The 70,686-nt window shown below is 47.5% G+C and overlaps 1 protein-coding gene and 3 long non-coding RNA genes across 6 annotated transcripts; 2 read left to right on the top strand and 2 right to left on the bottom strand.

Moving 5' to 3' along the window:
• Positions 1-14,106: 14,106 nt before the first annotated feature.
• LOC135970659 (POU domain, class 5, transcription factor 1-like) lies at positions 14,107-22,156 on the bottom strand. 2 transcript variants are annotated; one of them, XM_065544208.1, is made up of 4 exons: positions 21,678-22,156; positions 17,464-17,584; positions 17,075-17,205; positions 14,107-15,760 (listed from the first exon to the last, which is right to left on the bottom strand). In XM_065544208.1, exons 1-4 carry the CDS (start codon positions 22,080-22,082, stop codon positions 15,749-15,751), a joined length of 669 nt encoding a protein of 222 aa, XP_065400280.1. In that variant the 5' UTR covers positions 22,083-22,156; the 3' UTR covers positions 14,107-15,748. The 2 variants fall into 2 exon arrangements, with proteins under 2 accessions (XP_065400280.1, XP_065400279.1); XM_065544207.1 differs by lacking the exon at positions 14,107-15,760 and adding an exon at positions 16,587-16,793.
• Positions 22,157-23,198: 1,042 nt separating this feature from the next.
• On the top strand, positions 23,199-37,498 carry LOC135970658 (uncharacterized). The gene is made up of 3 exons (XR_010586458.1): positions 23,199-24,005; positions 27,045-27,472; positions 36,982-37,498. It is a non-coding gene; the product is annotated as an uncharacterized lncRNA (long non-coding RNA).
• LOC102145522 (uncharacterized) lies at positions 25,158-37,685 on the bottom strand. 2 transcript variants are annotated; one of them, XR_010586457.1, is made up of 4 exons: positions 37,492-37,685; positions 26,074-27,269; positions 25,957-25,989; positions 25,158-25,709 (listed from the first exon to the last, which is right to left on the bottom strand). It is a non-coding gene; the product is annotated as an uncharacterized lncRNA (long non-coding RNA). The 2 variants fall into 2 exon arrangements; XR_012434481.1 differs by lacking the exon at positions 37,492-37,685 and having other exon boundaries at positions 25,158-25,474; positions 25,679-25,709; positions 26,074-27,049.
• A 9,213-nt stretch (positions 37,686-46,898) lies between these two features.
• On the top strand, positions 46,899-54,315 carry LOC135970657 (uncharacterized). Its single transcript, XR_010586456.2, has 2 exons — positions 46,899-47,286; positions 53,423-54,315. It is a non-coding gene; the product is annotated as an uncharacterized lncRNA (long non-coding RNA).
• The last annotated feature ends 16,371 nt before the right edge of the window (positions 54,316-70,686 follow it).

Here is a 70,686-nt window from a genome sequence, read left to right as displayed (position 1 = left end):
TTGTATTTTTGCAATATCAGTTGTAATGTTTCTCTTTTATTTCCTGATTTTGTTTGAGTCTGTTAGAAATAAAGCTCGAAGTCACAAAGAAAATGAGCACTTGAACAAAGGATTTCTCAGCAAGGCAATTTTTACTTCTGCAGAAGGGTGCTACCCGTAAGCCTGATTGCCACGAGAGCACACAGAACAAGGGAAAGCAGGTTATTCCTAACGCAAGTTGTTTCTACTATTATGTCCTGTCTCCATTGGCTGGAGCTGGGCCACACAATCTAAACTGATCCCAGGTGGCTAAAAATGTTAACTTTCCTAAATAAGGTAAAGGTGCAATGGGGAACAAAGGAATTGAGGGGGTCACTTATGGGAAACCAGGAAGACAATAATATTTCCAAATAAGGCAACAGCATAGGCCGCAAGCTGGGATATGTCTGGGTGTGTCTGGTCAGATCCAGGCAGACTAGGAGTTAGGCCTTGGTTCAAGTACAAGAACATAGAACCTGTTTGTTTCTTTACTGTATGTAACAACTACTCGGAGCACAATAAAGAGTCATTCATAAATTAGAAGATTTGTTACTATGAAGAGCGAGGGAAACTTAAAGAAAGCTTTTAAGGGGAACTATCTTCTTAACACTGATCATGCTAAACCAAAAAGGAAAACTTTGGAGAGGAACTTTTATTCTTTTCAGTTTCCCCCTCTTAATTTTACTGTTCTTCCTCTTCAAATCTCCTTAACATATCTTGACTTTGTTGCTCTTCTTGATCAGTTAGAAGGAACAACTTATCTGAGTAAGGGGGAGGAGAATTGAAAGGGGTTTTGGTAAGAGCCTTTTCTATAAACCTTTGCACTAATCCATGAATGCAAGGTATAATACAACGTTCTACAAGGATAAGTACACTGATTATGAGAGTCAGTGAGGTGAGAATTGAGGACATGAGTCCTTTCCACTTACCAAACCACCTTTCCATTAAGCTAGTGAAAGGATCATTTATTCCAGAGCTTTTAACTAGTTCATTTATTAAAGCAGTAAGACGTTGCAGTGCTTTTGTTATAGTTCCATCAGGGGCACTATTATAACAGATAAAAGTACAACATTGAGTTCCAATCATAACACAAACCCCACCTTTTTCTGCTAGTATCATGTCTAGTGCTATTCTATTTTCCCAAGTCATCTGACTGGTGGGTCCTAGTTGCACAGCTATTGACTCATAGTATCCCTTGTACAATTAATGAATCATTGCTAATTGTAGAAAATATAATTTATCCAATCTACATTTTTTTTCAGGATGGAGTCTCAGTCTGTCACCCAGGCTGGAGTGCAGTGGTGTGATCTTGGCTCACTGCCACCTCTGCCTCCCAGGTTCAAGTAATTCTCTCCTGAGTAGCTGGGATTACAGGTGCATGCCACCATGCCCAGCTAATTTTTGTATTTTTAGCAGAGACAGGGTTTCACTATGTTGGTCAAGCTGGTCTCAAACTCCTGAACTCGTGATCTGTCTGCCTTGGCCTCCTAAAGTGCTGGGATTACAGACGTGAGCCACTGTGCCCGGTAATCCAATCTACATTTTTATTGATAGTCACCCACCTGAATAATGACTTAAATCCTGCAGTTATTTGGTTTCAAGCTTTAAATTCATATGATACTCCAGTAGCATATGTATAAATGTTGGGATCAAAAGACTCACAGCAACACTTTTTGTACTATGATGCCTTTTTAAAATTTTAATGAAAATGCCATTTTTGTTAATTTTTTTTTTTGGTGCATGAAATGCCAGGGCGAAAGAGATAACCAATTGAATTACAGCGCAAGTACCACTCCTGTTATTTGGCAGAGTATCCCACAAAGGTCCACCACAATGCCACCATACATCTGCTTGGGGATGGATAAGGGCGGACTGATGGGTTAGTTCTTGGAAGTGCTTGACCTCACTGCATCCCGTCAGGTTTCCAAGGAAAGCCGAATTTTCTCCCTGTTGTGAGAGACATGAAGCAAATTTGATCCTGGAAGATGGAGGCTGAATGGCCTCTGGGGACTGACCTGCAGGGTGCTGGACCTCAGGGAATAGCAGAGAAAGTGTTTGACGTGATTTATTGCCCCAGGCTGTGGGGTCTTGGAGCAGAGCTACCATGCAGTCCATTTCTGGTCTATCACAAGACCATTTGAATGGAAAGGGGACAATTTGGGCCTCTAGTCTGCCATGTGCCCAAGCATAACTATCATTCTTATTTTGACTGTGGATGGAATATTTAATCCATTCCAGCTAGGTATTTGCATCCTGAGACCCTGTTTCAATGGCTAGAGTTTGCCTCAGGTCTTTTACTTCTACTATCACTACTTTGGTTTTGTAACTGGGTATAGGTGGGGTGATGGTTTGAGGAAGATGTGGTAGAGAGGTGGAAGGGGCAATAAAGCAGATTTCAAAAATTCCCCTAGGATCCTTTCCTGAGATGTTGGCCCTTATGCCATAAATACGACTTAATGAAGGGGAAGAGTTTTGGGATGTTGCAATAGTAATAGTAAGCTGAATAGGATTACATTGGTTATATGGACAATCAGAAGAGCCATTCATTCCCTTTTGTCAAATGGATATATGGCTTTAAGGACTGGCAGATTGGTGGGAGCGGTCCAGCCTGGAGCTTTGGTGTTCCACAGGACATCAGATCAAGTACAGCATAGGGACTCTGTTTTAAGGGGACAAGAGTCCCATTCCCACCAGTTAATACAACTACTATTTTTGGGGTTATCATGATCTTTACAAGAATTTACTATGTCTTTCCAATCTGAGGAAGTCCAACAGGGACAAAGATATTTATCTGAGGCAGTAAGCTGTCTTTGGTCCTGTAAATTTCCACAAGGCATGACTAGACAAGCATCAAAGGTAATAATTTTGGGCAAACTTGATCTAGTTACATTAATGATGAGATGGGTGTAGTTTAGGGAAAGAAAAGAAGAAAAAGAGACATAGATTATGTTTTTCTTTTTATCGTTACTCTGATGGGAGTCGACGGAATAACAGTCCATGTATCCGGAGAAGGTGACGCCTTCTTGACTCGAGTATAATGGGTCCACCCTTTCTCAGTGGTCTGAACTGCTGTTTCAGTTGTTGTGAGCAACAGACAGGATCCTTCCCAGGTAGGCCCGAGCTTTCCCTCTTTTCAGCCTTTGATAAGGACATGATCTCCGGATTGATGCTGGTGGGCCAGGAATTCAAGGGGTGGAGTCTGTTCTAGGAGACCTTGAGTCCTGAGGGAAGAAAGAGTGGAAGACAGACCAAATACATGATTTCTAAGGAACTGATCTTTTGTTTTGTTCATAGGAAGGTCAGTAGTAGTGTTTAGATAAGGTAACCCATAAAGCATTTCATAAGGAGACAGGCCAAGATCCCTCTGAGGGGCAGTTTGGATTCTTAGTAAAGCAATGGGATGACATTTTGTCCATGGCAGCTGAGTTTCTAAAATTAATTTGGTTAGATGATTCTTTAAAGTTTGATTCATTCTTTCTACTCTCCCTGATGAAGGTGGAGGCCAGGAAGTATGATATTCCCATTTTATCCCTGATACTTGGATTAGTCCTTTAATAATGTGTGCAGTAAAGTGGGTCCCATTATCTGAATCAATATTCTCTATTATTCCAAACCCGGGTATGATATGTTCTTACAGGGCTTTGACCACATTGCTGGCTGTTGCACTTGGAAAACGGATGGCTTCTATCCAGTGGGTGGATAGATGGATGGGTAAGATGATCTACTATTACCAGTAAATACTTAAGGTGGCCTACTGGGGGCATTTCAGTATAGTCGACTTGGACACATTGAAATGGCCTTAACCCAGGATTTCTCCCTCTGGGAGGTTGTCTTTTTAGGGTCTGCTTATGAGATTTTCTGCACACTTTACAACTTTCCACTATTTGCTTGGTGAGGGTGTATATTCCTATGCACCCATAAACCCTAAGGACTACATCACACATGGTTTGAGGACCCCAGTGAGATCCTTGATGAAACTGTGACAATATTTCCCTCATGAGAGGTTTGGATAGCATTTCCCTTCCATCTGGTAATAACCACTTTCCTTTTGAGTTTCCTCAGCTCCTATTTTGTTTTTTAGTTTTTTCTGATCTACTTGAGAGAAGATAGGGAGTGCAGCTGGAGATGGAAGACAAGGGGTTAGTCGAAAAATGGGTTCTGCTGGAGAAGAGGCAGCCTACTTAGCTATTTGGTCAGTGAGATTATTTCCCTGGCCTTCAAATGGAGGATTCCTTTGATGTCCTGGGACATGTATAACAGTTATTGCTTTTGACAATTGTAAATTTTCCAGTACTTGTATTATTAGGTCCCTATGGAGTAAATTTTGACCTTTGCTGTTAATGAGGCCCCGCTCAGTCCAAATTTTTCCAAAAGTATGGACTACTGCAAATGCATACTTGGAGTCTGTATAGATTGTTCCTTCTTGATTTGTAGAAATTTGAAGGCCTGATTTTTTTTTTTGAAATGGAGTTTCACTCTGTTACCCTGGCTGGAGTGCAGTGGCACCATCTCGGCTCACTGCCAGCTCCTCCTCCAAGGTTCAGCCATTCTCTTTCCTCAGCCTCCCAAGTAGCTGGGACTACAGGCGCTGCCACCTCGCCCGGCTATTTTTTGTATTTCTTAGTAGAGACGGGGTTTCACTGTGTTAGCCAAGATGGTCTCGATCTCCTGACCTCGTGATCCGCCCATCTCGGCCTCCCAAAGTGCTGGGATTACAGGCTTGAGCCACCGCGCCCGGCCAGGATTCCCTCTTTTTCTATTGATTGGAATAGTTTCAGAAGTAATGGTACCAGCTCCTGTTTGTACCTCTGGTAGAATTCGGCTGTGAATTCATCTGGTCCTGGACTTTTTTTGATTGGTAGGCTATTAATTATTGCCTCAATTTCAGAGCCTGTTATTGGTCTATTCAGGGATTCAATTTCTTCTTGGTTTAGTCTTGGGAGAGTGTATGTGTCCAGGAATTTATCCATTTCTTCTAGATTTTCTAGTTTATTTGTGAGAGGTGTTTAGAGTATTCTCTGGTGGTAGTTTGTATTTCGGTGGGATCAGTGGTGATATCCCCTTTATCATTTTTTATTGCATCTATTTGATTCCTCTTTCTTTTCTTCTTTATTAGTCTTGCTAGTGGTCTATCAATTTTATTGATCTTTTCAAAAAACCAGCTCCTGAATTCATTGATGCTTTGAAGGGTTTTTTATGTCTCTATCTCCTTCAGTTCTGCTCTGATCTTAGTTATTTCTTGCCTTCTGCTAGCTTTTAAATGTGTTTGCTCTTGCTTCTCTAGGTTTTTTAATTGTGATGTTAGGGTGTTGATTTTAGACCCTTCCTGCTTTCTCTTGTGGGCATTTAGTGCTATAAATTTCCCTCTACACACTGTTTTAAATGTGTCCCAGAAATTCTCACATGTTGTGTCTTTGTTCTCATTGGTTTCAAAGAACATCTTTATTCCTGCCTTTGTTGTTTACCCAGTGGTCATTCAGGAGCAGGTTGTTCAGTTTCCATGTAGTTGTGCAGTTTTGAGTGAGTTTCTTAATCCTGAGTTCTAATTTGATTGCAGAGTGGTCTGAGAGACAGTTTGTTATGATTTCTGTTCTTTTACATTTGCTGAGGAATGCTTCACTTCCAGCTGCATGTTCAATTTTGGAATAAGTGTGATGTGGTGCTGAGAAGAATGTATACTCTGTTAATATGGGGTGGAGAGTTCTGTAGATGTCTATTAGGTCTGCTTGGTGCAGAGTTGAGTTCAAGTCCTGGATATCCTTGTTAACCTTCCATCTCATTGATCTGTTTAATATTGACAGTGGGGTGTTAGAGTCTCCCATTATTAGTGTGTGGGAGTCTAAACCTCTTTTTAGGTCTCTTAGGACTTGCTTTATGAATCTGAGTGTTCCTGTATTGGGTGCATATATATTTAGGATAGTTAGCTCTTCTTGTTGAATTGATCCCTTTACTGTTATGTAATGGCCTTCTTTGTCTCTTTTGATCTTTGTTGGTTTAAAGTCTGTTTTATCAGAGACTAGGATTGCAACCTTGGCTTTTTATTTTCCATTTGCTTGGTAGATCTTCCACCATGCCTATATTCTGAGCCTATGTGTTTCTCTGCACATGAGATGAGTCTCCTGAATACAGCACACTGATGGGTCTTGACTCTTTATCCAATTTGCCAGTCTGTGTCTTTTAATTAGTGCATTTAGCCCATTGACATTTAAGGTTAATATTGTTATGTGGGAATTTGATCCTGTCATTATGATGTTAGCTGGTTATTTTGCCCATTAGTTGATTCAGTTTCTTCCTAGCATCGATGGTCATTACAATTTGGCATGTTTTTGCAACGGCTGGTATGGGTTGTTCCTTTTCAAGTTTAGTGCTTCCCTCAGGAGCTCCTGTAAAGCAGGCCTTGTGGTGACAAAATCTCTCAGCATTTTCTTGTCTGTAAAGGATTTTATTTCTCCTTCACTTATGAAACATAATTTGGCTGGATATGAAATTCTGGATTGAAAATTCTTTTCTTTAAGAATGTTGAATATTGGCTCCCACTCTCTTCTGGCTTGTAGAGTTTCTGCCGAAGGATCTGCTGTTAGTCTGACGGGCTTCCCTTTGTGGGTAACCTGACCTTTCTCTCTGGCTGCCCTTAGCATTTTTTCCTTCATTTCAACCTTGGTGAATCTGACAATTACGTGTCTTGGGGTTGCTTTTCTCAAAATGTATCTTTGTGGTGTTGTCTGTCTTTCCTGAATTTGAATGTTGGCCTGCCTTGCTAGGTTGGGAAAGTTCTCCTGGAAAATATCCTGAAGAGTGTTTTCCGGCTTGGTTCCATTCTATGCATCACTTTCAGGTACACCAGTCAAATGTAGATTTGGTCTTTTCACATAGTCCCATATTTCTTGGAGGCTTTGTTCGTTTCTCTTTACTCTTTTTTCTCTAAAGTTCTCTTCTCACTTCATTTCATTCATTTGATCTTCAAACACTGATACCCTTTCTTCCACTTGATCGAATCGGCTACTGAAGCATGTGCATGTCTCACGTAGTTCTCGTGTCATGGTTTTCAGTTCCATCAGGTCATTTAAGGTCTTCTCTACACTGTTTATTCTAGTTAGACATTTGTCTAATCTTTTTTCAAGGCTTTTAGCTTCCTTCTGATGGGTTTGAACATCCTCCTTTAGCTCAGAGAAGTCTGTTATTACCGACTTTCTGAATCCTGATTCTGTCAACTCATCAAACTCATTCTTTGTCCTGCTTTGTTCCGTTGCTGGCAAGGAGCTGCAATTCTTTGGAGAAGTGGTGCTCTGGTTTTTAGAATTTTCAGCTTTTCTGCTCTGGTTTCTCCCTATCTTTGTGGTTTTATCCAACTTTGGTCTTTGATGATGATGACCTACAGATGGGGTTTTGGTGTGGATGTCCTTTTTGTTGATGTTGATGCTATTCCTTTCTGTTTGCTAGTTTTCCTTCTAACAGTCAGGTCCCTCAGCTGCAGGTCTGTTGGAGTTTGCTAGAGGTCCACTCCAGACCCTGTTTGTCTGGGTATCACCAGCAGAAGCTGTAGAGCAGCAAATATTGCAGAACAGCAAATATTGCAGAACAGCAAATATTGCTGCCTGATCCTTCCTCTGGAAGCTTCATCTCAGCAGCGCACCCGGCTGTATGAGGTGTCAGTTGGCCCCTACTGGGAGGTATCTCCAAGCGAGGCTACACGGGGATCAGGGACCCATTTGAGGGTCCAGTCTGTCCATTCTCAGAGCTCAAACACCATGCTGGGAGAACCACTGCTCTCTTTAGAGCTGTCAGACAGGGATGTTTAAGTCTGCAGAAGTTTCTGCTGCCTTTTGTTCAGCTATGCCCTGCCCCTAGAGGTGGTGTCTACAAAGGCAGGTGGGCCTTTTCGAGCTGCGGTGAGTTCCACCTAGTTCAAGCTTCCCAGCTGCTTCATTTACCTCCTCAAGCCTCAGCAATGTCAGACTCCCCTCCCCCAGCCAGGCTTGCCACTTCACAGTTCAATCTCGGACTAGCAGTGAGCAAGGCTCTGTGGGTGTGGGACCTGCTGAGCCAGGCGTGGGATATAATCTCCTGGTGCGCTGTGTGCTAAGACCTTTGGAAAAGCATGGTGTTTAGGTGGCAATGTCCCAGTTTTCCAGGTACAGTCTGTCATGGCTTCTCTTAGCTAGGAAAGGGAAGTCCCCTGACCCCTTGCATTTCCTGGGTGAGGCGATGCTCTACCCTGCTTTGGCTCGCCCTCCGTGGGCTGCACCCACTTTCCAAACAGTCCCAATGAGATGAACCAGGAACCTCAGTTGGAAATGCAGAAATCACTCATCTTCTGTGTCGATCACACTGGGAGCTGCAGACCAGAGCTATCCCTATTTGGCCATCTTGGAATGAAACTTCTCTTACATTTCTATAAAAAACAGGTATATTTTCATTTGAAAAACTCTGTTTTAGGAAATATAATCAAGTAACTAGCAGGCTGCCCAGCACTGGTGTAAAATACAAACCTGTAAAGCCAGCCTGGGCTGCTGCCCATTCACATCCCCCAGAAGAAGACTTCATCCTGAGTCTTGTGATTAGTATTCTTTTGTAATTCTTTAAAGATTTGTGCAATAAGTATATATATATTCCCAAAGCAAATAATAGTTTTGCTGGTTTTTAAGCTTCCTATACAGCAAATTCCTACTGCATTTTGTTTTCCCATGATGTACATTACATATAGGAGTTATCTGTGGTGTGGGAGGCTGTCATTCATTCATTTTTACTGCTGAAGGTTTACATTTTATGGTTATACCACAATTTCACTACTTTCCTTTTGATGTATATGTGGCTGATTCCAGTTTTTGCAATAAACATTAGTGTGCACGTCTCCTGTGCACATAGGCAAGAAAGCCCCCCAGAGTGTACGATTAAGAATGGGTTGGTTGGATGATACTTGTATAGGACTTAAACCCTACTAGATAATGATAATATGATTTCCAAAGTGATTGTGGCTGCTTAAACTTTTACAATAAATATGTAATACTTGATGTTGATGATGTGTTCTGAAAACACTGAGTTGAAGGAATTGAGTTAAAAGCCACTGTCTCGACTGCAGAATTACAGCAAGCATTTTTATTCAGACTCTGTTAATAACTTCCTGTGGTTTACTTGTTTCTCATATACCACAGCATTATACTTTTGACATATAGATTCAGAAAATGCTTCCTTAAAGCCCGATCACATAGAGTTATTTATATATTAGGAAAATTTCATAATAAAAAGGAAAAAATGGAGGAAGAGAGGGAAAGAAGGAGGAATGGAGGAAGGAGTGAAAGAAGAAAAGAAGGAAGGGGAAGGGGAAGGAAACGGGGATGAGAAGGAGGGAGGGAGAGAGGTTGAATGGAAATAGAGAAGAAAGGGTGGGAGGGAGGGACAGAAGGAAGGAGAAAGGGAAGGAACAAAGGAGAAAATAAACTAAAATAAAGAATAGGTGTAGAGAAACTAGAAACCCTTATATCAGGAAAATAGGAGGACATAAAACAGATGTAGTTAACCTCTATAGAATAATGGAAATGTAAGAGGGCTTTATTAGTTATCTGTTGCTGTGTAACAAACTACCCCCAAATTTAGTGACTTAAAGCAACAAACATCGACAAACTCAAAAGCATAATGCAAATACCAGCAAAATGGAGCCAATACAGGTAGAAGAAGTTGAATAAACAAAAGGATTTTACAAATTGGGATAAATTAGAGGACACTGGTGTGCAGATGAAAATGATTTTGTAGTCCAAATCCTCCAAAAAGCAAGTGCCACCATGGGATTAAAGTTACAGCATTTTATTAGGGGACACACTTGTCAGATGATATTGCAAGGGAGGCAGATTACCCTGGGAAAGGCAACAGACCAAGATGTAAGTGTGACCCTCCCATGATGGACAGAAAGAGAGAAGATTTACTGGACGTTTCCTAGACCACAGGTAATCTAAGGAGAGTTGAGAGTTTAGCAAGGCCATGGAGGAGTCCTCGAGCTACAGTTGGCCATCAGAAGAGTCTCCCACCTCCCAGGAATGTCCTGCCTTAGTGTCACTGGTATGACCCATCACTGGTTGGGAACAGCCCATGGGAAGCAGGGCCTCAGCACCGATGCTACTGAGGATATTAGAGCACAGGAGCAGGGCCTTGGGAGATTACCCAGGAGTGTGACTCACACCTTCTGCCCTGCTGGGTCTGGGCCCTTGGAAATCAAATCCTCTCAGGCTGAATTGCTGGATGATTCTGCTCACACTTACAATGAGGTAAGGGAAACCAGAAGGCCCCCAGGTGGATCTCTGGTTTCCACACTTCTGCCCTCATTGTTTGAAAGTAGTCATGCCTCGTCCTGGGGATGAGGATTTATTACCTGGGCCTGGAGAGGAGGAGACTCTTCTTCTCACTAGGTGGTCTCTGGGCACATACTGTCCACACTTCTCTGGTGACAACCACAATGTGTATTTCTGTGGGCTGTCTTTTGTCTCCTTTTAAGGGTACCCTCCTTGGAAACGAGGACCTTGTACCCTGCACAGCCCAGTGTTGGGAGATAAAATATGCAAAATACCCTAGTGGGTGAATCAAAGGGATTGGACATGGAGCCAAACCTGCTTCCACCTTTTGATTTCTGGACCCACATGTTCTTCCTATTGAGAACACAGCACTATAGAAACATCTCTGATTCAAACAATGCAGCCTATATTGAAAGATGGCACCCATCCCTCAGAGTGCTTCCTCCAGGCTGGCACTGAGCTGTGCCTATAGAAGACCTGTCCAGCATTCCTTGTGGCTGGCAGCCCCTGGGTGATGCAGATAGATGGTGATAGGATTAGTGGAACCCACAGCCACGGAAGCATTGAAAATTTCCCTGCCAAGTGGGTCTTTCAGGCAGATAATGGGCTAAGAGCACCGCCTAGCCTGTGGATCAGGAATGTCAACAGCACCCGGAAAGTGGTGCTGGCTGTGTCTGAGAGCAGGACAGGAAACCCCACCCATGGAATAGGTGCCCAACCCTGTGAAGATGAACCTCTGGCCCTTCCAGGATGGAAGTTGCTTAATGTAGTCAACTTGTTACTTAGTGGCTAGTCAACTAAAGAAGCAGTGCCCCACTAGGGCACATCATGGGCCTCAAATGCCGATGAGTTGGACATTCAGAGGTGGCGGCAGCTGGATCTGCCTTGGTAGGGGGGAGTCAGTGCTGCTGGCCCCATACATGGCCTCATGTCTGCCACTGTGGCTGCTCCATTCATGCGCCCATCCTACCAGGCCTGGGATCACCCATGGTGAAGGCGGCTAACTTCCATTTGTCTGTTTGCTTGTTCAGTGCCACTTCGGACTTGGGTGTTTTCTGTGGGGGTCAACATGGGATTCGGGGTCAACATGGGATTCAAACTCAAATGAAATGAAATGACCATTTTCATTTCCTGATGAATGCTGTTGGGCCTGCGCAATTTATGACTTTGTGGGTCAGAAAGACACTTGGAATCACATCATTGCTTGATGTTCTGTGGTCAAGCATTCTATCTAATCAGGACAAGAAACACTAAAAGTTGCTTCTGACAGGGGCCATATGTCTCTGCTGTGGATGACTTGATCTTACTCCAGAACTGAGACCCTCCATTGTGACTCTCCCACTGGTGCTTGGTTCAGCTCCATCCTGCATCTTTCCCTACCACTGGCACCACCAGCACCATGGGATCTGAGGGATGCTGGCTGCTTGCACCCTGGCCTGGATATGCTGCAGGGTCCTTCCCTGTGTAGGCCACACTTGAAGCTGGCCTCCTCCTATGTCACCTAGAGTGTGGGCCAAAGCAACTTACCTAGATGTGGAATGTGGTGTCGTCAGAACTCAAAGAACCTCATCAGGCAGTGTGCTTTCTGCCTTCTGGTGAGGATGCAAGATGAAACAGTTTGTCTTTTACCTTGAAGGGGACACATCTGTAAGCTGGTAAACACTTGGCACTTGTTCACCCATAAAACATCACTTCAGTGGCCACCTTTTTTTTTTTTTTTTGAGATGTAATTTTGCTCTTGTTGCACACTCTGGACTGCATTACCGCCACCTTGGCTCACTGCAACCTCTGCCTCTCGGGTTCAAGTGGTTCTCCTGCCTCAGCCTCCCAAGTAGCTGGGATTATAGGCATGTGCCACCACACCCGGATAATTTTGTATTTTTAGCAGAAACAGGGTTTCTCCATGTTGGTCAGACAGGTCTCCAACTCCCGACTTCAGGTGATCCACCCACCTTGGCCACCCAAAGTGCTGGGATTACAGGCATGAGCCACTGCTCTCGGCCGAGTGACCACTCTTGAAGCTTTGTAAAGTTTGTCTTCACATTCTGGATTGCATGTGTTTTGCCAAGGACTACAGTGCACCTCTTACCTGCTGCTCATCCACCCCAGTCAACAGGAAGTTGTCAATAAAACGAGCTGATTTAATATCCTATATCCAGTGTGGCTAGTACAGTCTTAAGACTATGCTATAGAGGGCAGGGGAGTTACAATAGCCCTGAGACAAACTATAAATAGATGTTTTGTGGATCCCACATGAATGTGAATCACTCCATATCCACTTTCTAATTGAAGTGGAAGGGAACACACTCACCAGATCCACAGCTACATGCTGTGTGCCCGAGGCTTTATTAATCTGCTCTATCAGTGATATTCAGACAACATAAAAGTTGCAATTATAACTCCTACTTGGCCATACCTGGAGTAATTTCATTCATTCTTTAGACCTCATCAGGCTTCCTCGGGGACAGGTTGCTGAATTACATAGACACAACAGACAGCCTCAACACCACCCCTCATCCTTCAGCTCTCTATTAGTGGTGCAACCCCAAAATACTTGCAGTGTCTTCCACAAGACCCACCTGGGTCACGCTATGATTTTTGATTTGGCCAGATAGGGGCAGTGTCAGTTTCCCTTGGGCTTTCAGCACAATGACAGCCCTTACTCTATAGACTAGGGACCCAGTGTGGGGGTGACTCCACCTAACAGTGCGTCAGTGTCAATTATGCACTCAGGGAATTGGAAGATAATGAGGGCTGAGTCTATGGATCCAGTGGTCCCATTGTGAGCCATAATGTGTCCAGGTTTACTCCCTGGCCTTCGTAAGCTGTGATGGGAGACATGATGGTGCTGTGGGCATCTGGGCATCAATGTAGCTCACACCTAGTGCTAATAATCCCCCTAGTTCTGCCTGTTTCCTTTCCCCAGTGTACAGTCTCCTGTGTAAATTACTATAGGTTCCTCTGCCGAATGACTGAGGGAATTGTCCCAGCATATACTTCTGTGGGGTTGCAGGGTCTTTCTCCTAGGGATATGGACTCCTCCTCTGTCACTGAGATCTGAATCTGAATCTTGTGGACTCCTCCTCTGTCACTGAGATCTGAATGTGAATCTTGTGGACTCCTCCTCTGTCACTGAGATCTGAATCTGAATCTTGGTTGAGGTCTAGGCATTGAGGATGGGATCGTGACTTTGTATTGGGTCAAACACCTTCACCCTCCTGCTCCTCAGTTCTTTCTTTCTTATCAGACATCAAGCAGCGCCCTTGTTGGCTACCTGTCCTAACCTTGGGACACCACCCTCTATTAACCTTCCCCACACTACCTGCAGTTCGAGTCCTCTTGGCTGCTCCTCTGAAGTTGCCATAGTAACCGTGCCCTCTGGCTTCTGCAGGTCACTGTCACCATGTGGTCTCTGTCTCTTCAGGGCCACACTCTTCCCAAGGATATTAATAAATGCAACTCTGAGACCATCTTTACTACCATATCCCCAGCCTGCAGAGGACAATACCCAGACACTTCTTAATGATGCAGGTCCCTCTCACCATCACGTTCCTGAGGCTCTGGTGGAAAGTGTGTCCTCTGGGCCCTCTTGTAGAGCATAGTCCTGGTGGGCCTTCCCCATGCCCACTTTCCTCAGCCTCGTTATTCCATCACCTACATTTTCCAGAGCAACTAAGACATGTCTACCTTGTTGAGAGTTGGGCATTTTTTTTTCCAGTTTATATGGATTCACCCCAGCAGTGGAATAACCTCCATTTGTCAAAGTCCTGGGGTGTTTGATAAACCCGTGCCCTGAGAAAGTGCCTCCAAGCCAAATGACTTTTATTCATCCAGACTGAAATTCTGGTTCCTTAATCAAAGGCCCTCAAATCCCAATCCCAGAAGTGGTCCCCAGCCTCCTATGGGGACGTGACAGCTAGTTCCTGCAAAGCTCCTAAGTGGGATTCCCATGGCATCATAGGGATGAGGCTTCTGTAGCATCTTCCAGCATAAGAAGTGGGAACCATTACTAGAAAAGGGTGAGCTTCCTCTGCATGCCCCGAAGATCCTAGACAGCACCCATCGCATAATCCTATTCCAGTTTGCAGAATCTCAGGTTTCCCCACCAGGGCCCTGACTTTCCTGTAACAGGCCTGCCTTGGCTGAGTGTCAAACATCTCTAGAGCACTGTGGCCCTCATAATGACGTCTTCAGCTATCATTCCACACTATCTGCTCTTTTGTTACAGGAGATAAAGATCTCTCTATGAGATACTGCAGAGGCTGTCACATGTAGCCAGTGACAGCTGTTAACATTCCGCAGATTCTCATGATCCTTTCATAGGGCAACAATGCAGCCGAGCAGTAACCAGCCAACTCCCCTGTCTTTGTAGGTTTCCCCCAACCCCATCCTTATTGTACAGGGCATTCTATCACCACACCTGCCATAGCACCCTCTAACCAGGGCATCTTCTCAGCTCAGCACTAGTGAGACCCACAGCAGCTCAGCTGCACCTTGTGCCATGGAGTTTCTGTGTCCCCCACCAACCTGGGTGGCATCCTCTTGGCCTGCCAGGCAGTGGGAAAGCTCACCAAGGGTGAGTAACAGGGAGTAGATGGCAGGATCACTAGATTGGGAATCTCAGTGGGGTGGAAGGATTGTTGGAATTCATGTACTGCAGAACGGACTTCAAGCCTGGAATGCAGGCACATAGGCAATGAGTAGTCACTGATATTACATCACAGCATATGAAAAAAATGATAGTATCTGTGTCCTCAGAGCCTGTGGGCACCTTGCATGGGATGAGTGGAAAGATGGCCAGACGGGGGGAAGTGCGAGATTGAGAGCATGGAAGGGTTGGGGTTCTTGGGCATGATGAGGCCTAGGGGATGACAAGGGCACGAGATTCAGGGAAGAGAGGAGAAGGTCAGGGAAGAGAGGAGAAGGTCAGGGAAGAGAGGAGAAGGTCAGGGAAGAGAGGAGAAGGTCAGGGAAGAGAGGAGAAGGTCAGGGAAGAGAGGAGAAGGTCAGGGAAGAGAGGAGAAGGTCAGGGAAGAGAGGAGAAGGTCAGGGAAGAGAGGAGAAGGTCAGGGAAGAGAGGAGAAGGTCAGGGAAGAGAGGAGAAGGTCAGGGAAGAGAGGAGAAGGTCAGGGAAGAGAGGAGTTCCAGGATCTGAGAGGCCAGGGAGAGAGGGCATCTTCTCTGCTGTATGGGTGTCTATTGCTGCCATAGCCATAAAAATTACCACAAACCAAGTGGCTTTAAACAGCACCTAATTATCATGTCACAGTCGTGTCGGTTGCAAGTCCGCACAGTCTCACAGGGCTAATATCAACGTACGGGCAGGTCTGCGTTCTTTCCTTGAGACTCTGGGGAAGAATCCACTTCCAAGCTCATTCAGGTTCTTGTCTGAATTCACTTCCTTGCAGATAGAACAGAGGTTTCCACTTCCTTGTTAAGAGCCAACCTTAGAGGGTATCCTTAAAAGAAGACAAAAGACAGCCCACTGAACTACACATGACAGTTGTCACCAGAGAAGTTTGGACAGTGTGTGCCCAGAGACCACCTGGTAAGAAGAGGATTCTGCTCCTCTCCAGGCCCAGGTAATAGACCCTCATTCCCAGAAGGAGGCATGGCTACTTTCACACAATGAGGGCAGAAGTGTGTGTGGAAACCAGAGATTCACCTGGGGGCCTTCTGGTTCCCCTTGCCTCATTTAAGTGTGAGCAGAATCATCCAGCAATTCAGCTCGAGATGACTTGATTTCAAAGGGCCCAGACCGGTCAGGGCAGGTTTGAGTCACACTCCTGGGTCATCTCCCAAGGCCCTGCTCCTGTGCTCTGACACCCTCAGTAGCATTGGTGCTGAGGCCCTGCTTCCCATGGGCTGTTCCCAACCAGTGAGGGGTCATACCAGTGACACTAAGGCAGGACACTCCTGGGAGACAGGGGAGTCCTCTGATGACCAACTGTACCTTGAGGACTCCTCTATGGCCTTGCTTAACTCTCCTTAGATTGCCTGTGGTCTAGGACATGTCCAGGAGACCTTCTATCCTCTGTCCATCACGGGGGGATCACACTCGCATCTTGGTCTGCCGCCTTTCTCAGGGTAACCTGTCTCCCTCACTATATCTTCTGACAGGTGTGTCCCCTATAAAATGCTGTAACTTTAATCCCATGATGGAACTTGCTTTTTGGAGTATCTGGACTGCAAAATCATTTTCATCTCCACACCAGTGTACTCTTACTTATTCCAATTTGTAAAATCCTTTTGCTTATTCAACTACTTCTATCTGCATTGGCACCATTTTGCTGGTATTTGTATTATGCTTTTGAGTTTGTCAATGTTCATGGCTTTAAGTAAATTTGGGGGTAGTTGGTTACACAGCAACGGATAACTCATGAAGCCTTCTTATATCTGCAGGAACAGATTCTCCAGGCTGCCTCTCACTCGGTTCTCGATACTGGTTCGCTTTCTCTTTCGGGCCTGCACCAGGGTTTCTGCTTTGCATATCTGTGCAGGTGGGAAGGGGGTGACAAGGGCAAGCTTTGGACTTGCTGAGTAACAGCATCACGGGGGTCTGTGACTAGATGTGTCAGCAAAGCCAGGTGGTGTGAAAAGGTAGGATCCTGGAAGGGTTGGCTCTGGACCTTATCCCAGCAGAACTGAGGAATTTTACTCCATCCCACTGAGAACCACTGCACCAAAGACGGAGAGCTACAAGCTAGGGATGGAAGCAATGGAAATTAGGCGAAGAAAGGGAAGGTCCCCATGTATCCCCCTCCCACCCTCACCTCCTGAAGATTTTCATTGTTGTCAGCTTCCTCCACCCACTTCTGCAGCAAGGGCCGCAGCTTACACATGTTCTTGAAGCTAAGCTGCAGAGCCTCAAAGCGGCAGATGGTCGTTTGGCTGAACACCTTCCCTGGGGGAGGCCAGTCAAAGGAGAAGCAAAGTGAGGGAGCATGCAGGGCCCTTGTGACCCTGAGATCCAAGCTTCCCACCTCTTCCCAGAGGGAGCTCAAAGCCCAAGCATCTTCTCCCTCTCTCCACTCCTCTTCAGGGGTGAGGGTGGAGTCTGCCCCTGTGCCTCCCGCACTCCCTTGATGGGGAGGAAAAGGCCTAGATTCAGGAATGTTCCTTAGAAGGGAGATGTGGTCAGAACATGCTGAGGGGAACCCACCAAATAGAACCCCCAGGGTGAGCCCCACATCGGCCTGTGTATATCCCAGGGTGATCCTCTTCTGCTTCAGGAGCTTGGCAAATTGCTCAAGTTCTTTCTGCAGAGCTTTGATGTCCTGGGACTGGATTTTAAAAGGCAGAAGACTTGTAAGAACATAAACACACCAGTTATCAATCTCCCCTTTCCATTCGGGATTCAAGAACCTACGTGTGGCCCCAAGGAATAGTCTGTAGAAGTACCTCTACCTTCCAAGCTGCCCACCTAACTTCTAGAAATAACTTTTCCACAAATGTCATTCACCCACTCCCTGTTCACTGACTCATGCATGTAACAAGGGACTGGTCTTCCCCCAGAAACTGGCACATCCAGGGGATGCAGAGCACCATGAAAGGACAGAGAGACCCTGGACTCGAGGAGAACACCTGTCAGGTTATGAAGGTTAGAAGCTCTTTGCTGGGCGTGGTGGCTCAATTCCAGCACTTTGGGAGGCTGAGGTGGGCAGACACGAGGTCAGGAGTTCAAGACCAGCATGGCCAACATAGTGAAAGCCTATCTCTACTAAAAATACAAAAATTAGCCGGGTGTGGTGGCATACACCTGTAATCCCAGCTACTCAGGAGGCCGAGGCAGGAGAATCGCTTGAACCCGGGAGGCAGAGGTTGCAGTGAACTGAGATCGCACCACTGCACTCCAGCCTGGGTGACAGAGCAAGACTCTGTCTCAAAGAAAAACAAACAAAAAAAGAAGCTAGCTCATTTAATACTTGCAAAATTCTCTTTCACTCAAGTATCACCCCCAGTCTAAGGACGTTTTGACATTAGAGAAATAGGTAAGCTGCTAAGTTCTGGGTTAATTAAAAAGGAAGAGCATCATGTCTCAGAAGCTAAATTCGGTATACTCTCCCCAGCTTGCTTTGAGGGCCCCACAAACTATGACATGGCATGCGTGTACCCAAACACAGCAAAAAAGCAACAGGTGTCATAAGAATGAATAAAGTGCTTTGTGTGTATGTACTTACTGCTCATTTAAAAAATTGATTATCCCTCATCTTTACTGTATCTTTTTCACTACAGCGGCATCCTAATTGATTTTTGAATTCAAGAGATTTATCGAGCACCTTCTATAAGCCAGCGGCTATACAAAGTGGACAGGGCCCTGACGCCCAGAGTGACAGAAGTGCTGTGTGGCACTTGTTCTCCAAGTCACCCACTTGGATCTCTTCCAAGTGCACTTTCCTTTTTTTCCTGCTCTATCACTTTTTAATAATAAACTTCCACTCCTGCTCTGAAAAAATAAAAAAGGAAATAAAATAAAAAATGGCCAGGCACAGGGCTCATGTCTGTAATCCTAGCACTTTGGGAGGCCGAGGCGGGCAGATTGCTTGAGCCCAGGAGTTGGAAAGCAGCCGGGGTAACATAGTGAGACCCATGCTGCCCCTTTTCCTACCACTGCTGCCTCTGTTTAAAAAGAAGTTATGGAAAAAAGTAAAGCAGTCTGGGAGCAGTGGCTCAAGCCTGTAATCCCTTCATTTTGGGAGGCCAAGGCGGGTAGATCACTTGAGGTCAGGAGTTCAAGACTAGCCTGGTCAACGTGGCAAAACCCCATCTCTACTAAAAATACAAAAATTAGCCAGGCATCGTGGCACTCCTCTATAATCCCAGCTACTCAGGAGGCTAAGGCAGGAGAATTGCTTGAACCCAGGAGGTGGAGGTTGCAGTAACCCAAGATCGTCACTGCACTGCAGCCTGAGGGACAGAGTGAGACTCCGTCTCAAAAAAAAATAACAAATAAATAAAGCAGTCTAAGGAGTAGGGTAAAGTAGGGAAGGAGATTATGGAGGACGGTGACACTTTTAAAGAGAGAGAAAGTGATTATCTGAGCAAAGGACAAGAATGGCAAGGCCCTGAAGTGGGCCTGCCAGAGCCCAAAGCTGGTCTGGTGGCTAGGTAGATCCTGTTGCGGACGTAGTGACTTTTAGTCCGAGTGAAATGATCTCTCACTTTTTTTTTCCCCCAAGATGCAATCTCGTTCTGTCACCCAGGCTGGAGTGCGGTGGCCTGATCTCAGCTCACTGCAATCTCTGCCTTCTGGGTTCAAGCTATTCTGCCTCAGCTGCCTGAGTAGCTGGGACTACAGGCACCCACCACCATACCCGGCTAATTTTTGTATTTTTAGTAGATATGGAGTTTCACTGTGTTGGCCAGACTGGTCTCAAACTCCTGACCTCAAGTGATCTGCCCACCTTGGACTCCCAAAGTGCTGGGATTACAGGGTGAACCACCGCAGCACCCGGTCTCATCTTTTCTTTCTTTCTTTTTTTTTTGAGAGTTTCGCTCTTGTTGCCCAGGCTGGAGAGCAATGGTGAGATCTCGGCTCACCACAACCTCCACCTCCCAGGTTTAAGCGATTCTCCTGCCTCAGTTTCCCAAGTAACTGGGATTACAGGCATGCGCCACCACGCCCAGCTAATTTTGTATTTTTAGTAGAGCTAGGGTTTCTCCATGTTGGTCAGGCTGGACTCGAACTCCTAACCTTAGGTGATTTGCCTGCCTCGGCCTCCCAAAGTGCTGGGATTACAAGCGTGAGCCACTGTGCCCAGCCTCTAGTTGACATGTTGGCCACAGACAGTAGGGAGGAAGCAGTAGAATTCGAAAAGCTACTACGGTAATCCCAGCAGAGATGATGGTGGCTGAGGGTAGGGGGTTAGGTTGTGATTGATTCAGGATATTTCCTAAGGATAGGATGTAGGATGTGAAAGAAACTGAGGATGACTGGGCTTGGCCTTGAGCAACTGGGTGATCGGGGTGGAGCAGTTCAGGGAGCCATCACAGGAGACAGAAAATGCGGTAGTCATCTAGTGTCTAAATGGCATTTAAGCCTCGAGGGTGGGTGAGAGGAAGGAAGGGTAGATTGAGCAGAGGTTGAAGGACTGAGCCCTGGGGCATGCCAGTGAGGCTGCCGGGGGACAGAGGAGCACAGCCAGTGAGAAAAAAACAAGGCCTTTTTGTAGTCCTGAAGCCTCAAAGGGTGCTTGATCATATCAATTTCTAATAGTCTGTTTTCATTCCCAACTTCTGCTCAGCCAATAACTCAAACTGGTAAATGCCCTCTGCTATCTTAGATTTTCCAAATTCTATTTTGGGGACTTGGAATAAAGTAAACACCGGTCCAAATCCTTGCTTCATCATTTAGCAGTTAAAACCCGTTAAATAGGATAATAATACCTCCCCCTAGGAGATTTTGTGCTGGTTAATGAGGTAATGATGTATAAACGGAGCACACAGCCAGGCACTTAGGAAGTGGACCACAATTGCCAGCCATTATCATTCAAGGCTCAGCAGTGACCTCCTGCAAAGAGGCTGGGGCTTCTCCGTCACTCCAGAAACCAGTCACACCTTTTTTGTGAGGTCTCAAGGGTTAGTACTTAATCTCTAATTGCTTACACTTGTCGCCTTGAAGGACTGGAAGATACATCTTTAATAGTCCTCAGCAGGGCTGGATGCCTTCAATCCCTCAGCAGCTCTACATTTGGGGAATGGCCTGGAGAAATCTCTCACCATTTTTCTTGTTTACAACTTTGGAACCGAGGCTGAAGTCAATCAAAATCCAGCTCTCTACAAGGGGTGCCAGGGTGTGCACCTTAACACAGTGGCAAGTCACTGGCCTGAGGCACAGGTCAAGGGAAGACAAGCCCTATATTTGACTGCAGGTAAACCCAGCTCCACACGTGCACACACACAGCCCAAACAGGAGCCCCTATCAGAAACGAGCCACACCCTAGACTTTCAGAAACAATAATCCTGGGATAAGCACTGTTTTTACCCCCAGGCTCTGCTTAACCCTAAGGCCAAGATCTTGGGTCTGATAAGGGTCAAGCAGGACTAAGGGTGGGAAAAGGAGCTCAAACCAACCCCAAGCTGAGTCTGGTGCTGGGCCGGTAATGAATGACCTGACCCTGGGCAGGCCTAGGAAATGTGAGAGAACCTGACAAGGGCTGGGCCAGAGCAAAGGCCAGCCTGGGCCAACTTCCGACTCTCCCAGGCCTCTCTGCCCTCACCTACAGTCCATACACACCCCTCCCAGGCCAAGACAGCTGCCCCTGCCTGCTCCTCTCCTGGGTGCCAGGTCTGGGCAGCTGCAGGTGACCACTTCCCCATCAGGCTGCCCTGTCACGACCACCTCCCCACACCCCAACCCCATTGAAGCTCACTTGCCTCCTCCGGGTTTTGCTCCAGCTTCTCCTTCTCCAGCTTCACGGCACCAGTGGGGACGGTGCAGGGCTCTGGGGAGGCCCCATCGGAGTTGCTCTCCACCCCGGCTCCTGCTTCGCCCTCAGGCTGAGAGGTCTCCAAGCCACCTTGGGGCACTAGCCCCACTCCAACCTGAGGCCCACAGTACGCCATCCCCCCACAGAACTCATATGGCGGGGGGCACGGGGGAATCCCCCACACCTCAGAGCCTGGCCCAACCCCCGGCCCGATTCCTGGCCCTCCAGGAGGGCCTTGGAAGCTTAGCCAGGTCCGAGGATCAACCCAGCCCGGCTCCGGCCCCCCTGGCCCATCACCTCCACCGCCTGGAGGGGGCGAGAAGGCGAAATCCGAAGCCAGGTGTCCCGCCATGGGGAAGGAAGGCACCCCAAGCCGGGGGCCTGGTGAAATGAGGGCTTGCTAAGGGACTACTCAACCCCTCTCTCCCTCCCCAGTCCCACCCACTAGCCTTGACCTCTGGCCCCGCCCCCTGGATGGGTGGAGGAGAGGGAGGTGGGGGGGAGAAACTGAGGCGAAGGATGTTTGCCTAATGGTGGTGGCAGTGGTGTCTGTGGAAGGGGACAACCGGAGACACAACTGGGCGCCCCTCCAGGACCTCGGCACAGGTCCCCCACCGAAACCTTTTTTTTTTTAAGACAGGGTCTTATTTTGTTGCCCAGACTGGAGTGCAGTGGGGTACAATGCTGGCTCATTGCAGCCTCGATCTACTGGGCCGAAGCAATCCTTCTGCCCCAGCCTCCTGAGTGGCTGGGACTACAGGCTTGGACAACCTCGACCTGTTGATTTTTTTATTTTTAGTAGAGATGGGGTCTTGCTATGTTACCCAGGCTGGTCTTGAATTCCTGTCCTCAAGCGATCCTCCCGCCTCTGCCTCCCAGTGTCAGGATTAAAGGCGTGAGCCACCACACCCAACTTTCAACTCCCAGCCTGCGCCCTGGCACTCTCTCGGGCTCTGCACATCCCAGCTGTCTGGAATCACTCCTACACCACCATGTTCTTCAGGAACCCAGGTGCTTCACCCCCTCTCCAAAGACCTCTGGCACTGTGCCTTCACGGGGAGCCAGTCACCCTCTCAGCTCCTCAAATTTATTGAATGTGTGTGTGGAGCTATCCCTCAATGCATCAACAGCCATAAGCACACTGGCCAGCTGCTCCCTGATGCCCTCCCCCTGACCCATCCAGAACCCTAGGCATTCCCATCCAGATACTGGCCAAATCCAGCCACCCCATCTGCCTGGCACCATCTGCCCAGCCTGCCAAGTTTCACCCCATCTTCAAGAGTAGACTGCCAGACTGGGCCTCCGTGTGTATCCCTTCCACCCCTTTTCCAGAATCATACTCTGAAGTCTCCTCATCTAACAGACTGAGGAGTTGGCCCCTACTTCCCCTCAAGGGACCAGGCTTTGGACTGACTGGGCCTCAGTTTCCCAACCTTTGCCCAAACAGAGGGATCTGACACCCGCTTGGGGCCCCCTCCACTATAGAACCTGCACATCAGGTTCCTTGCTCCCCTCTCAACCAAAACTCAGACATCTAATACCACAGCAGGCCCCGTTCTCCCTCCCCCACCTCCCTGGCCCAGGCCTCCAGCCCTAGGCCCTGGGTGGGGAAAACCAAGGAGTAGGGAGAAAAAAATATCTGACTTCAGGTTCAAAGAAGCCTGGGAGGGACTGGGGGAAGGGGGCAGGACAATGGCCTTGGCTGGACAATCCCGGTCCCCAGAGGGGGCAGCTCTAACCCTAAACAAGTGCTCAACCCTTGAATGGGCCTGGATGGCTCCCCTGGGGACTACTTCCTGCTCCCCAACCCCCAGTCCCAATCCCCTCACACAGAATCCCCTTCAGAGACGCTAAAAGGAGCTCCAGCAACCCCCCTCTACAATCCCCTCAAAGACTGAGCCTCAGACGGGCACCAAGGGCCCCCCACAGGGACCTAGGTATCTAGTTCCTCCTTCCTCTGGGGGACTCAGGCATCCAGCTTCATTGTGCATCCCTCCCCCAGCCCCCAGATTGAGGGATGTGCTTTGTTTAGTGGGGCTGGCTGGCAGAAAGATGGAGAGGAGGTGGAGAGTGATTTGTGGAGGGGTGCAGGAAGGCTGCCCTAAGCTCCCCCTCAGGGTCTGTTTTTCTGGGCCTGGCCTGAGTATCCTGAGGCTCATGCTGCTGGCCTAGTGCTTGATTCTGTTTGCAAGAGAATAGCCAACGGAATGCCTGTCTGTGAGAGATGATGTTTGTCTGTCTGCTCCCAAAACTTGATCGCAGTGGAGGGCCTGGGGTAAGTCTGGAGGCTCCAGAGGGGGCTCTGGGCCAGGGATCCCCGCAGCTTCGAAGGCCAGTAGGCCAGGTCTGGACTGGGCACGCTGCCCTCTGTCGATTTAAGTAAGGCTTTTCATTGCAGGCTCCAGGCTTAGCCCTGCCTGGGCTTGTCTGCTGGGGTCATTGGCTCTGCCTTCTGAGGGGTTGGGTGTCCTGTGGCCAGCTGTCTTAATCTTGGTAGCATCCGTGAGTCTTTTAAGCCTTTTCCCCCACTCTGTCATGTTGCCTTTGTTCATGTGCCCATCTCCTGTCTGTGTAGACTTTCTGAGCCTAATTGTATGCGTGCATTTCAATACCTGCCACAGATCTGCCTAAAGGTCTTCAAGGCAGTGCGGTTGGAGCTGTGTTCACTTCTCAGCCTTTAACTGCCCAAAAGGCAGGTAGATTACGGGTCCTGGTGGGGGTGGGAGGAACAAGCTTTGGAACAGGAGGAGGCCCCTCCCCAGCCATCTCAGTCCCCAGGACAGAACCATCACGGCACCTTTGTCATGCATCTCTCTGCTGTCTGCCAAGAAGACGGCCTCCCAGAGGAGGGGGAGGGGCAGGCCTGGGATTTGGCTGGAATCTCCACACCAGTGTTTCTCAGCTTGCCATCCTACAGGTTCCCCAAAAGCGCTCTCCCCAAGCCAGTCCAGAGAGTCCCTGCTGCCCATTTTCCTAGTGGTTCCTAAAACACCTTCCACAGTTTCCCCACTCAACACCACCCTCTTGTTTTTAGATTACAATTTGTACTGTGGGTGGTGTATTTCTGGCTTGGGCAAGAGGCCCATTCCCGAGAGGGATGCAGACAAGGGGTGGGTGCCTGGGTCCCTGGCTGCCTTGTGGCTGGATATGAGCCAGGTCAGGGGTCAGCCTCCTGCATGCCTAGAGTTCTAGCCGGCCCCCTCCTGGGGTGCTCAGGGTTGATGGGAGGTTGAGGCATGCTTTCCTTCCGTCTCACTGTCCTGTTATGCCTGAAGGGTAGGTGGCTTCACTTCAGCCAAGGTCAGCTCTCCCAGGCCCGGACCAGTGCTGGGGACCACCGTTGGGCCTGGAGGAGACTGGAAACCAGGCTGAGTCATCAGAACTGGTCCCATGATTGCCTGGGTCTTAGAAAGTCACCATAAAAAGATACTTCACATACACCTTTATTATGACAGTACAATGTCAAGACTCTTCACAGAGCACTGCCAGGGGACCCAGGTGAGGCCCACCTCTCCCCACCAGGTGTGGCGGCTGGCATGGCTGGATGGGGAGAGGTGAGATGAGCAGCCTTGCTGCTGTCAGCCCAGTCTTCCCGCTGTCAGCCCAGTCTTCCCTTCCCCTCACTGGAAGATGGGGTGCTGTTTGGTTGAAAAAACAGCTGAAAAAACTCAGTTGGGACCAATAGAGACTTGCTCTCGACCAGGTCTAGGAAACCACTTATTTTGACTTCTTAGGCCTGTCAATCTGAAGGCAAAAGAAAGGGAAGAAATGGAGGGCTGAGGGTTCAGGCTTGGCCCACCGTGGGAGATGATCTCTCTTAATAGTAATTTAGACAGATTCCTTTGCTCAGTGTGGACCAAGTCCCCTCTTCTCAACGATGGAACCTCTGATCTCCACCATGAGACCTGCAAACTGAGGTCACCTTATCCCAAATCCAGACACTCTTACCTCAAATAGAGGAGTCAACTCTAGTTGTAGCCTATAGGGAGTCAGAGGTGAGAGAAAGAGGAGTGGGGAGGATTGGTTAGGAACAAACTAGGAGGTGTGGACCAGGTTCTAAGTCCTGGCTCTGACTCCCTGGCTAATGGCACCTCCCCCTCCTGTGCCTCAGTTTCCTCACCTAGTAAAGAGGATTTGGACTAAATGAACTCTAAATTTCCTTCCAACTCAGACATAAAATTGCTGCCCCACTCTCATATGCCCTCCCATCTACCCACCCCACTTACTTCACATGGGAATGTAGACTTCTCTCAGCATACCTGTGAAGAGAAATGGGGGTAGGAAAGCTGGAAGTGGTGTTCAATGAGAAGTTGGCACAGGCCTCCCTGTACCCCGCCACCTACCTCCAAGCAGCCTTCCTGGGGAATCTGGCAGGTTTTCCCCTGAAGTTTGATCAAGAGATATAGGAGGAAGCCAGGAGCAGTGGCTCATGCCTATAATCCCAGCACTTTGGGAGGCTGAGGTGGGCGGATCACTTCAGGTCAGCAGTTCGAGACCAGCCTAGCCAACATGGTGAAACCCTGTCTCTACTAAAAATACAAGAAAAAATGGTGGTTTTTGTTTGTTTGTTTGTTTGTTTTGCATGTGGTGGTGCATGACTGTAATCCCGGCTACTCAGGAGGCTGAGATACAAGAATCACTTTAACCTGGGCAGCAGAGGTTATAGTGAGCTGAGATCGAGCCACTGCACTCAGCAACTGCACTGCCTGGGCAATAGGATGAGACTCTATCTCAAAAAAAAAAAGAAAAAGTAAAAAAGAGAGAGAGATAGGAGGAGTTTGAGAGCCCAGTTTTGATTTGGTTTTCATTGCTTGGGTGTTTATAAGAAACATACCTGGGCACGGTGGCTCATGCCTGTAATCCCAGCACTTTGGGAGGCCGAGGCGGGCGGATCACAAGGTCAGGAGTTCGAGACCAGGCTGGCCAACATGCTGAAACCCCGTCTCTACTAAAAATACAAAAATTAGCCAGGTGTGATGGTGGGCACCTGTAATCCCAGCTACTTGGAAGGTTGAGGCAGAAGAATTGCTTGAACCGGGAGGCGGAGGTTGCAGTGAGCCGAAATCGCATCATTGCACTCCAGCCTGGGCAACAACAGCGAAACTCCATCTCAAAAAAAAAAAAAGAAGAAAGAAACATACTTCAGGAGGTAAAACTTCTCATGGGTAAGATGGGGGAGGAAGGAGAGGGAGAGAGAGAGACAAAGACAGAGAGAGATGGAGAGAATGTATACGTATATTGGGAGAAGGCAACATAAGTCAGCTAGAGAGGAAACAGGACCCCTAACCCACTCCCCTCTCTTCATATTCCCTAGGCTGCTCTTCTTGAAATTTCTTTTCTCAAGCCCCAGCCTCCCAGAGAGACTGATGTCCAGTGATGCTTAAGGTTGCTTCCAGCTCTGATATTCTGAGCATACCTGCTGTCCTGCCCTTTCTCCACTTCTTCCAGAGGAAGGCACCGGCAGCTCCCGCAACAACCACTGCGGAAGCCAGAAGCCCACAGAAGATCCAGACTGGGGGGTGCTTCATGTGGGGAGGCTCTGAAAGGCAAGAGGGTATGTGGGTCTCTGTGAGACCAGCCGGGCTCCCTACCTTTGCTACATGCCTCCAAACCCCAGTTGCTCATCTGAGGTTACACAAAGACTCAGCATCAGCCCGGTGCGTCACCAGACAGGAGAACCTATGTTCACGTCAAAGGGATCGCAGCGGACTGCTGACTCTGAGCAGTGCCATGCCCCAGGGGGTAAGTGGCTTAGGGTTCCAGGGACTCGGGGGCTGGGGCAGGCCATCCCTCAGCTAAGTTAGCTGGACACTGGAGGATAGAGGTCAAGGGCCTAGCATATTGGGATGGCTCCTCTCCAGGGGCTTTGCAGAGAGTCCCATGCACCAAGGGGAGTAGTGGGACAGGGAAAAGTGGTGGCAAAGACCTCCTAGACAAACTGGCTGCCTCTGGTCTTATCAAGCTGCCACACATCCTCCACACCAGGACTTCAGGCACCATTCCACTGTGGTCCATGGTGACTGTAGGTGATGCCCCACCCTGAGAGCCCTTGGGTGCTCAGCCCTGGGTCAGAACTTGAACACCAAGTGGGAAAAGGGCTGACCAAGCACGGGAAAGGAAAGGCAAGCAGAGTGGCTAGGACGGTCAGCAACAGAGCTGTGTTCATTGAGGACATGGGTATTGGAGTTTTGAGGGCTGGCTGAGGGGCCTGCACTCCATCCCTCCCACAGTGCCCTCAGCTCCTCCACCTTCCCCGCACTGACCAGTCCGCAACTATCAACTACCTACGGTGGGCCGTGGTCCCACCCCAGCTTTCAGGTATTTCCAGAGAGGGTAGATGCAGCCCGAGGTCAGGAAGGATTGTTTCCTTCCCTTCTCCCCTTCTGCAGCTCTGCTTGGTTCTGGCTGGCCTTTGCTGGAGTTGAAAGACTCGAGTGTGCTAAGAAGGAAGTCCTGGCCGTCATAGTTGTAGTGCCAGTGTCCCCAGCTGCTCTGGTTCCTCAACAACTCACAGACCACTGTGGTCTGGAGGGTGTGTGACTCTGAAAAGTCAAAACCCCAGAACTCCAAAGTTACAAGAGGGCAAAACGGTGGCTCTCTCCACCTCCACTCCTACCTCCTCCCAAAATGCCTGAAATTCCCTTCTCTGATAAACCCTCACTCATTCCCCAAGACAAATCTTCTCTGTCATCCACATCCCCACTGAAGTCACGCTGCATCGACCCTCCCTCCCCTGCAGCAAGCGGCTCCCTCCCATGTACCCAGCATGCCCTGTTCAGCCACACATACCCACCCGCCCTCCTGAAGGCCCAGCACAGACAGCACTGTGTTTAAATCCCCGATCTACATGCCAGCTACTGGCTATATGCCCATGGCAAATGTAACAGAATCTCTCCAGGCCTTGCTTTCTTTTTTTTTTTTTTTTTTGAGACGGAGTCTCGCTGTGTCTCCCAGGCTGGAGTGCAGTGGCGTGATCTCGGCTCACTGCAAGCTCCGCCTCCAGGGTTCACGCCATTCTCCCGCCTCAGCCTCCCAAGTAGCTGAGACTACAGGCGCCCGCTACCTCGCCCGGCTAGTTTTTTGTATTTTTAGTAGAGACGGGGTTTCACCATGTTAGCCAGGACAGTCTCGATCTCCTGACCTCGTGATCCACCCGCCTCGGCCTCCCAAAGTGCTGGGATTACAGGCTTGAGCCACCGCGCCCGGCCAGGCCTTGCTTTCTTCATTTGGCAACTGGACATAAGCATAGTCTCTACCACACAAGTAAGAATTACATGAGATAATCCTTGCCAGTGTTAATGTAGGACCTAACAATAAGAAATCAAGAACTAGTAGCTGCTATTGTAAGGTATATTATTGGTAACAGCAAAATGAACAGCACTTACTAGGCTTAAATGTTTGCTTGATGAAAAAAAAATGATATTGGTTAGAAATATATTTTGCTCGCCGGGCGCGGTGGCTCACGCCTGTAATCCCAGCACTTTGGGAGGCCGAGGTGGGTGGATCACCTGAGGTCGGGAGTTCGAGACCAGCCTGACCAACATGGAGAAACCCCGTCTCTATTAAAGATATAAAATTAGCTGGGCGTGGTGGCACATGCCTATAATCCCAGCTACTATGGAGGCTGAGGCAGGAGAATTGCTTGAACCTGGGAGGCAGAGGTTGCGGTGAGCCGAGATCGTGCCATTGCACTCCAGCTTGGGCAACGAGAGTGAAACTCCGTCTCAAAAAAAAAAAAAAATATATATATATATATATATTTTGCTCAGGTCACCAGGGTTCTTATTAACTACTGGTGGTGGCAGGAGGTGAATGTCAGAAAAAGGCCAGTTTTTCTCATTTCCTGGATTTGAGAAAGATGGATAAGATTTTTTCACCTGGCCGGGTGCGGTGGCTCACACCTGTAATCCCAGCACTTTGGGAGGCCCAGGCGGGCAGATCACGAAGTCAGGAGTTTGAGACCAACCTGGCCAACATGGTGAAACCCCATCTTTACTAAAAATACAAAAATTAGCCAGGCATGTTGGTGTGCGCCTGTAATCCCAGCTACTTGGGAGGCTGAGGCAGGAGAATCGCTTGAACCTGGGAGGTGAAGTTTGCAGTGGGCCAAGATCGTGCCATTGCACTCCAGCCTGGGCAATAAGACAAAAAAAAAAAAAAAAAACGACTATTTTCACCTGAAGGGAAGGCTTGAGAGCTTAAAGACAGTGGTTTATTTATTTATTTATTTATTTGAGACGGAGTCTTGCTCTGTCGCTCAGCCTGGAGTGCAGTGGTGCTATCTCGGCTCACTGCAAGCTCTGCCTCTGGGTTCATGCCATTATCCTGTCTCAGCCTCCCCAACAGCTGGGACTATAGGTGCACACCGCCACACCCAGGTAATTTGTTGTATTTTTAGTAGAATGGGGTTCCACTGTGTTAGCCAGGATGCTCTCGATCTCCTGACCTTGTGATCTGCCAGCCTCAGCCTCCCAAAGTGCTGGGATTACAGGTGTGAACTACCGTGCCCAGTGACTGTGGGTTATTTCTTAGATACTTATTCCTTGACTGGGGGAAAGGGTGAGGGTCTTATACTTCTGTCCTACTCTTGCTAATACCTAAGACCCAGTCCTTTTGGCACCACTGGGTACATAAAACAAGGTCTGGGTCAGGGATTAATTCCCCCAGGCAGGAGGAGATAGCATCAGGATCTCAGTGAAGCAGGGTGGTATCTGAGTGCCTAGCACAGTGCCCCACGCAGAGCTTAATGCATCTTAGCTAAACAATAACGAATGTAGCTGCACATCTTCAGACCTATATTGAGCTCTTCTCTCTTTCCTGCCTCCTCCTGAGTCCCCAAGCCTAATCACCTTGGCTCTGGTTGTTGTGTGCCATGATACTCCTCAGGATGGTGACAAGGTGCTGGGCTCTGGCCTTCAGTCTGAGAACTAGCTTCTCCCAAGCTCTTAGGTCCCTGGCCTGAGCCCAGGATGTGCGGGGCTCTGCCCCCTGCCCTCCTTGCAGCACCATAAGAAACGGTGGTTATCCAGATGGCCTGAGACTTCATAAGGGGCTTGCCCAGGGCAGGACTGGGAAAGAGCAATGAAGTTGTAGTGCAGAGAGTGGGTTGCTGAGGAAAAGAGAATGATAGGAAAGGGTTATTTTCTAACAGGAGTCTGGCCTGGGAGACACTGCACAGGGTGCCTATGTGGTGAGGCTGTGTGACTATTTTTTAGGGCACCAAAGGAGTGGGTAAGGGGAATGCGGACTGAACAATGGGAAGGGAACCTCTTGTCTCCCTGCAGGGTCTCATCTAGACTCATTGTTTTAAATAGTAATGACTCCCAAATCTCTACATCCCTGCTCTTCACATCGGTATATCCAATTAACTAACTACCTGTTGGTCATCTGCACCTAAGGTTCCATATGGCCTCAAATCTGACACATCCAAAACTGAGTATTTCCTCTTGGCCCTGGCCATGGAACAACCTGCCTCTCATCCTATACCCCTGCTGGGTGGCATCATCCTCTCACCCGCCTGCTTACTCAAGCCAGAACTGGGTTGAGGTGTGGGCAACTACCTCAATGTAGCCTCCTGGTACAACAGCATGAAGCAATCTGAGAGGTCATGGAACAAAAAGGCTCATGGACCAAATTTAAATACTCAAATAACATGGTTTATTAAATAAATGTAAAACACATTCTGAGAAGCAGGAGCCAAGTGCTGGGTTGGGTCAACACACGGGAGAGGGTGCAAGTTGGGTGGAATGATCACACCAGCTGAACTGTGGGTCATGCAGTGTGCATACCCATCACATTGAGACTTCATGAATCCTGAGTGCCTCACGTCTCACGTATTTAGGGTACTGTGAATATTTAGTGCCTACTCAGTCCTTCTGTCCCTTTCAATCTCTGTACACACGAATATGTTGTACTATCTACAGATGACTAATTTAGTTATCTATGTGTAACACTTCTTTTGAGTCCCCTCCAGCCTGTTTGTTTTCCTGTCTTCTACAACAGAATTGGATATTCCCAAACAGTCGGCATATCTGGTGTTTATCCTAGACTGCTGTCTCCCTTCACACCCCCTAGTTTCAAACAGTCACCAAGCCCTGCTGATTTTTAACTTCCTGTTTCTTGAATCTGGACATTCCTCTACCTCCACCAAACCAGCCCATAGTATAGTTTGCTTGGATTATAGCCAGAGTCTTTCTAACTGGTCTCTCTCCCTCCAGTCTTAAGCATCTAAAATCTGTCCTCCTTGATATAATCAGAATGATCTATCCAGAAATACATATCAGACCGCATACCTCTCTGCTCCTCCTCTAAGGATTCCCCTTTTGTCCTCAGGATAGTTTCCAAGCTCCTTAGCAAGCTAAACAAGGACGCTTGAAGGCTGCTGTCTCCACCCTCATCACACCCTGCCTTCACCTGACCCACTTGGAACAGGAAGGTTGGAGCACTTCTGTACTCCTCCTGCAGTTCCACCTCCCAGTGCCTTCCTGAGATGGTCCACTGGAGGGAAGACCCATCCTTCCCTTCTCCAAACACCACTTAATCCCTTTCATTAAACCCTTACCCTGGCCTCAAACCATCTACCACGCTGCTCTACTCCTTTATTTCAGAGATGGCTCTGACTTTCACTCAGAGGTGGTGGGCTAACCCTGACACTCACCCTACCACTTGTCTATGGCTGTGCTTCCCTCTTGGGGGCCATCTCTTTTCCTGTTCAGAGCTGATTCCTCTAACTCCCTTGATCCCTTGGTTATTCCCTCTATTCAGCAGGAAAGTCCTGAAAACCAGCTCCTGACAGAGGTAAAAGGGTACAGTGCAGTGCTCTCCAAGCTCCCAGGAGCCTGAGAATCACCTGGGTTGTTTCTCAGGCCTTTTCCCTTAAGAGCCTGACTCAGAAGGGTTGGGTCCAAAATTATTTGCGTATATACGTACGTACGTATGTATGTATGTATGTATGTATGTATGTATGTATGTATGTATTTAGACAGAGTCTTGGTCTGTCACTCAGGCTGGAGTAATTTTGTATTTTTAGTAGAGGCAGGTTTCACCATGTTGGCCAGGCTGGTCTCGAACTCCTGACTCCTGACCTCAGGTGATCTGCCTGCCTAATTTTTTTTTCTTTTTGAGACAGAGTTTTGCTCTCGTTGCCCAGGCTGGAGTGCAATGGCGCAATCTTGGCTCACCAAAACCTCTGTCCCCTGGTTCAAGCGATTCTCCTGCCTCAGCCTCCCAAGTAGCTGGGATTACAGGCATGCGCCACCACACCCAGCTAATTTTGTATTTTTAGTAGAGAGGGGGTTTCTCCATGTTGGTCAGACTGTCTTGAACTCCTGACCTCAGGTGATCCACCCACCTCTGTAGGCATGTGCTACCACACCCAATTAATTTTTATATTTTTTGTAGAGTGGGGTTTTGCCATATTGTCCAGGGTGGTCTCAAACTCCTGGGTTCAGGCAATCCACCCACTTCAGCCTCCCCAAAGTGCTGGAATTACAGGTGTGAGCCACTGTGCCCAGCCTATTTTTTTTTTTTTTTGTTTTGAGACAGAGTCTCGTTCTGTCGCCAGGTTGGAGTGCAATGGCGTGATCTCAGCTCACTGCAACCTCCACTTCCCAGGTTCAAGTGATTCTCCTGCCTCAGCCTCCCGAGTAGCTGGGATTACAGGCACGTGCCACCACACCTGGCTACTTGTTGTATTTTTAGTAGAGATGGGGTTTCGCCATGTTGGCCAGGCTGGTCTTGAACTCTTGACCTCGGGTGATCCACCCTCCTCGGCCTCCCAAAGTGCTGGAATTAACAGACATGAGCCACCGTGACCAGCCCTATATTTTGTTTTTCAAAAATGGGGTCTTGGCCGGGCACGGTGGCTCACGCCTATAATCTCAGCACTTTGGGAGGCCAAGGCGAGTGGATCACGAGGTCGAGTTCCAGACCAGTCTGGACAACACAGTAAATCTCGTCTCTACTAAGGATACAAAATTTAGCCAGGCGTGGTGGCACGCACCTCTCATCCCAGCTACTCAGGAGGCTGATGCAGGATAATCACTTAAACTTGGGAGGAGGAGGTGGCAGTGAGCCGAGATCAGGATACTGAACTCCAGCCTGGGCAACAGAGTGAGATTCCGTCTTGAAGAAAAAAAACAAAAAAACACAAAAATTAACTGGATTGAACCCGGGAGGCGAGGTGGTAGTGAGCTGAGATTGCGCCATTGCACTCCAACCTGGGCGACAAGACTGAAACTCCGTCTCAAAAAAATAAATAAATAAATAAAATACAAACATTAGCTGGGCGTGGTGGTGTGTGCCTGTAATCTCAGCTATTTGGGAGGCTGAGGCAGGAGAATCGCTTGAACCTGGCAGGCAGAGGTTGCTGTGACTCTAGCCTGGGAGACAGAGTGAAATTCCATTTCAAAAACAGAACAAAACAAAAGATGGGGTCTTGCTTGCTATGTTGCCCATGCTGGAATGCAGAGGCACAATCATGGCTCACTGCAGCCTGGAACTCCTGGGATCAAGTGATCTTCCCACCTCAGCCTCTTGAGTAGCTGGAACTGCAGGGACGTTCTACCATACCCAGCTCAAGAGACGGAGTCTGGCTCTGTCACCAGGCTGGAGTGCAGTGGGGCAATCTCGGCTCACTGCAACCTCTGCCTCCTAGGTTCAAGTGATTCCCCTGCCTCAGCCTCCCAAGTAGCTAGGATTACAGACATGCACCACTACCCCCAGCTAATATCTGTATATTTGGTAGAGATGGGGTTTTACCATGTTGGCCAGGATGCCTTTGATCTCTTGAGCTCATGATCCGCCCGCCTCGGCCTGCCAAAGTGCTGGGATTACAGGCGTGAGCCACCGTACCGGTCTTTTTTTTTTTTTTGAAACGGAGTCTTGCTCTGTTGCCCAGGCTGCAGTGCAGTGGTGCCATCTCGGCTCACTGCAACTTCCTTCTCCTGGGTTAAAGCCATTCTCATGCCTTAGCCTCCCAAGTACTTGAGATTACAGGCACCGGCCACCGCACCCGGATAATTGTTTTGGATTTTTCTTTTCTTTTTTTTTTTTTTTTTTGAGACGGAATCTCGCTCTGTTGCCCAGGCTGGAGTGCAGTGGCCGGATCTCAGCTCACTGCAAGCTCCGCCTCCCGGGTTCATGCCATTCTCCTGCCTCAGCCTCCCGAGTAGCTGGGACTACAGGCGCCCGCCACCTCGCCCGGCTAGTTTTTTGTATTTTTTAGTAGAGATGGGGTTTCACCGTGTTAGCCAGGATGGTCTCGATCTCCTGACTTCGTGATCCACCCGTCTCGGCCTCCCAAAGTGCTGAGATTACAGGCTTGAGCCACCACCCCCGGCCTGTTTTGGATTTTTCGTAGAGATGGGAGATGGGGTTTCACCATGTTGGCCACGTTGGTTTCAAACTCCTGACTTCAAGTGTTCTGCCCGCCTCGGCCTCCCAAAGTGCTAGGATTACAGGCGTGAGCCACCTCGTCCATTGAAGAATCTGTATTTTTTTTTTTGGAGACAGTCATGCTGTGTCGCCCAGGCTGGAGTACGGTGTTGCAATCTCGGCTCACTGCAACCTCTGCCTCCAGGGTTCAAGCGATTCTCCTACCTTAGCCTCCCGAATAGCTGGGACTAGAGGCGCGTGACATTACGGCCTGGCAAATTTTTTGTATTTTTAGTACAGACAGGGTTTCACAGTGTTAGCCAGGATGGTCTGGATCTCCTGACCTGGTGATCTGCCCGCCTGGGCCCCTGAAAGTGCTGGGATTACAGGTGCGCACCACCACATCCGGCTGATTTATATATTTTTAGTAGAGTCGGGGTTTCACCATGTTGGCCAGGCTGGTCTGGAATTCCTGACCTCAGGTGATCCGCCTGCTTCAGCCTCCCAAAGTGCTGGGATTACAGGCGTGAGTGACCAGGCCCGGCCAAGAATCTGATTTTTTGTTTGTTTGTTTGGTTTGGTTTGGTTTTTTTGAGAGGGAGTTTCGGTCTTGTTACCCAGGCTGTAGTGCAATGGCGCGATCTCAGCTCACCACAACCTCCGCCTCCCGGGTTCAAGCGATTCTCCTGCCTCAGCCTCCTGAGTAGCTGGTATTACAGGCATGCACCACCACGCCCAGCTAATTTTTTTGTATTTTTAGTAGAGACAGGGTTTCTCCACATTGGTCAGGCTGGTCTCGAATTCCCCACCTCAGGTAATCTGCCCTCCTCGGCCTCCTAAAAGTGTTGGGATTATAGGCGTGAGTGACCGTGCCTGGCCAATAATCTACTTTTAACAAGCACCTCAGATGATTCTTTTAAGACATACTACCTTGGACAAGGTTTTCACTCTTTGGGCCTCACGTTCTTCATATATGAGAAAATTACCAATCTCAGAGGATTAGAGGTCATACCAAAAAACACACCTGGTAGTTACGCTAAACTATATATATATATTTTGTTGTTGTTTGTCTGTTTTGAGATGGAGTCTCACTCTGCTGCCCAGGCTACAGTGCAGTGGTGGGATCTTGGCTCATTGCAACCTCCGCCTACCGGGTTCACACCATTCTCCTACTGCAGCCTCCCGAGTAGCTGGGACTACATGCGCCCGCCACCGCGCCTGGCTAATTTTTTGTATTTTTAGTAGAGACCAGGTTTCACCGTGTTAGCCAGGATGGTCTCGATCTTCTAACCTCATGATCCTCCAGCTTCGGCCTCCCAAAGTCTAGTACAGGCGTGAGCCACCACGCCTGGCCACGTTAAAATGTATTTTTAAGTCCGGGTTAAAAACCGCGACGAGGCGAAACCCCATCTCTACTAAAAAAATACAAAACTTAGCTGGGCGTGGTGGTGCATGCCTGTAATCCCAGCCACTCAGGAAGCTGAGACAGGAGAATCGCTAGAACCCGGGAGGCGGAGGTTGTAGTGAGCCGAGATTGTGCCACAGAACTCCAGCCTGGCGACAGAATGAAACTCCGTCTCCAAATATATATATATATACACACACACACACACACACACATATGTGTGTATATATGTATATTTTTAACAAACATAGCTGCTATCATTGGCTCCTTTTCTCTTTTTTTTTTTTTTTTTTTTGAGACAGGGTCTCACTCTGTCACCCACGTTGAAGTGCAGTGGCACAATCATGAGGCCCACTGCAACCTCTGCCTCCCAGGCTCAAATGATCCTCCCACCTCAGCCTCCAGAGTAACTGGGACTACAGGCGTGCACCACCACGCCTGGCTAATTTTTTTGTATTTTCTGTATTGACAGGTTTTCGTCATGTTCCCCAGGCTGGTCTCCAACTCCTGCACTCAAGCAATCCTTGGCCCAGCTCGGCCTCCCAAAGTCCTAGGATTATGGGCATAAGGACCTCCTACAGCCAAGTTTAATCTTCAAGTGTGAGACATGGGACAATTACTTACCAGAGACAACCAGTTTCAGAGGAAGCCCTACCTACCCGCTAAGCCTGACTTTATCGTGCAAGCTCCATCGCCCCAGACCTCCCTGGGCTCCAAAAAGCGCTCCCAAGGGGCCTCATAAAGGCCACAGTTTGGGGAAGGTTATGGCTCAGGGGAAGGGGGGAGGTGCTACATAATTAAGTCCCCCTACGACTCAGCACCCGCGTAAGGCATCGTCAGGACTCCAGTGGTGGTGGTGGTGGCACCCGGCCTTAGTCTCCCCGGAGGGCTGGACTCTCGCTGCCAGGCTGCAGGGGTCAGACGTTATCGGGGAGGGGGTCACTTAGCAGGTATGGAGGGCGGAGCAGAGTCCCGCACTCACTGGCTTGACTTCCGGAACGAACCGTCACCAGCAAGGACAGCAGTAGGACGAGGTGGGGTGCAAGAGGGCGGGCGGCCGGGATTGGTGCTTCTCGCTCAGGTCCAGGTCCCCTGCCACTAGTCCCGTGGATATCACAGGCGGTGCTTCCAGCCAGTGCTCCCAGCCAGCGTAGTCCGGCCCAGCTCCCAGCGAACATACCGGGAGGCTCCCATTGGACCGGAGCTGCTATGGAGGCGGGACTTTACCTTTTTCTTGAATCCCATTGGGTTAAATCCAGTCCGACCAAGCGTCTCTCCTCAGCAGTGGGAGGGGTGATTGGGCTCACCCATACTTAAGAATTTGGGGTTTGAGATCCGACTCGGTGGCTCAGGCCTGTAATCCCAGCACTTTGTGGGGGCCGAAGCGGGCAGATCACCTGAGGTCAGGAGTAGGAGACCAGCCTGGCCAACAAGGAGAAACCCCGGCACGCACCTGTAATCCCAGCTACTCGGCAGGCTGAGGCAGGAGAATCTCTTGAATCCGGGAGGCGGAGCTTGCAGAGAGCAGATATAGCTAGAGCCACTGCACTCCAGCCTGGCGACAGAGTGAGACTCCGTCTCAAAAAAAAAAAAGGAGAATTTGAGATTTAAGTTGTCTCTCCTTGGTCGCTGTGGAGTCAAGTGTTTTTATGTTCAGACATCTTCCTGCCCATTTTTAAAATTTATTTATTTATTTATTTTCATTTTTATTTTATTTTATTTATTTTATTTTATTTCTCTCTGTCGGCCAGGCTGGAATGCAGTGGTGCGATCTCAGGTCACTGCAACCTCCGCCTCCTGGGTTCAAGCGATTCTCCTGCCTCAGCCTCCCAAGTAACTGGTATTACAGGTGGTGCCACCACGTCCAGCTAATTTTTTTTTTTTTGTTTTTTTGTTTTTTTGTTTTTTTTTGAGACGGAGTCTCCCTTTGTCACCCAGGCTGGAGTGCAGTGGCACCATCTCGGCTCACTGCAAGCTCCGCCTCCTGGGTTCACGCCATTCTCCTGCCTCAGCCTCCGAGTAGCTGGGACTACAGGCACGCACCACCACGCCCGGCTAATTTTTGTATTTTTAGTAGAGACGGGGTTTCACCGTGTTAGCCAGGATGGTCTCGATCTCCTGACCTCGTGATCCGTCCTCCTCGGACTCCCAAAGTGCTGGGATTACAAGCGTGAGCCACTGCGCCCCGCAGTAATTTACTTCTATAACAAACCTGCTCACTTAAAAGCTTTTTGGCCGGGGCAGTGGCTCACACCTGTAATCCCAGCACTTTGGGAGGCCGAGGTGGGCGGATCACCTGAGGTCAGGAATTAGAGACCAGCCTGGCCAACATGGTGAAACCCCAACTCTACTAAAAATACAAATATTAGCCGGGCATGGTGGCACGCATCTGTAGTCCCAGCTACTTGGGAGGCTGAGGCAAGGGAATGACTTGAACCTGGGAGGGGGAGGTTGCAGTGAGCCAAGATTGCGCCACTGCACTCCAGCCTGGGTGGCAGAGCAAGACAATGTCTAAAAAAAAAAAAGCAAAAAGTTTTAAAAAGAAAATAGTGGAAAGGTAGAGACTCTAGAAGAGGGAGAAGGCCTAAGGCAATTTCTCTTCCTCTCTTCCCCACCATTCTTTCAGCACTGTGGGGAGAGGGAGAGTATGGGGTACAGGGTAGATGAGAGTAGACAATTGTGATTATTTGAGGAGGGTTTTTGGGTTAGGGAATGAGCTGCTTACTGATGTTATTTATTTATTTATTTTTTTGAGACAGAGTCTCACTGTGTCGCCTAGGCTGGAGTGAGATCTCGGCTCACTGCAACCTCTGCCTCCCGGGTTCAAGTGATTCTCCTGCCTCAGCCTCACAAGTAGCTAGGACTGCAGGCAGGCACCACCATGCCTGGCTAATTTTTTGTATTTTTAGTAGAGATGGGGATTTCACCATGTTGGCGCAGCTGATCTCAAACTTCTTTTTTCTTATTTTTTTTTGTTTGAGACGGAGTCTCACTCTGTCGCCCAGGCTGGAGTGCAGTGGTGTGATACTGGCTCACTGCAAGCTCCGCCTCCCGGGTTCATGCCATTCTCCTGCCTCAGCCTCCTGAGTAGCTGGGACTACAGGCGCCCACCACAACGCCCCGCTAATTTTTTTTTTTTTTTTTTTTTTTTTTGGTATTTTTAGTAGAGACGGGGTTTCACCGTGTTAGCCAGGATGGTTTCAATCTCCTGACCTCGTGATCCACCCGCCTTGGCCTTCCAAAGTGCTGGGATTACAGGCATGAGCCACTGCTCCCAGTCTGCTGATCTCAAATTTCAGACCTCAGGTGATCCCCCCACCTCGGCCTCCCAGAGTGCTGGGATTACAGGCGTGAGCCCCTCGCCTGGCCAAAAAACTTTTATATTAAGTTCGGGGTACATGAGCAGGTTTGTTATAGAGGTAAATTGCCTGTCACAGCGGTTTAGTGTACAGATTTGTTAATCACCTTGTAATTCTTTCCACCATTTATTTACCTTTCTCCACAGCAGCCTATTCACTTAACAATAAACTGAGTGCCCATTATGTGCCAAGAACTGGAGATAAGGATATGAGTAAGGAATCTTACTTATCTCCAGTTTTTGTAGCATATACTCATTCTGTTTCTCTTTCCTTCGTCCTAGTTTGAGTGCCCAGCAGGTGTTTCAAGTCACTGATTATATATCCACTCTGTGAAAGTTGTTTGTGCAGCCTGCATACCTACCTTCCTTTGGAACTTTGGTATTCTTTTTTTTTTTTTTTGAGACAGAGTCTTGCTCTGTCGCCCAGGCTACAGTTCAGTGGTGTGATCTCGGCTCACTGCAACCTCCGCCTCCCGCGATTCTTCTGCCTCAGCCTCCCGAGCATCTGGGATTACAGGCGCCTGCCACCGTGCCTGGCTAATTTTTATATTTTCAGTAGAAATGGGGTTTCACCATCTTGGCCAGGCTGGTATCGAACTCCTGACCTCATGATCCACCCACTTTGGCCTCCCAAAGTGTTGGGATTACAGGCGTGAGCCACCATGCCGGGCCATGAACTTCAGTATTCTATAGATAGTATTTGATAGATCCAAAGGGAGTAGATTAGGGGTCCAGAGAGTGTCCCGAAGCTTAAAAGAAAAATGATTTGGCTGGGTGTGGTGGCAGGCACCAGGTGTGGTGGTACGTGCCTGTAGTCCCAGCTACTGGGGAGGCTGAGACGGGAGAATCCTTTGAGCAGTGAGCTATGATCATGCCACTGCATTCCAGTCTGGGCAAGAGAGCGAGGCCCTGTCTCCATTAAAAAAAAAAGAAGATACATAAACTGAGAAATCCATTGTGTTCTAATTTACTTAACCAGCCCCTTATTAATGAATTTGAATGTTTGCTTGTTTCATTTTTGCCTTTACAATGTTGTGACAGATGTCTTCATACATTATCTTGCCTCTAATTATTGCTCTCTCTCTCTTTTTTTTTTTTCCTGAGACAGAATCTCACTCTGTTGCCCAGGCTTGACTTGGCTGACTGCACCCTTCACCTCCTGAGGGGTGCGCCACTATGCCCTGCTAATTTTTTTTTTTTTTTCGAGACAGTTTTGCTCTGTCGCCCAGGCTAGACTGCAGTGGTGTGATTTCGGCTCACTGCAACCTCCACCTCTAAGGTTCAAGTGATTCTCCTGCCTCAGCCTCCCCAGGAGCTGGGACTACAGGCACATGCTACTATGCCTGGCTAATTTTTTATATTTTTAGTAGAGATGGAGTTTTACTGTGTTAGCCAGGATGGTCTCGATCTCCTGACCTCGTAGTCCACCTGCCTCAGCCTCCCAAAATACTGGGAATACAGGCGTGAGTCACCACACCTGGCCAATTTTTTGTATTTTTAGTAAAGATGAGGTTGCACCATGTTGGCCAGGCTGGTCTTAAACTCCTGACCTCAGGTGATCCTCCCACCTTGGCCTCCTAAAGTGTTGAGATTACAGGTGTGAGCCACTACGCCTGGCCCAATTATCTTACTTATTATTATTATTATTTTTGGGATGGAGTTTTGCTCTTGTTGCCCAGGCTGAAGTGCAATGGTGCAATCTCAGCTCACTGCAACCTCCGCCTCCCTGGTTCAAGTGATTCTCCTGCCTCAGCCTCCTGAGTAGCTGGGATTACAAGCCCCCACCACCACCCTTGGCTAATTTTGTGTTTTTAGCAGAGACAGGGTTTCTCCATGTGGGCCAGGCTGGTCTCAAAGTCCTGACCTCAGGTAATTTGCCTGTCTCGGTCTCCCAAAGTGCTGGGATTACAGGTGTGAGCAACCACACCCGGCTACTTTTTATGATTAATATTAAAATATTTTTATTTAATTATTTATTTTCTTTATTATTGTCATTTTTACTTTAAGTCTCAGGATACATGTGCAGAATGTGCAGGTTTGTTACATAGGTATACATGTGCCATGGTGATTTGCTACACCTATCAACCTGCCATCTAGGTTTTAAGCCCCACGTGCATTAGGTATTTGTCCTAATGCTCTCCCTCCCTTTTTCCCCAACCCTATTTTATTTTTTTGAGACAGAGTCTCTCTCTATTGCCCAGGCTGGAGCGCAATGGTGCGATCTCAGCTCACTGCAACTTCCACCTCCCAGGGTCAAGCGATTCTCCTCCCTCAGCCTCTGGTGTAGCTGGGATTATAGGTGCCTGCCACCATGCCTGGCTAATTTTTGTATTCGTTGGCCAGGCTGGTCTCGAACTCCTGACCTTGTAATCCACATGCCTCGGCCTCCCAAAGTGCTGGGATTACAGGCCTAAGCCACCACACCTGACCAAGACAGAGACTTTTAACCTTTTGAACCTTTGAATTTTGAACCAAGTGAAAACATAAAATAAAAGGTAATTCCAAGGAGAAAAAAACAAAACAAAAAAAACTCATAGTGAAAACTTAAGGAAAAAAAACTCACCCTCATAGAATTCTCTTACCTTCATTAAGAGAAAACAAAAGTTGTCTAAAAAATATCAATCTTTTTTTTTTTTTGAGATGCAGTCTTGCTCTGTTGCCCAGGCTGGAGTGCAGTGGTGCGATCTCAGCTCACCTGCAACCTCTGCCTTAAGGGCTTAAGCGATTATCCTGCCTCAGCTTCCTGAGTAGCTGGGACTACAGTTGCGTGCCACGATGCCCAGCTAATTTTTGTATTTCTAGTAGATATGGGGTTGCACCATGTTGACCAGGCTGGTCTTGAACTGTGATCCACCTTGGTCCACCCTGGACCTCCCAAATTTCTGGCATTACAGGCGTGAGCCACTGCTCCCAGCCAAAGCCCAACCTTTATAAGGGATTCTTTTTTTTTTTTTTTTTTCCAGATGGAGTTTTGCTCTTGTTGCCCAGGCTGGAGTGCAATGATGCAATCTCTGCTCACTGCAGCCTCCGCCTCCCAGGTTCAAGCGATTCTCCTGCCTCAGCCTCCCCAGTAGCTGAGATTACTGGCACATGCCACCACACCCAGCTAATTTTTAGTAGAGATGGGGTTTCACCATGTTGGCCAGGCTGGTCTCAAACTCCTGACCTCAGATGATCCACCCTCCTCGGCCTCCCAAAGTGCTGTGATTGCAGGTGTCAGCCACCACGCCTGGCCTTTACACGGGATTCTAATGGTCTAATGCGACAGTTGTGGCTTTAGTGAGCTCAGGATGCCCTCTGGTGTCCATGTGGGCTCAAGGATGTGATATTTTGAAAAACACTTGTAATTCGGGGGGACACGTAATTGAAGCCATTTGCCAACTTTTCAAGATTCTCATTCGTTTTTATTTTGTTTTGTTTTGTTTTTGGAGACAGAGTCTCACTGTGTTGCCCTGGCTGGAGTGCAGTAGTGCGATCTTGACTCACCTCCGCCTCCCTGGTTCAAGCAATTCTCTGCCTCAGCCTCTAGAGTAGCTGGGACTACAGGTGCCTGCCACCATGCCCGACCAGTTTTTGTATTTTTTGTAGAGGCGGGGTTTTACCATGTTGGCCAAGGTGGTCTGGAACTCCTGGCCTCAAGTGATTCATCAGCCTTCGTCTCCCAAAGTGCTGGGATTACAGGCATGAGCCACCACGCCCGGCCTTTTTATTTTATTTTATTTTTTTTGAAACAGAGTGTCACTCTTTTGCCCAGGCTGGAGTGTTGGTGGCCTGATTTCTGCTCACTGTAACCTCCACCTCCCTGGCTCAAGCGATTCTCCCACCTCAGCCTCCCAAGTGGCTGGGATTACAGGCGTGAGCCACCAAAGATTCTCATTCTTAGCCCATTCTGTTATCCTTGTGAGTTTGCTAATAGTTGTCATACTAGGTCACCTTGTATTTGGATCAGAAGGTACACAAGGAGATCCAAGGGTCTCCTCTGCCTCATAGTGCTCTCCCAGTCCTCTTCTGATATTAGAGATCAAACCAGGTTGCCTTAGGTCAGTGGTTCTCAAAATGTAGTTCTGGGACAAACAGCACTGGCATCACCTGGAAACTTGTTAGAAATGCAGTTCTCAGCCAGGCGCAGTGGCTCATGCCTGTAATCCCAGCACTTTGGGAGGCCAAGGTGGGTGTATCACCTGAGGTCAGGAATTTGAGACCAGCCTGGCCAACATGGTGAAACACCGTCTCTACTAAAAATACAAAAAGTTAGCTGGGCGTGGTTGCAAGCACCTGTAATCCCAGCTACTTGGGAGGCTGAGGCAGGAGCATCGCTTGAACCCAGGAGGTGGAGGTTGCAGGGAGCCGAGATTGCGTTATTACACTCCAGCCTGGGGGACAACAGCGAGACTTAACCTCAAAAACAAAACCAAAAACAAACAAAAAAAGAAATGCAATTCTCTGGCCTTGCCCACACATACTATATCAGAAACTGCAGTTTGACCTCCCCCTACCCCTGGAGAATTCTGCTTTTCAAATCAGGCCTTCCTCTTTTTCTGTGTCTCTGTCTTAAGTCTCAATATTGAGTAGCTGTGATTTTGGAATAGTCAGATGTGGGACACCCTTTCTTGCCAGGAAGCACCGGCTCCTCAGTCAGCTGAGTCTGATTCTTGGCCTGGCCCAGGGAAAGAAATTCACATCCTGGATTCTCAGCAATGCTCTCTTGTCCCAGCCGCCTGTTGGGCTCCTACTTATACCTCAAAACATAGCTTGAACATTGTCTGTCTTGTGAACGTTCTGTGACTCCTAGGTCACAGATGATGGTCTACTTGTGAGTTTGCAAAGTATGTGTACACGTCCTGCCAACCATTAGTGTTACAGTTTCCTTACTGATCTCTGCCTGAGCAAGACTGGGACAACCCTGAGCGCAAGGGGGGTTTGGTTCCTCTCACCTCAGCCCCAGCTCCTTCAACACAATGCCTGGCACACAGTAGGCATTTGATAAATATTTACTCAATGAAGGAACTGCCTGCAATGGCCTGGTGGACAGGAAAGTAGAATGCAAGCAGTCCAAAAGTGGCTGGAAAAAGATTTTCTAAATCCTGGTGCTGGGCACAGGGCCCCCTGAAGTTTGCTTTTGGAACCTTCCTATCTGTCTTGTTCTCCTCTCACCAGGCACATCCCTGCCCTCCAGAGCCCACCTAGTCACACACTACCTTTCAGGACTACCATCCACATCGGCCAGATGCAAACCCACAATGACTTCCTGCCGTGGCTCCCAGTGCTCAGCTGCAACTCTGAGGCCCATTTCAGTGGGAGTCAGGAGCTTATCCAATGGAGGTGTCACTAGGAGTGACAATGGCTGGCTTTAAGGTTAGGGAAGTAGTGTTTACATTTCAAAAGAGAAGACTGCTCCACAAGGAATGTACAGTTTTGATATGTGCAGGGCTCAGGTCTTCAGAGGATAAATGAGGTCGATAGCTCCAGGAGTACTGGGACCTGCGCTCATTGGCTGACTGTTCCGCCCACCTGTCACCCACAGCCTAGGCAGTGAATGGGCTCTCACCTCGGTCTCTTCTCTGCACGCCCTGGATGTGGATGACCTGAGTGTGAACTCGCCTGGGCTCTGACCCTGGGTGCTCTTCCTGATGTTGTAGAGCCTCTGTGGGTGTGATGCATGCATAGGGGAGCTTCACAGGAGGCTGTGTGCCCTTTAAGTCTAAAGACCTACATTTTTTGGTAATCTATGTCAGGTGTTCATATCTCAGGGACTCAGATGCCCAAACTGTGAAAATGAAACAATCCATCCCATTTCTCAGGTGTGGTGAGATTAATTTTATATGACAATCAGTAATCGGTACATTGATCGTATTCTCAGTGTTGCCTTTATCACTGGGCCAATGCCTAAAACCCAAGGATGGGATAGGCCTTGTGGAGGAAGAGCTCCTTTCCTCCTTCTAAAGGTGCCATCAACAGGAATTTCCTTCAGGATAAGTTGGAAAAGAGCATTTGGGCTTTTAAATTAACATTTTAAATGTTTTTAAAATTCACAATAGATATTTTACCCTAAAATAAAGTAAAACTTGCTTAATTACAGAAAATGTGAAAAGTATATAAAAGCAGGGTCTCGCTCTGTTGCCCAAACTGGAGTGCAGTGGTGTGATCATGGCTCACTGCAACATCAAAATGCTGGTCTTACACGATCCTCCTGCCTCGCCTCCGAAAGCGCTAGTTTTACAGGTATGAACCATAGCGCCGGCTCTTTCTGCCTTTCTTCAACACGTCCTCCCAGCCTTCCCTCCTTTCTCCACTCTCTGCATTTGATGCCCAGTGTATTCCAACCTCGAGGCCAACACAGGTGACCGCGTCCGCCTAGGGCAGGTGAGGGAAGGGACGCGAGGCGGCGCTGTCACCGCACTCTGTAAGCCGCAGCGCTCTGGGCCCCGCTGATCTTGTATCATTTCAGTGAACGTCACGCCAGATTTTTTTTTTTTTTTTTTTTGAGACGGAATCTCGCTGTTGGCCAGGCTGGAGTGCAGTGGCGCGATCTCAGTTCACTGCAACCTCCGCCTCCCGGGTTCAAGCGATTCTCGTGCCTCAGCTTCCAGAGTAGCTGGGAATACAGTTGCCTACCACCACGCCAGGCTAATTTTTGTATTTTTAGTAGAGAAGGGGCTCCACCATGTTGGCCAAGCTTGTCTCGAACTCCTGACCTCAATTGATCCGCCCGCCATGGCATCCCAAAGTGCTGGGATTACAGGTGTGATCCACCGCGCTCGGCTGTCATTGCAGACTCTGATGGGGACCACACTCGGGTTATAAATTAGGATCCTCACTGAAAGGGTAGGACCATGGGGGGCTTTTTCTTGGTTGTGGGTTTTCTTCTGGGCGGCGGAGCCCGTTTCCACCAGAACTGCTCAGAGGCGGCCTCTGCCTTCCTGGGGTGACGCAGCAGCGGGAAGCTTTTGCGGATCCTAGAATCCGTGGGCGGCCTATGGGAGGGGCTGAGGCGCATTTCCCTACTCACCCGGCCCCGAATCCACCGCAGTGCTGTTTCAAGCGAGTCAGATTCCAGATCGCGCTCCAGCCCGGACTCGGAATTCCTGCCCCGCGGGTCTGCATTTTCACAGCGGCAGGTGTGAGTGACCCGCAGCTGGAGACTAGAAGCCTAAAGGCAGCTCCGCCCTCCCCAGCCCACAGCGCCGTTATTCCGTTTCTATATCAGTAAACACTTGTCATTTTTCCTTAGCCCGGGGCGGGGTGACCGGTGATCCCAGTCCTCGCAGTGAACTCCGGGCAGCAGAATTCAAAACGCTTGCGGCCGCCGAGCGCAGCCCCGCCCTGGTTTATGTAAATGACCGCACTGGGCCGTTTCTTTCTTTTCGGGACCCAGCAGTGGCGCCTAAAGTCTGCAAGGAGGAAGTCACCTCTATGCTCGTGAGTCCAGGAATCTAAGGCGAGTGCTGAGGAAGAAAACGTAGTTGATGGGGCGGAGCAGAAAGGGTGGGGTGGAGGGGAGGGCTTTGGGCAGAAGACCTCGGAGGCTTGGAGGGGGAGGGGCACCCAGGCTTGGACCATGGGAAGTGACTCACCCAGAGCCGAAGACCATCTCGGCTTCCCCTAACCCAGAAAGGGTGGGATTGGCTTTATTTGTGTCTGTCACCACCTCAAAGTGCCCTGGAACAAACTTTACGTATTATTATTTTGAGACAGAGTCTTGCTCTGTCACCCAGACTGGAGTGCAGTGGCGCCATCTGGGCTCACTGCAACCTTCGCCTCTCGGGTTCAAGCAGTTCTCCCTGCCTCAGCCTCCTGAGTAGTTGCGATTACAGGCGCCCACCACCACGCCCGGCTAACTTTTGTATTTTTAGCAGAGATGATGTTTCGCCATGTTGTTCAGTCTGGTCTGGAACTTCTGATGTCAGGTCATCCGCCCACCTCAGGCTCCCAAAGTGCTGGGATTACAGGCGTGAGGCACTGGGCTCTGCCAATTTATTTACTTATTTAGAGACGGAGTCTTGCTCTGTCTCCCAGACTGGAGTGCAGTGGCGCAAATCTTGCCTCACTCACTGCAACCTCCACCTCCCAAGTTCAAGCGATTCTCTTGCCTCAGCCTCTTGAGTAGCTGGGACTACAGGCGCGTGCCACCACGCCTGGCTAATTTTTTTGTATTTTTAGTAGCAACGGGGTTTCACCATGTTGGCCAGGCTGGTCTCGAACTCCCGACCTTGTGATCTGCCTGCCTCGGCCTCCCAAAGTGTTGGGATTACAGGTGTCAGCCACCACGCCCGGCCCCAGTTTATTTATTTTTAAATAGAGATGGAGATCTCCTTATGTTGACCAGACTGGTCTTGAACTTCTGACCTCAAGCAATCCTTCCATCTCAGCCTCCTAAAGTGCTGGGATTACAGGTCTGAGCCACTGTGCCTGGCCTGTTATTTGCTATTATTATCGTTATTTTGAAGTATTAAAAGTTTTTTGGGGGTAAGCTGAATGAGAGTTCACTGGAGATGGCACCCAGAGGAAGTCCTGCAGGTGGGGGTAGACACTGTGGAGGGAAGGATTTGGGAACTGGTGTCATGAGAGCTGGGTCCATCTCCTTCTGCCTGTCACTACCTTTGTGACTGGGTCCATCTCCCACTGCCTCTCACTACCTTTGTGACCTTTATTTATTTATTTATTTATTATTATTATTTATTATTATTATTATTATTTTGAGACTGAGTCTCGCTCTGCTGCCCAGGCTGGAGTGCAGTGGCGCAATCTCGGCTCACTGCAACCTCCGCCTCCCTGGTTCAAGGGATTCTCCTGCCTCAGCCTCCTGAGTAACTGGGATTACAGGTGCACACCACCATGCTCAGTTAATTTTTGTATTTTTAGTAGGAACAGGGTTTCACCATGTTGGCCAGGCTGGTCTCAAACTCCTGACTTCAGGTGATCCACCCGCCTCGGCCTCCCAAAGTCCTGGGATTACAGGTGTGAGCCACCGTGCCCGGCCAGGAAATATCTCTTACAGAAATAAAGGCAGTTGGCCGGGTGTGGTGACTCACCTGTAATCTTAGAACTTTGGGAGGGTGAGGCAGGCATATCATTTGAGCCCAGGAGTTCAAGACCAGCCTGGGCAAAATGGTGAAGCCCTTTCTCCACCAGAAATACAAAAAATTAGCCAGGTGGGGTGGCTCATGCCTGTAGTCCGAGCTCCTCCGGAGGCTGAGGTGAGAGGATCATCTGAGCCTGGGGAGGTCAAGGCTGCAATGAGCCATGATTGATCTACAACTGCCCTCCAGCCTGGGCCACAAAGCAAGACCCTGTGTCAAAAAAAAAAAAAAAAAAAAAGAGATTTTTCACCTTGGATTCCTGGGTCAGGGGATGATGGGTATTTTCATTCATAGTCTCAGATTACTTTCACAAACAATGGAAACAGTTTCCAGGCTCCTCTGCTTCTCACCTCCAAAATGCCTTTTTTCCTGTATCATTATCAGTCCTAAATGTTCTGGCTAATCAATTGAGCCACTGTTTATAGATTTGCAGGCCATTGGGATTTACCATTACTCTTTTTAATGAGGCTGAAATGTGAAGTTTATCTCAACCGCAAGTTTATTCAGCAAGGGTCAGTGGTTTCACTTAACAGTCTGGCTCTGAGGCTGGCTGTGGCCCTGTTATCCACGGTGAGCACCGCGGGAATGCAGGCAAGGGCTGTGAGAGGCTTGGACGAAGGCTCCACCCAGGAGAGATCTGGGTGGGCATTGGTGACCAGTAGAACCTAGGTGTCCTGGGCCAGTGCCCTTGGGGACTAGTCTTCTTCACCCCAGGCATCTTCTTTGTTCTGGAATGAGCCTGCCCATCCCTCAGGAAGACTGAAAGGAATTTGGTCAGAATAATATTACTGACTTTTGTCCAGGCTTGAATTTATCCATAGAGTTCTGAGACCTGTCATATCCTCTGAGTGAGCTCTGTCCAGGTCCCCTTCCCTGAATTACTCCTGTCCTCTCCTCACTGACTGGGATGACACCTAATTTTACAACCTGCTCTAGCATCTTTGCTCCCACCGTGACAGTAAACTCCTTGAGACTGCTGGCATCTTGGGAGGTGATTAGATTCAGAAGAGGTTGAGAGATTGGGGCCCCTATGATGGGATTAGTGTGTCCTTTTAAGAAGAGGAAGAGACTGGGGCTCCCAATCTCTTCACCACCTAAGGATATGGCAAGAAGGCAGCTGACTGCCAGGCGGGAAGAGGGCCCTCACCAGGAACTGAAACTGCTGGTTCCCTAACCTCAGACTTCCAGGGTCCAGAATTGTGAGAAACAAATGTCTGTTGTTTAACCAATCCATCGGTGGTATTTTGTTATGGCACCACAAGCTGACTAAACAAGCACCAAAACCAAACCAGTAACTGCCCCTTTCCGGTCTCGGACCCAGTATTAAGAAATTCTGGTCACAGCGTTTATTCATCCATTTAACAAATATTTAGTAAGTGCTTCTGTGCCAGGCATTTTTCTAGGCCTGGTGATCATTTAATGAAAAGAGACTAACACCTACTCCCTGATGCTTACAATCTGAAAGACAGACAATAAAGAAAAATATAATAACAGTAGTGGATTATATGGATGTGTTTCAGCAATTTATTGCTGGGTAACAAATGATCTTAAGACATAAAAACGCCAGGCATGGTGGCTTATGCCTGTAATCCCAGCACTTTGGGAGGCCGAGGTGGGCAGATCATGAGGTCAGGAGTTCGAGACCAGCCTGGCCAGCATGGTGAAACCCCGTTTCTACTAAAAATACAAAAATTAGCCAGGCGTGGTGGTGGGCGCCTGTAATCCCAGCTCCTTGGGAGGCTGAGGCAGGAGAATCACTTGAAACCAGAATGCAGAGGTTGCAGTGAGCCAAGATCATGCCATTGTACTGCAGCCTGGGTGACAGAATGAGACTCCATCTCAAAAAAAAAAAAAAATTGTTTGTGTATATATATATATATATAAACAACCTTTATTTTTTTATTTTTTTTTTTTTTGAGACGGAGTCTCGCTTTGTCGCCCAGGCTGGAGTGCAGTGGCCGGATCTCAGCTCACTGCAAGCTCCGCCTCGCGGGTTTACGCCATTCTCCTGCCTCAGCCTCCGGAGTAGCTGGGACTACAGGCGCCCACCACCTCGCCCGGCTAGTTTTTTTTTTGTATTTTTAGTAGAGACGGGGTTTCACCATATTAGCCAGGATGGTCTCGATCTCCTGACCTCGTGATCCGCCCGTCTCGGCCTCCCAAAGTGCTGGGATTACAGGCTTGAGCCACCGCGCCCGGCCTATAAACAACCTTTATATTATCTCTCATTCTGTGGGCTGATTGGGCTCAGCTGGGCAGCTCTTCTGCTCCATGTAACAGAGGCTGGGGCTGCCATCATCTGGAACCCAGCTGGTCCAACACATTCAAGAGGCTCCTGCACAGGGCTGCAGTTGGTGCTGGCTATTGACTGGGAACTCACTGAGGCTGTGAACCGGGTGGATTCTCATCCACCTATTCCTTCATGTGCCCTGGCTGCTTCTGGCTCCACATCTGGGGTCCGGGTATTTCAAGTGGCCAAGTTAGAACCACAAGGCATCTTATGCTGGAACCTCAGAAGTCAGGCAACATCACGTTCCTCATGTTCTAGTCACCAAAGCAAGTCCCAAATCCAAAAAGAAGGGGATTAGGATCAGCTCTTGATAGGGGATGGCAGGGTCACATTGCTAAAGAGCATGTGGGATGGGAGATATTGTTGAGGCCGTCTTTGGAAAAGGACTTTTATAGTTACAAAGTGATATGTGATAAAAAGAAAAAATAGGCCAGGTGCGGTGGCTCACACCTGTAACCCCAGCACTTTGGGAGACCGAGGCAGGTGGATCATGAGGTCGAGAGATCAAGACCATCCTGGCCAACATGGTGAAACTCCGTCTCTACTAAAAATAGAAAAATTAGCTGGGCGTCGACCAGGTGCAGTGGCTTACACCTGTAATCCCAGCACTTTGGGAGGCCAAGGTGGGCGGATCATGAGGTCAGCAGATCGAGACCATCCTGACTAACACAGTGAAACCCTGCCTCTACTAAAAATACAAAAAATTAGCTGGGCGTGGTGGCAGGCGCTTGTAGTCCCAGCTACTCGGGAGGCTGAGGCAGGAGAATGGTATGAACCCGGGAGGCAGAGCTTGCAGTGAGCCGAGATCGCGCCACTGCACTCTAGCCTGGGCGACAGAACAAGACTCCGTCTCAAAAAAAAAAAAAAAAAAATTAACTGGGCATGGCGGCGCGCACTTGTAGTCCCAGCTGCTCGGGAGGCTGAGGCAGGAGAATCGCTTGAACCCAGGAAGCAGAGGTTGCAGTGAGCCGAGATAGTGCCACTGCACTCCAGCCTGGCGACCGAGCAAGACTTGGTCTCAAAAAAAAAAAAAAAAGAAAATACAAAGTTGAAAGTTGACAATCAATGCAAGGTAATACAGGTGGCATTTTAAGTAGGGTGGTCACGGTGGGCCTCATGAAGGTGCCATTTGAACAGACTTGAAGAGGAGAGAAACTGAGCCATGCAGATATGTGCAAAGGAAGAACCCTCCAGAATCACCCTCATGTACCCCTATGCTCTGTACATACCCAGCGCTCTGCACTGAGGCAGACCCTAAAGCTGCAGTGGGAATGGAGGTAGATACACTTATGGAAAGAAAGACTTCTTCAAAGAATGGTGGCGACCCAGGTCTCCCCTTCTGCTGTGGCTCTTAGAGGACCTGGAGTTGGAGAGGGGAAGTCACTGGCATGTGGAGGAAGACCAAAGTGTGTCCCACCTTCACTCCACCTCTCTGCTCTCTCTCTCCTATATTGAGTGCCTCCCTCCCAGAGTTGTGGTCACTGATAAGGAGGACCCTGAGGGCAACCACACCTTGCCATGCAGAGCACCTGGCTTCTCACCTGCCAACCTCACTCTGACCTGGCTGCAGGAAGGGAAGGAGCCAACTCTGGACTCAAGATTCAAGGGGACCAGACCCAGAGAGATGAGACATACCAGGGCTGGGCAGCTGTGGGGGTCCTTCCAGAGAGGAGCTGAGATACACCTACCTGGAGGGGCCCCAGGGCCTGGAGGGGCTCCTCAGTGTGACTGGGTGAGGTGTTTTCAGAGGACCAGGGTTGAGGGTGGGGGCATCTCATCCAGACCCTGACCTCCTCTCTGCCCCAGGACCCAAGGCCCCCTTCCTCCCTCCTCAATGGAGATGCTGGGGATGTCCTTAGTCACCCTCTGAGTACTCACACATCACCCCTTATTTGGAAGTTTTTCTTGTTCTAACCTCCTTCCTTCCTGCTGCACCTTCTGCCTCAGCCCCAGGCTCTGGCCTCTGTCTCTCCTCTTCTACCCTCAGGCCGGTAATGACTGATTTCCCACTGAGGAGCCAGCTCTAGGTGAGAGTCTGGGCTCTCGGTGAGGTTGGGAGAAGGAAAAGGCTTATGGGCCAGGGGATGGGAGGGAGAATGGGCACAGCCAGAGCAGAAGTGAAAGGGTTGGAGGAGGCGATAAAGACAGATGTTTCCATATCACCATTTTTCTTTCATGGTCCAAGGGAGCTGTCCTTCCTCCAGGCCCAGGGAAGTGAAAAAAGAAGCAGGAACAGTGAAATACGCCACAGGAAAGAAAAATCTTAGTGATCCCTCCTGCTGTCTCTCTCCTTTTGTCTATTCTGGCAGATTTTGTAAGTGAAATTTGTTACCAAGATGTGAAAATCTTATTATAAGAAAGTCTCTAAATATTTGAGAATAAAATGATCAATGTCTCAGCTCTGCAGACTGAAAAAACAGAAGCTTTACAAAATGAAATCATGTTTGGAAAACTCCTCCTCTGAGGGATATCAAAGGCTGCACTGAATAAGCTCTAAGGAGGTGCTGAAATGACAGCCATTTATTTGCCTGTGTAAGCTCAGGCAGGTGTTGGAATTGAGGAAGGATAGGTAATGAAAAAAGTAACCATGTGCTTGGGGCACAGTGACGGTGATGACCACAGAATCAACACAGTAAGCTGTAGCATTTGCATCGTAGTCCAGTTCATTCAAGCAAAGCTATCTCCAATAGGGAATTTACCCTGTACAGAACATGTGCATTTTGATTTCACCTTTTCTAACTGACCCTTTGCTCATGACAATAGTGAAAAAATACAGCCCTGAGTGGAGATTTAAGATGCTAACGAGTCATGAGATGTATGAACATGCATGTACAGCTACTGCACATGTGCACTCAGAAGACCACCCAGAACATGCTTACTAGTAACCCCTCTTCCCACCCACCTCCTATGGATAATCATGTAAGACTCCCATAAAGGGAGTTTCTCCAGCAGTAATCAATGCTGTCTCATCCATAGGAGCAGCCTGTCCTGAATCCTCTCTCTCAGGGTATACAGTTTATTTTGCACTTAACTTTCAAAATAGTATTTTTCCTTTGTAATAAATTGCTTTGTACTTCTCCTTTGCTGCATGTTTCTTATTTAAATTCTTTTAAATGAAGAAGTCAAGAACCACAGTATTACAACAGCCGTCAACATTTCTGGTGCCATGACTCAGACAGAGGTTTGTCTGCTTCATTGGTTTCAGTTCCCCTTCACTCCTGGTGAGTCCTGTGGCAGCCCCAGACCCCTGATTGACTATCACTGCTTTCCCCAGATCTATTCTATTAAGGTTTTGGGGGAGGACCTTTTAAATCACTCACATTATTTGAGCAACTGATTGTGATTGCTTTCCATTTGGCTGCTGTTTTTGCAATGTTTACAATTACCTTATTTGGATGGAACACCCTGATTATTCAGCCTTTGGACTCTTGCTGCTTCTGTTTCACCTTTTGTTTTACTGTCCCTCCCAGGACTGCACCTGATCAGTACTTATTGGCTACTGTAACTTTTTTTTTTTTTTTTTTTTTTGAGACAGAGTCTCACTCTGTCACCCAGGCTGGAGTACAGTGGCTCAATCTCGGCTCACTGCAACCTCCGCCTCACGGGCTCAAGCAATTCTCCTGCCTCAGCCTCCCAAGTAGCTGGGATTACAGGCATGAGCCACCATGCCCAGCTAATTTTTGTATTTTTAGTAGAGACAGGGTTTCACCATGTTGGCCCGGCTGGTCTCGAACTCCTGACCTCGTGATCCGCCTGCCTCGGCCTCCCAAAGTGCTGGGATTACAGGCGTGAGCCACTGCAGCCAGCACTTGTTTGTTAATCAACTAATCTCTTCAAAGATTTTTGTTCACCTTGAGGGACACATTAGATCTACTTTTGCCAGCAGTGCCCATCCCTCCAGCTGTGTGTGTTCCGAGACTCCTTCAGGAGACGTTCCAAGAGGCCATCCATGGTGAGTGCACGATGTGTGGCCACATGGATGTGTCGTCATGGGGACTACAACTAGGCATTCCAAGCATGATGACTGGACATTAAAAATGGCAGATCAGTGAAATAAGGAAGGGCTTGTTGGCGAGACATCCAGGCCCTCCGGCTGGCAGCAAGAACCACTTCAGTTCAGCTTGGAGATGTCCAGCACCAGTGAGACCTAGAATGGTGCATGGCAAATGCCCATGACCTCCTAGGGCCTCAGTTTCATGGGGATTCAAGGGAACACCCTGGACTCCATTGTTGTCCAGCTCAGCTCACGGGGATGCATATGACCTCCTGGATTTTGGTACATGTTTCTGTGGTTGCAGGATTCTCTTGGTACCTAGAGAGCCACCTCCTCTACTCTCACTGAAACACCTCTAGGGTATATACTAAAAATTGGAATATTTTGAAACAGTATAAGTTAAAAGATAATAGGCCGGGTACGGTGGCTAACACCTGTAATCTCAGCACTTCGGGAGGCCGGGGTGGGCAGATCACCTGAGGTTGGGATTTCGAGACCAGCCTGACCAAGATTTTGAGACCAGCCTGACCGCGTCTCTATTAAGAATACAAAATTAACCGGGCGTGGTGGCGCATTCCCGTAATCCCAGCTACTCGGGAGGCTGAGGCAGGAGAATTGCTTGAACCCAGGAGGTGGAGGCTGCAGTAAGCCGAGATTATGCCATTGCACTCCAGCCTGGGCAAAAAGAGCGAAACTCCATCTCAAAAAAATAAAAATAAAAGATAATAAACAATGGCCAAAGAATAAAACTCTTGATACGATCGTCACCATTTTAAGGCTTAAGGTTTTCTTTTCCATCACTGAGTCTCTCCCTTTCCTCTCATTCTTCTACTTATAAATCTCGATAACAATTCTCCTCACCCACTGTGACTTTGCTCCCTTCGGCTGATTTATCAGTTCATCCTGATGGCCTGATGGGTGACAAGCAGAGGTGAGGACTTCAAAGTCCACACTAAGTAGATCTAGTTCACTGTGGCCCTCCCTGACAGGAGGCTTGTGAAGTTGGCAGGGCTTCGGTCCAGGCTGTGCAGTATGGGAATCCTCATTTGCAATGTCTGGAGATCTTCATTTTTCTAACTAGTAATAACCATCTTGTTATGTTTGCACTTCTTTGCATTTCACCCCCTTTGAATTCTGTCCTCCCATGAAAATTTATTGTCCTTTTTGATCCGTCTGTATTCATAGACTTGCATTTGCTTTCCTTTTGTCTCTAACCCATAAGACTGATAAAAATTATCCTAAAGTTCCTTCTTTCTGCTGTGTATGTCAGGGCTCCTCTGCCTTTGGTGAGAGCAAAGAGAGTTTTGTCTTTACCCAGAATAAAATTTTTTTTTTTGAGATGAAATCTTGATCTGTCACCTAGGCTGGAGTGCAGTGGCCCGATCTCGGCTCATTGCAACCTCTACCTCGCTGGTTCAAGCAATTCCCCTGCCTCAGCCTCCCAAGTAGCTTGGATTACAGGTGTGCACCACCACTCCTGGCTAATTTTTTTGTATTTTTAGTAGAGATGGGGTTTCACCATATTGGCCAGATTGGTCTCGAACTCCTGACCTCAGGCAGTCTGCCCGCCTCAGCCTCCCAAAGTGCTGTAATTACAGGTGTGAGCCACGGCGCCTGGCCCTGGAAGAAAACTTTAATTGCTGGGTGAAATATATTTTCTACCAAATTCCCCTCATAAGACCTAGAAAGCCTAATGGACATAGCTACTTACATGTCCTAAGCTGTTATTTTAAGGCCAAAATTAAAACATTAAGGGCACATATAAGGTTGGCCATTACTAACCTGAAAAAAAAGATAAATGAATGTTCCATGATTAGGTCTTTTCAACAGTGCATGGGCCCACACAATACTGTTTCACAATTAGAGGTTTGTTTGTTTTTTTTTGTTTTTTAATAGAAAGAAAGGAAGGACAGGTGCGGTGGCTCATGCCTGTAATCCCAGCACTTTGGGAGGTCAAGGCGGGCGGATCACGAGGTCAGCAGTTTGAGACCAGCCTGGCCAATATGGTGAAACCCCATCTCTACTACAAATACAAAAATTAGCTGGGCATGGTGGCACGCTCCTGTAGTCCCAGCTACTCAGGAGGCTGAGGCAGGAGAATCACTTGAACCTGGGAGGCGGAGGTTGCAGTGAGCCAAGATCGAGCCACTGCACTCTAGGCTGGGCAAGAGAGACAGACTCTATCTCAAAAAAAAAAAAAAAAAAAAAAAAAGGAAGATGATCAGGGATTCCCCAAGGGCCCAGAGAGAACCTGACATTATTCCCCTTACTAACCAGACACCTCTATACTAAGACAAGTCTCTTAAAGACTGATACCAAATGTATTATGCTCATGTTATTCAAAAGAGTTCTGTAATCCCAGCACGTTGGGAGGCCGAGGCAGGTGGATCATGAGGTGAGGAGTTTGAGACCATCCTGACCAACACAGTGAAACCCCATCTCTACTAAAAATACAAAAATTGACTGGGCATGGTGGCTTGGACCTGTAATCCCAGCTACTCAGGAGGCTGAGGCAAAAGAATCATTTGAACCCAGGAGGCGGAGGTTATAGTGAACCAAAGTTGCACCACTGCACTCCAGCCTGGGCGACAGAGCGAGACTGTCTCAAAAAAAAAAAAAAAAAAAAGAATTTCGGGAAATCTAACATAATTAATGACTCTATAATAAGAAATATACCATCTGGGTGCAGCAGTGGCCCTTTGGGAGGCCAAGGTGGGTGGATCACTTAAGTTCAGGAGTTTGAGACCAGCCTGGCCAACATGGTGAAACCCTGTCTCTACTAAAATTACAAAAATTAGTCGGATGTGGTGGCACGGGCCTATAATCCCAGCTACTTAGGAGGCTGAGGCAGGAAAATCGCTTGAGTCCAGGAGGCAGAGGTTGCAGTGAGCTGAGATCACGCCACTGCACTCCTGCCTGGGTGATGAGTGAGACTCTGTCTCAAAAAAAAAAAAAAAAAAAAAAAAAGGCCTCCTACCAACAACTTTCCTCCCTTACAATCTAGTCGAGGATTACTCTTCAAACCTCTTAAGCTTGTACTCCTAGTAGTCTTTCCTCACTTGACACACAGTCTTCTGCACCCCACCCATATCAGTTTGTTCACCAAACACTCCCTGAAGAGTCCAGTCCTGCTGGGACAACTCATAGCAGGGTATCCTATTGCCCACCTAAAACAAAAAGCAACCTACGCTCACTGTCTGTATCTCCCTGTCTCAGGTAACATAGAGAAACAACGAAATCCTCTTAGAAACCTACTTCATTAGTCTGTTCTAGATTTCAGGAAAAAGTCACAAAACTAGTCATAAATCCCCAAGTCCCAATAAATTAACTGCTAAACATAACTTTTGGTGTCTTTAGTTACCAAGACAGTGGAAAAGGCACATAGAGATCAAAGGGAAGAAAAGAGAGACAAAAGACAGGCCCAATTGTTGGCCTTCACTCACTATGCAAAAACTCCCACCTCCAGGTTAACCTGGGTGGAACCCAAAGGCTATTGCTGCATTTATTTATTTATTTAGAGACGGAGTCTCGCTCTGTCGCCCAGGCTGGAGTGCAGTGGCCCAATCTCAGCTCACTGCAAGCTCCACCTCCCGGGTGCACGCCATTCTCCTGCCTCAGCCTCCCGAGTAGCTGGGACTACAGGCGCCCGCCACCTCGCCCGGCTATTTTTTGGTATTTTTTAGTAGAGACGGAGTTTCACCGTGTTAGCCGGGATGGTCTCGATCTCCTGACCTCGTGATCTGCCTGTCTCGGCCTCCCAGTGATCTGCCCATCTCGGCCTTCCTCTCAAAATGGAAGTTTGAACTGGCAGTAGCCAGGTCCAAGGAACTCTCTTTGTATTGTTTGTTTAGCCAGATATTCCCATATTATGGTCCAAAGTTTGTTCCAGGAGGTGTATGGAAATGTTGGCCCATTCTTCCTGAGACACAGGTTTTGCATATTTTTAACTTTTGATAGTCATGCTAAGCCAGCAAAGCTGAGTTGATTTTTATAAGCTAGTAGTATGGTTTATTATTTCTTTATCAGATAAGGTCGTTTTACTAAGAGCGCCTAAAATGCAGTAAGCAAATAAGAAAAAAAATGAAAACATCACATGTCACTGTGAGTTGTTTTCTTGAACAGAAGCTTATGCTGAGGCGACATTAATTGCCTAATGTTTTGGGTCTTGGCTGCTTTTGGACAGAGCCTTAGCTCCTCCAGTGCTTCATAGGAATAGCTTGGAGTCTTTGTTTCAAGCTTCTGTGATGACTTAAAAGGAATCATTTTTTATTTTTGATAAACACACCAAAGGCCTACACCCCTAAGTTTTACTGCAGCAGAAGTTGGTCAGCTGCGTGGTAGAGTGAAAATCCTAGTTTGGAATTTGTTATTAACACCAATGACAGTGACGTGTTTCGTAGACAGAGACCCAGGGCAGAAAGTGAGAACTGACAGGCCAGCCTCTGTCTTTAAAAGGATATTGATATTTTTGCCTGTCATGTCCAGGGTCACCCAAAGCTCCATTGCTGTGACTGGGACTGATTGCCACATAGGAGCTGTTGTTTGCCTTTGGCCTCTTTAGTCTTTAGCCAGGGACAATAAGGAATTAGGAATCCCTCCTCCCTTCAGAGTTGGAGACAGTCCTTCTTCCATTGCCCTTCTTTGTCACATTGATGATAGGCTCCAGAGGGTTTGCAAGCCTGAAGGCCTTTGTTACTTATTTAGCTCCAGTGTCCATGCTTTTTATAAATGCAACAATAGGGCCGGGCGCGGTGGCTCACGCCTGTAATCCCAGCACTTTGAGAGGCTGAGGCGGGTGGATCATGAGGTGAGGAGATTGAGACAATCCTGGCCAACATGGTGAAATCCCATCTCTACTAAAAATACAAAAATTAGTGGACATGGTGGCATGTGCCTGTAGTCCCAGCTACTTGGGAGGCTGAGGCAGGAGAATCGCTTGAACCAGGGAGTCGGAGGTTGCAGTGAGCTGAGATCGCACCACTGTGCTCCAGCCTGGTGACAGAGTGAGACTCTGTCTAAAAAAAAAAAAAAATGTGTTTGTATTTGTGGATCTTCAGCACATCTACAACTCCCTCCACAATGAAGGGACGATGTCCCATCGTTTACATTTCCCCTTATCTACCTTTTGCATTGGCTAACACATCTCTCCCTTTCCCCATGTACCAACATCACAAGAGCCACCTCTGAGCAGGATTCCTTGTTCCCTTGGGGTTAGTGCTATCCTTTCTATTGGGACTAGCAGAGCCAGCCACAGGGACAGAGCCTTGGGAATCCAGCATAAACTGTCTCAGGAGACCACAGTGGCCCTCTGACAAACAGCAGAGAGCCTCACCAGACTTCCGCAACAGCTGGACTTCCTGGCAGTCCTACAAAACCGAAGAGCCTTAGACCTTCTCACAGCCGGACAGTGAGGAACATGTTTGTATCGAAAAGAAGAATGTTATTTTTGCATCAATCAAATTACGAATACATATTTAATAGCATTTTCTTGGAACAAGAAAATCATTACCCAGGCAGACAAAATTGAATATTTAGGAGCATCCATGGGAACTTGGAAGCAATGGCTGTTCCCTTTAACAGCCATTATATAACAGCCCAATAACCAAATTGCTCCCTTTAACAATGCCAGTCATTACCATATGTTTAGCTCCAACTTTTGGTGCAAATTTGTTTAAAGTGCTGATTTCCCAGTCTGGCCAACACGTCAAAACCCTGTCTCTATTTAAAATACAAAAAATTAGCCGGGTGTGGTGACAGGCGTCTGTAATCCCAGCCACTTGGGAGGCTGAGGCAGGAGAATTGCTTGAACCTGGGAGGCGGAAGTTGCAGTGAGCTGAGAGCTGAGATCGTGCCATTGCACTCCAGCCTGGGCATCAGAGCCGCACTGTCTCAAAAAAAAAAAAAAAAAAAAAACCATGCTGATTTCTTGCTCTGTCACCTATAGCAAATCCTGGTTCATGTGACGGTTTTGCAAGTCTTCCAACCTTTGGCTGCTAATGAGCTATCTCACATCTTGCCCACCAGTCCCCTGAAAGACATGCCTTACACACTGTTAGGTTAGGCAGGAAAAGACTTCAGGGCCCAGGTTAGGCAAGGAACAATGCCGCACTCAGCAGGAAGCAGCTCTGGAAGAAATGACCTAGCCTCTCATCCTCCCATGTGACTGTGGCTCCTAAGATCTTTTAGGGAGGAATTGAGGCAGGATAGGGAGTCAAGGAAGTAACTATGTCCTTGGGATGCAGCAACAGTGATAACCATACAGTCAACACAATAAGCTCCAGCATTCACATTGTAGACCAGCTCATTCAAGCAAAGCTATCTCCAGTAGGGAATTTACCCTGTAGAGAGCATGCGCATTTTGATTTTACCTGTCATCAGACTGACCCTTTGCTCATTACAATAGTAAGAAACACACCCCTGGGTAGAGATTTAAGATGCTCATGAGACATGAGATGCATGAACAAGCGTGTATAGCTACTACACATGTGCCTCCAGAGGACCACCCACCCAGAGGACCATGCAGAATGTGCTTACTAATAACAGCTCTTCCCACCTCTTTATGAATAATCATGTAAGAACCCCATAAAGGGAGTTTCTGCAGCAATTATCAACGCTGTCTCATCCTTAGGAGCAGCCCACCCTGAATCCTCTCTCAGGGTATACTGTCTCCTCTGCGCTTAACTTTCAAAATATCATTTTTCCTTTGCAATAAATTGCTCTGTACTGCATCTCCTTTGCCGTGTGTCTCTTGTTTACATCTTTTAAATGAAGAAGACAAAGACAGAGGTATCACAGGTGGCTTCAACAGAACCTCTATGTCCTCCTTAGGAAAGTGAAATGAACACCCAATGCCCAGATTTTGGTTATGATACATCATTCTGCAATAAAAGGAACCAGGACTCCTTAGAAAAATAACTGGTTCTAGGAGTGAAATAGGAAAAATACAAGATGAGCCCGGAACATCTTGAAATGTTACCAAAGAGCTGGGCAGGGTGGCTCATGCCTATAATGCCAGCACTTTGGGAAGCTGAGGCAGGCGAATCACAAGGTCAGGAGTTTGAGACCAGCCTGGCCAACATGGTGAAACCCCATCTCTACTAAAAATACAAAAAATTAGCCGGGCATAGTGGTGGGTGCCTGTAATCTCAGCTACTTGGGAGGCTGAGGCAGGAGAATAGCTTGAACCTGGGATGCTGAGGTTGCAGTGAGCCGAGATCACTCCAGTGCACACCAGCCTGGGCAACAGAGCAAGACTCCATCTCAAAAAAAAAAAAAAAAAAAAAGAAAAGAAAAGAAAAAAAGAAATGCTGGAAAAGAAGAAGCCTCCACCCACTCCACAACCCACACCACCAAAAAATGAGGGCAGGTCAGAGGGACACAGGAGTCAACCTGCAAGAGCTCCCTATGGACAAAGCTGCAATAATTTGAGCAACAAAGTAACAATAGTATTGGATTATAACCCAAAATATAAAATAAATATCCATTCCATACTAAAATTCATAAATGATTGAGTAAATAAATAAATAGGGAAGAAGGGACAAATCTTTCTTACAGAAGAATTCCAAAAAATATATTAAGAGAAACCCCCTTCCAGGGGGTGGAGCTTTATTTCTCTCAGCTTGATGTGGGTTGGACTTGCCAACTTGCTTCCAAAGACTTGCGTATGAAAAGGGAAAAATAGTAACCTTACAGTAGAGAAATGTGGCAGATGCCACCTTAACTAAGCAGTCAACGTCCTGTTAACATCTTGCCCCCCAGAAATGATGTGATGAAGACACTCCCCACTATGGTATTCTTCCCTTAAACCTATAACCCCAATCTAATCATGAGGAAGCATCAGACAAACCCAAAGTGAGGGACATTCTGCAAATTATCTGTCCAGTATTCTTCAAAACTTTCAAGGTCATGAAAATAGATAAAGACTGAGAAACTCACAGATCAGAAGAGACTAAGGAGGCCTAAAAACTAAATGCATTATTGTGCCCTGGATTGGATCCTTGAACAGAAAAAGGACATTAGTGGAAAAACTAGTAAAATTCAAATAAAGTCCATGGTTTAAATAATAGTATTATACCAATGTTAAGTTCTTAGTTTGTTAGTCTTGACATGGTTTTGTTAGATGTTAACATTTTTTTTTTTTTGAGACATAGTTTTTTGCTCTTGTTGCCCAGGCTAGAGTGCAATGGTGCAATCTTGGTTCACCGTAACCTCTGCCTCCCGGGTTCAAGCGATTCTCCTGCCTCAGCCTCCCAAGTAGCTAGGATTACAGGCATGTGAAACCACCCTGACTAATTTTGTATTTTTAGTAGAGACAGGGTTTCTCCATGTTGGTCAGGCTGGTCTTGAACTCCCAACCTCAGGTGATCCGCCCACCTTGGTCTCCCAAAGTGCTGGGATTACAGGCGTGAGCCACTGCTCCTGGCCTAGATGTTAACATTAAGAGAAGCTGGGGTATTTGAAAACTCTATGTTCTAACTTTGTAACTTTTCTCTAAATCTCATATTAATCTGAGATTAATTGATTTAAAAAGTAAGACGAAATATACATATTTAAGATAAATAGAATCAGTAAATTAATCACATTTCAAAACAGAAAGCATTGGCCTATATGGTTTCACTAATGAATTCTACCAAACATTTAAGGAAAAACATACCAATTTTCCAAAAGATAGGCACAGAGGAAATATTTTCTTTTTTCTTTTTTTTTGAGACAGAGTCTCACTCTGTCACCCAGGCTGGAGTGCAGTGGTGTGATCTCAGCTCACTGCAACCTCCGCCTCCTGGGTTCAAGGGATTCTCCTGCCTTAGCCTCCCGACTAGCTGGGACTACAGGCATGTGCCACTATGCCTGGCTATTTTTTTCTTGTATTTTTAGTAGAGGCGGGGTTTCACCATGTTAGCCAGGATGGTCTTGATCTCCTGACCTTGTGATCTGCCTGCCTTGGCTTCCCAAAGTGCTGGAATTACAGCTGCAAGCCACCATGCCCGACCTATATTTTCTAACTCATTTCATGAGGTCAGCATTACCCTAATTCCCAAAGACTTTACATGAAAAGAAAACCACAGACCCATATCTTTCAAGAACATGAAAAATTCTCAACAACATATGAATAAACAAGATTCACAATATATAAAAGCAACTATACATCCTAGGTATACAAAGTTGGGTCAGCATTTGAAACTCAGTTGATGTCATCCATTACATCAATAGGCTAGAAAAGAAAAATCACATCATCACATCAATAGATGCAGAGACTAATGTCAGGACGAGGCAGTGATGACTTTCTCATCACTGCTTTCCAACATCATACTGGAAGTCCTAGCTAGTGCAATAAGACAAGAAAATAAAATAAAAAGTATACATAATGGGAAAGAAGAAATAAAACTGTCTATGTTCACAGATGACATAATTTTCTATGTAGAAAATAAAAAGAAATTCACAAAAAATCTCCTGGAACTAACAAGCAATTATAGTAAGATTGCAGGATAGAAAATTAATATGTAAGCTGGGCGTGGTGGTGCACACCTATAATCCCAGTGCTTTGGGAGGCTGAGACGGGTGGATCACCCAAGGTCAAGAGTTTGAGACCAGCCTGACCAACATGGAGAAAACCCGTCTCTACTAAAAATACAAAAAATTAGCTGGGCATGGTGGCACATGCCTGTAATCCCAGCTACTTGGGAGGCTGAGGTAGGAGAATTGCTTGAACCTGGGAAGCAGAGGTTGCAGTGAGCCAAGATCGCACCATTGCACAACAGCCTGGGCAACAAGAGTGAAACTCTGTCTCAAAAAAAAGAAAGAAAGAAAGAGAAACAAAACAAAAGAAAATTAATATGTAAAAGTCAGTCACTGTCCTATGCACCAGCCAGCAATAAATACATAGAATTTGAAATTTAAAACACAATACAATGTACATTAGCACCCCTCAAAAGTGAAATACTTGGGTACAAATTTAACCAGTTTTGTGCAAGATCTATATGAACAAAATAGTAAAACTTTGATGAAAGAAATCAAAGAAGAACTAAATAAATGGAGAGGTAGGCCAGGTGCGGTGGTTCACGCCTGTAATCCCAGCACTTTGGGAGGCCGAGGTGGGTCGATCACTTGAGGTCAGGAGTTTGAGACCAGCCTGGCCAACATGGCGAAACCCTGTCTCTACTAAAAATACAACACTTATCTAGGCATGGTGGTACGTGCCTGTAATCCCAGCTACTCAGGAGGCTGAGGCAGGACAATCACTTGAACCCAGGAGACAGGGGTTGCAGTGATCTGAGATCACGCCACTATACTCCAGCCTGGGTGACAGAGGGAGACTCTGTCTCAGAATAAAATAAAACAAATAAATAAATACATACATACATACATAAATGGAGAGAGATGCTAGATTGAAGAGCAGGAAGAGCCAATATTGTTAATATGTCAGTTCTTCCCAACCCTATCTATAGAATCAGTGCAATCCTAGTCAAAACCCCAGAACGTTGTTTTGTGTATAATCACAAGCTGATTTAAAAATTTATGTGGAGAGGCAGGGTGCAGTGGCTCAGGCCTGTAATCCCAGCACTTTGGGAGGCTGAGGTGGGTGGATCACCTGAGGTCAGGAGTTCAACACCAGCCTGGCCAACATGGTGAAACCCCATCTCTACTAAAAATACAAAAATTAGCTGGGTGTGGTGGTGGGCACCTGAAATCCCAGCTACTTGGGAGGCTGAGGCAGGAGAATTGCTTGAACCAGGAGGTGGAGGTTGCAGTGAGCTGAGATCATGTCTTTGTACTGCAGCCTGGGCAACAGGAGTGAAACTCTGTCCCCCACAATCCTCCCAAAAAGAAAAGGTTTATATGGAGAGGCAAAAGGCTAGTCAGCACAATATAGAAGGAAAACAAAGTCGAAGTACTGCCACACCTGACTTCAAGACTTTCTATAAAGCTGCAGTAATCCCGACAGATAATTGGTATAGTCATTGTTGGAAGCAGTATGAAGGTTCCTCAAAAAATTAAAATATAAAACTACCTTATGATCCAGCAATCCTACGACTGAATATATATTCAAAGAGAATAAAATCTGTGTGTCGAAGAGATATCTGCACTTCCACGTTCATTGCAGCATTATTCTTTCTTCTTTCTTTAGAGGTGGGGTGTCATTGCATTGCCCAGCTTGGTCTCAAAATCCTGGCCTTAAGTGATCTTCTTGCCTCAGCCTCCTGAGTAGCTGGATTACATGTGCGACCCACCACACCTGGCTGCAGTTATTCTCAAGAGCCAAGATATGGAATCAACCTAAGTATCCATCAGTGGATTAGTGGATAAAGAAAATGTGGTATATATACATAATGGGATACTAGTCAGTCAACAACATGAATGAATCCAGAAGACATTACGTTAAGTGAAATAAGCCAGGCACAGAAAAACAAACATGATCTCACATATATGTGGAGTGCAAAAAAAGCCAAGCTCATATACATGGAGAGTAAACTGGTAGTTATCAGAGGCTGGGAGGTGGGAACAGTGGGGAGGGGTAAGCAAATGACACAAAATTTCTTTTCTTTTCTTTTTCTTTTTTAAGATAGAGTCTTGACTGGGTGCAGTGGCTCACACTTGTAATCCTAGCACTTTGGGAGGCCGAGGCAGGCAAACTGCCTGAGCTCAGGAGTTCGAGACCAGCCTGGGTAACACAGTGAAACCTCATCTCTACTAAAATACAAAATAAATTAGCCAGGCATGGTGGCATGCGCCTGTAGTCCGAGTTACTTGGAAGGCTGAGGCAGGAGACTTGCTCAAACCCAGGAGGTGGAGGTTGCAGTGAGTTGAGATCATGCCACTGCACTCCAGCCTGGGAAATAGAGTGAGACTCTACAAAAAGATAGAGTCTCTCTCTGTCACCCAATCTGGAGTGCAGTAGCGTGATCTTGGCTCATTTGCAGTCTCTGCCTCTTGGGTTCAAGTGATTCTGGTGCCTCCACCTCCTGAGTAGTTGGGGCTATAGGCATGTGACACCATACCCAGCTACTTTTTGTATTTTTAGTTTCACCATGTTGACCAGTCTGGTCTTGAACTCCCGACCTCAAGTGATCCACCCGCCTTGGCCTCCCAAAGTGCTGGGATTACAGGCATGAGCCACCACGACTGACCAACACAAAAGTTCAATTAGACAGGAAGAATAAGTTTAAGAGAGCTATTGTATTTTATGGTGACTAAACTTAGTGACCACATATTGTATATATTTAAAATTATAAGAGAAATTATTTGAAGCATTATTACCACAAAAAGTATGTGAGGTAATGTATATATTAATGACTTGCTTTAGCCATTTCACAATGTATACATATATGAAAACAAGATGCTGTACACCCAAATATAACTTTTATCTGTCAACCAAAATAATTTAATTTTGTAAATACAGTGTGGTATTGGCAAAAGAATAGACAAATAGATCAATGAAACAGAATAGAGAGCCAAGAAATAGACCCACGTAAATACAGACAAAGGAGCAAAGACAATACAATGGAGAAAAGACAGTCTTTTCCATAAATGGCACTGGAAAAACTGGACATCCACATGCAGGAAAAGTGAAATGAAAAGAGCTCTCTCGAAAGGTTGTTGTGAAGGTCATCTGTGACAGGAACAAAAAGTGCCCAGCAGGGTCTCTGACAGTTAGCAAACTCCCATATTACTGTAATGGCTGGACTACAATATCCCTTAGCCCCATCTCCATAAAACTTTCCTATGAAGGCTACAATGATTCCTGTCAGTCATGCAGTCCTACTAACCTGCTGGGTAGGATACAATATCGAAGGAGCCAGTGTACTGCCCTCAGGGGGCTCTGTGGCCTCTTGACCTTGTGGATGATGCTGACCATATGTTCTGCTTGTCCCTGGCTGAAGACAGGCCCCTCCTGCAGAGGTCAGGCATGAATGCACATCTGAGTAATGACTCAAGAATAACAAACATAAATAAACAAACATGATAACATAAAACTAGGTTTCATTTTCTGCTGCTATAATGGAATACCACAAATGGGCAATTTATTAAAAAAGGTATTTCTTATAGTTCTGGAGGCTGGGAAGTCCAAGAGCATGGTATCGGCATCTCATGGGGGCCTTCCTGCAGCATCATCCCATGGTGAAAGGTAGTAGGGCAAAGGGGCCAAACATACCTTCTATCAGGAGCCCACTCCCACAATAATGACACTAATCTATTCAATCTAATCGACTCTTAAAGGTGTCCCCTCTTAGTACTACCAGAATAGCAATTAAATGTCAACATGAGTTTTGGTGGGTCACTCAAACTGTCAGAGGCATGTGAACCAGAGCAACTCAGTCTTGAATAGGAGCTGGGTAAAATAAGGCTGAACCCTACTGGGCCACATTCCCAGATGGTTAAGGCATTCTAAGTCACAGGATGAGACAGAAGGTCAGCACAAGATACAAGTCATAAAGACCTTGCTGATAAAATGGGTTGCAGTAAAGAAGCTGGTCAAAACCCACCAAAACCAAGATGTTGATGAGAGTGACCTCTGGTCGTCCTCCTGCTACACTCCCACCAGCACCATGACAGTTTACAAATGCCATGGCAGGGGCCGGGTGCGGTGGCTCAAGCCTGTAATCCCAGCACTTTGGGAGGCCGAGACGGGCGGATCACGAGGTCAGGAGATCGAGACCATCCTGGCTAACCCAGTGAAACCCCGTCTCTACTAAAAAATACAAAAAAACTAGCCGGGCGAGGTGGCGGGCGCCTGTAGTCCCAGCTACTCGGGAGGCTGAGGCAGGAGAATGGCGTAAACCTGGGAGGCGGAGCTTGCAGTGAACTGAGATCCGGCCACTGCACTCCAGCCTGGGCGACAGAGCGAGACTCCGTATCAAAAAAAAAAAAAAAAAAAAAAAAAATGCCATGGCAATGACAGGAAGTTACCCTACCTGGTCTAAAAAGGGGAGGCATAAATAACCCACTCCTTGTTTAGCATTTCATCGAGAAATAACCATAAAGATGGGCAACCAGCAGCCCTCAGGGCTGCTCTGTTGATGGAGTAGCCATTTTTTTGTTCTTTCACTTTCCTAATAAACTTGCTTCACTTTACTCTGTGGACTTGTCCTGAATTCTTTCTTGTGCAAGATCCAAGAGCCCTCTCTTGGGGTCTGAATCGAGACTCCTTTCCTGTAACAAAATCTTAGCATTAGGTAATCTGTGGTTTACGGTTTTTCTTTGTTTGTTTGTTTGTTTGTTTGTTTTTTGAGACAGAGTTTCTGCTCTTGTTGCCCAGGCTAGAGTACAATGGCATGATCTTGGCTCACTGCAACCTCTGCCTCCTGGGTTCAAGCAATTCTCCAACCTTAGCTTCCTGAGTAACTGGGATTACAGGCACGTGCCACCACACCTGGCTAATTTTGTATTTTTGGTAGAGATGGGGTTTCACCATGTTGGTCAGGCTGGTCTTGAACTCCCTACCTCAGGTGATTCTCCCACCTTGGCCTCCCAAAATGCTGGGATTACAGGTGTCAGCCACTGAACCCAGCCTTGTTTATGTATATTTATCTTTATTCCTACATTTCCATGCTTATGAGATTCACAGCTCATCCAATAGACTTGAACTGACCCAATGCACAGCACTTTCTTGAGTTCTTACAGATGAACAAAGCCAAAATTCACAGATTCTATTCATTTATGGCTTAGGGTTACCTGTTGTAAATTATTGGGGGACAGTCTATTTTGGAGTTCATAACCTAAAGCAGAAACTCAGGTAGCTAATATGTTACTTTCATGAAGGACTGTTTTAAGTGTATCATTTCAATTGTCTTGCAGAAGCCTCATTTGTTCTGTTAGATACAGTAAGTTCCCCTTCAAAGGTTCAGCTTCTTCAGCTTCCTTGTTCTTTGTTCTCTATTCCTGAAATCCAACTTCCTTGTACTCTCTTGTTCCTAGTTACCCGCTCTGTAAACAACTTCTCCTGCCAGTCCCAATCTGTTACTTGCAGAGGGCCCTTCCTGACTTTGCCACACCCTGACACACCCTGACATGTCTTGCACAGTAAAGGATGGCCTCTCCCTTCTCACTGAAACAGCCCTTCCTGCCCTACTTACTCACACCCCTGCTCCATTTGAAATAGCCAGTCGGGATCAGCTTAGATTGTGCGGTCCGACTCTAGTGAATGGGGACCGGACACAGTAGCAGGGGCTGATTGCATTAGGGATAAAACCCCCTTCCCTCCATTGTTCAGTGTGCTCTTGCAGCGGCCAGAAGTGCAAGCAGCACCCTTCTGCAGAAGTAAATTTTCCTTGCTGAGAAATCCTTTTGAGTACTCATCTTCTTTGTGACTCCCAGCTCTTGTTTCCAACAGTTCTTTTTTTTTTTTTTTTTTCTAAATAGCTGCAATCTTTATTATTTATTTATTTATTTATTTTTTTTGAGATGGAGTCTTCTCCTGTCACCCAGGCTGGAGTGCAGTGGTGTGATCTTGGTTCATT

The sequence above is a fragment of the Macaca fascicularis genome, chromosome 4, assembly GCF_037993035.2.
Source record: "Macaca fascicularis isolate 582-1 chromosome 4, T2T-MFA8v1.1".
Classification (NCBI taxonomy): domain Eukaryota; kingdom Metazoa; phylum Chordata; class Mammalia; order Primates; family Cercopithecidae; genus Macaca; species Macaca fascicularis.
The sequence above is the reverse complement of the archived record's forward strand: the minus strand, read 5'-3'. Positions and strand labels throughout refer to the sequence as shown.

Coding starts and splice junctions, on each gene's coding strand:
- LOC135970659 (XM_065544207.1), bottom strand. CDS start 22,082: ATGGCGGGACACCTGGCTTCGGATTTCGCCTTCTCGCCCCCTCCAGGC. Junction 17,585..21,677: donor TGGAGCAAAACCCGGAGGAG/GCAAGTGAGCTT, acceptor TTTAAAATCCAG/TCCCAGGACATCAAAGCTCT. Junction 16,794..17,074: donor ACAATGAAAATCTTCAGGAG/GTGAGGGTGGGA, acceptor CCACCTGCACAG/ATATGCAAAGCAGAAACCCT.